This window comes from Opisthorchis viverrini (assembly GCF_000715545.1).
Source record: "Opisthorchis viverrini unplaced genomic scaffold opera_v5_20, whole genome shotgun sequence".
In the NCBI taxonomy this organism is placed as follows: domain Eukaryota; kingdom Metazoa; phylum Platyhelminthes; class Trematoda; order Opisthorchiida; family Opisthorchiidae; genus Opisthorchis; species Opisthorchis viverrini.
The window spans coordinates 2,302,099-2,364,695 of NW_008751676.1; the positions used below are offsets into that span (position 1 = coordinate 2,302,099).

A 62,597-nucleotide genomic window follows, 5' to 3' on the forward strand; every position below is an offset into this window, starting at 1 on the left:
CCCCCCCCCCCCGCCCCCAAATCATCGGTGAACGAAACTGCGACAGCTGCAACCAACGTACGACGATTGCGCGATTCTTACAGCTGACAATGATGATGATGATGATGATGATGATGATTAGCTAAATTTGTGGTTGTACGGCAATGAAGCATCAGTGTCAACACTGATTTTGCCGTCTTTCATGATGATGAGATGTACGCTTACGCCCCTAAAAGCCACTAAGAGCCACTAAGCCTGGACACTTCATTTTGCGCTCGCCCTACCTCTGCATTCGTGCTTAGAAAAACCGGGCGACGTCTAGTTAGTAGTGGTACAACCTTCGAATTTTGTCACTCTTCCTCTGGCGCCCATCAGCCAATATTCAGTGGATCTGCTAGGACGGCACGAAAGCGATTACGGTACAGTCCGCCCTCCAGGATTGGGTTCATATGGTGCCACCTGCACTGTGCTTCAGACGCTGCAATATATGGTTGCTAATCGATATCCCTGACAATCTCATCGCCAGTATGTGTCCAGATGTCCAGGGACATCTCGAAATACACGTATTAGGTTAACGCATTATTTTTCTCACAACAAGGCTTTCAAATCAGTTATGATTGTGCGGCATTGAAGCACCGGTGTTCAACACCGATGTGCTGTCGATGACAATTATTTTACAGATCAATCACGATGTTCTGATGTTTGTATGCTTACATCGCTAGGTATTCCAGGGTACTCTGAAAAGGCAAATGTCAGCCACATCCCTTTCCGAATTTCCGCCCCTTCAAAATGATCTCATCCTTCGAGCAGTTCGGGGGCTCCCAGTTTCGCGAATCCCAGTATGGATAATGCGACAAGCTGGGCGGTATTTACCGGAGTTTCGTTCAGTTCGGAAAAATTACGACTTTTTTACCATGTGCCGAACCCCAACACTAGCTTGTCAAGTGACACTCCAACCCATCGAACGCTATGATTTAGATGCGGCTATCATTTTCTCCGATATCCTTGTGATTCCCCAGGTGAGTTGGTTTTACGTCCGACTTTTATTTTGTCGCCGTCGAGTACTTTCATCGTCAGTCTAGAATGAATCCTCTAAAATCGATTCAAGTACTCATTATTCAGCCTGGTCGTAACCTTTGCCACTTAATATACTGTTCGGCGTAATTCAACACAAGCTTGTTATTTCAAACATCTCCCGATGATCAACCGCTCTTTCCTTGTNGTACATGTAGGTGATGAAATGCTCATAATGTATCGCCAAGGCATTCTTCACTTCTTTGTTTCGTAATCTATTGCACATCGACCGTGTGATTAGTCGAATTCTTGTATGTCAGCATAAATGTCCCGTCATCAGCCATATCCTTGCAACCCGACGTAATATTTGATAACACCTTCCATCGGATATTCACTTTCCTTGTCTGTCCAGATCCTCCCGTGCTCCGGTAATGTGCATTTGGATTATGAACTTCTTCAGCTCGCCCTGGTCAGCAACACAACCAAATTGCACAAACTGTCTAGTTTGGCAAAATGTCATCGGCGCTGTAGGATCCGATGAAATCAATAGCAACGGGCAGTAAGATAGTGGTAGCTCAAGGAGAGGGTGAATGAGGGAAACTTGCGCAAATCTTCGCAAACATTTTTGCCAGTTTTTCTTCTGAATTCAAAATGGCTCAGTGGTGAAGGCGCGAACTTACCACAAAGTTCGTGGTTCGAGTGCATCCCGACATTTCGACGATCTATTCGGGCTGCCGTCTGATATGAATCAGCGCAAGTACAAGCGCTCCTACCGCAACGAACCTGGCCGAAAATGGAGTAAGACTAAAATTGCAGGCCTGAATAGTCGATTAGCAGGAGTCTGGATTTTAATCTGGAAGAGAACACGTCGAGCAAATGATGAAAGAAAGTGGTGCGTGGAGTTAACATTTGGATTCACACACGGAGTGTTGGTATAACCTAGGTTGCACGAGCCATTTACCCTCCAAGAGCACCTTCGCCCCAAATGTACCGGTATTTGTATGTGTCCTCTTTATCCGAAATAAGGAACCGGCAACCTGAGTCATCGAATCTAAGTAGATGGAGTATACCAATTTCGTGAAGGGGGCGATGGTCAGAGTGACCAAACACTTGATCATTTGCATTCCGAACATTGTGACTGTTAAACTTTTCCCTTCGGTAGTCCGCCCAACATGTTTGTTTGTGTACTTTTGTTGACATCCGCAGCCTGTTTCACCAGCGGATGACCTTGTCTAGTATGCACCGTTGGATGTGTTATCCAGTTCACATTATGCTCACCATATCAAACTTTGTCACGTGTTCACACATGCGACCGTCTTTTGGTCGGTCGTGGTTCTCTCCGATGGCTGGTAAGTTGGGATCAAGCCAAAAATAACTGTTCAACTGTAACACACTTTCGGTGCCTAGCTGCCATGCCACTCGAAGGAAGTGCGATGGCTCGGGTACTGCCAATTCGCCAAAGCCTAGACAGGAGAAGTCGAGATACAGGTTTCGGGTTCGAACTACGGACTTTGCGGCCAGTGAATTCACGCTCTAACTATTGAGGCATCTCATGCTGTCAGTTTCCGTCTCGATTGTTTGAGTGAATATTTAGCGGTGTGGATGCTTTAGCTGTTTGTGTTGGGCCCTTCGTCAAGGGTTTTTATCTCGATAACTTGGAGTGTTTAAGCACTACTGTTCCCACACTGATGTTGCTGTCAACGATGATGATAATGACATCAAGCGCAACGTCGTGTTTATTTTTACAAAACTCTCACCACCCCGCTAAAGTTGCCCATCGGACGGAGGGTCACTGTTCCGAGGAAGCTTGTTTGGATGGTACTATGTTTACTAGACTGAGATGAAATTCAATTGGAGTCACGCGAACTGATGTTGACCTCCAGCGACCAAGAAAAGACAGAAATAGGAGCGGACCTAGGCAAAACTTAAAATTGGCTTCAGCGGCCGCTGCCGGAGATCCAAATCCCTTTGACTTTCGGAGTTGAGTTATGCTTGTGATCAAATCATAAATTTTGAGAGCTAGATTGGATATTCAATTTGGAGTGGTGAACCACACAGGTGGGGTAGTCCCGCATCCAACAACATTAGCTTGGAAATTAATTTGCCTTTCGCACTGGAGTAAAGGTGTTTACTGGGTTGTGAGTAATCTCTGTCGTTCGAAGACCCGGAAGTGACATTCCTTTGCGTATTCGATCTTTGGCACTTAACTGTTCCCAGCCCTCATGTTGCGTCACATCATTATAGACAAAATTAGGAACGAATTGATCGCAAAGGTGTTGTGTGGGTGCTAGCAATGATTTGTCTTTTAATTAGCTTTCAGTTAGTTAGTCTTCAGTGAATCCAAGAGACTGAACTTTTAGGTTAGATTAGAAACCCTCCCTCCTTTTACATCTTCCCAAAGCGATTTCTCCGTAGATATTCTCTGATACTCGTTAATAATTTTTGGACGCATCAACGGATCTTTTCTCCCAGCTAGCGTCTGTGTGCGATGAACGTGATCGGTATCTAGTGTGCGATTTGCTTGTTACGAGCGTACCAGATGACTTAAACTCGCCTATATTTTCCCCTCTACTACCCCCGTTGTCTGACTATCAGTGTTGGTGAAGTGGCCCTACCCCTAACTCATTCTTTTGTTTTTTCCCAATGGGACTGTTATCCGCTGACCTCGATTTCTTGTGTTGATTTGTACCCTAAGGCGCTTGGTCTCGAAGTCCAAATGCTTCCCGGTGTTGGTCCAAAGTTCCCGCATCCAATTACTCAGCTGGATGACTTAGATCGTTTAAATTGGTCCGTGGATGTGAAAAAGGAGTTGTCATATGTGTACGAAGCAATCACACTAACACGACATCAGTTGGCTGGCAGAGTCCCGTTAATAGGATTTTCCGGAGCACCTTGGACCTTGCTATCCTACATGATCGAGGGTGGTGGCTCTTCCACTCAGTCGAAAGCCAAACGTTGGTTGTATACTCAGCCGGATGCTAGTCATCGCATTTTACGACTACTGACCGAAACGATTATCACTCATCTTGTCCAGCAGGCTATTGCTGGAGCGCAGTTGTTGCAGGTGAGTTAATGAGTCAATAGACTACCGTCTCTGTTCATTGAATCTGGTTTCTCCCAATGCCAGTCTAGTGCTTTCGTTAGCAAATCTTACAAATAATTGTAGATGCCGAAGCAGATAGCTTTCGGAACTCGAGATGGCTTAGTGGTTAAGGTGCGAGCTCATTTAGTTCGAATCCGATCTCTGCACCTCAACAGCTCTTCTTTGGGCATGGGTAACCCGGCAGTATCTCGGCCCTCGTGCTTCTTTGGGTAGCATAGTAGCTAGGCACTGAAAGGGTGCTGCAGCTGAACCATTGTTTTGCATTCATTTAGTCGGCAGCCTTTCATCCTGAGTTACGAAGGTCTTCGGCCGAACGTGATCACTAATTTCCGTGTAAAAAGTCTTTTGGGTGACTATTTTTTGACACATGGAATAGGATACGCAAGTGCGATGACTAGAAAAAATATGCCAATGCACCTTGAACACTCAATCCCCTGAACGTCCAAATTAGTACATTTTGTTTTCGCACGGAAAATTGTACGCAGCTCAAGCGTGAAAAACCTGTTCATTTGTTGACAATGTCGTCTGTTTGCAGTCGATCTCGGTAGCTAGAAGTCGAAATACGTTTTACGTGAACTGTTCTACAGATTAAGTTGGTTCCTTATTGTTACTGGTCGTCCTTCCTTGCTTGGCGTCTTCATCTAAGCACATCCGGCCGCATCGGTTCTGTACAGTAATTTATGCTTCAGATTTTACACCCCGACGGATCACTATTCCAATCCATAGCGTGGTTTTTATCTTGTCATTTTGAGCTTTCTGTGCCAAACAGCCTATTTAACCACCACTCATCTCTCAGGTCTTCGAATCGCATGCAGGTGCTCTTACTCCTGCACTCTTCGACACATTTGCTTTGCCCTATCTCATCCAAGTTGTTCATGGCGTGCGAAGCCGGCTAACAAACGAGGCCGGCTTTTCTGCTGAACAGTTACCACCCTTGATTGTGTTTGCCAAGGATGGACACTACGCGCTTCGACAACTCGTCGACAGTGGCTACGATGTAATCGGTTTAGATTGGACTGTTCAACCCATGCAAGCATGCGCTCTGGCTGGAAACAAGGTTGCTCTCCAGGTGAGTTTTGTGCATGCAAACTTTGGTCTACGCTTTCTGTGCACGTGCGACTGCTTACCAGACGATGATTTTATACTCGTGCATGGCAGTTACTAGTAACCGCATGAATCACTTTTCGCCGACTTAGTTGGTTTGACTTCTTCGAAGTTGGCAGTGTGACAAGATTTGGGAATTTTAATGGAGACGTTACCCCGTAAGTGAAGCCAGCTTGGGCTGAAAAGCCGAGAAGCACTGTGTAGCTGTTTCATCCTTACTGAGAATCATCAGCAATACGCATCTCGCGAAGCTCAAAACGGTCAACAACCCGCCAACTTTCGGTTAGCACTTCGAACTAGTTAGGCCCAGTGGCAATCAATCGCTTGTGGCCGAACGGCTGTGTTCAGAATACTAACATGGTTCGAGACTCTCTGGATTTTCGAGAAATGTGCACTTCTGACGAATCCCAAAAGGGATGAAACAGCTACACAGTGCTCAGCGTAGGTTAGGTTCATTTACAAGATGAAACGTCCACCAAGACTTCCTTGAAGTGTTGATTTCTCCGTGAATCCTATCCTATCTCTGCATTGGTTCATTCACACGACAAAGCTTGCTCCATTTTTTGTCTTGTTTTTCTTCTATCCAGGGCAATTTGGATCCTTGTGCTTTGTACGCTCCTGACGAAGAACTGCATCTACTCGTCCGTAACATGCTTGAACAGTTCAAAGCCTCGCGGCGATATATAGTGAACCTTGGTCATGGCATTTATCCTGATGTGGACCCAGATAAAGTAACCACGTTTGTCAACTTGGTGCACAAACTCTCCGCCTCAACGTTGGATAGCTAACTTATTTCATACCCCTTCTACCTTCTGTAGATTGTGGTGGAAGCTTTTTCTTATCTCAATATGACCAATTTTGACTTACGTGGCTCGTTATATTGAGCCAACCGAATTACAGTATTACTGTTGTTGCCGGGGGTTTGTCATTTTCAACAATGTTCAAAGTGAGGATTGTGTGGACTACTGGGAAATAAGAAACTCCGAGTATGACTTTCTGTTCACGAATTGCCGACTCCGTTAGTGAAGGAATCTGTGACAATATTCCACCAAAAATGTCAGGGGCATCTAGTCCTCAATTATCCAATGGGCGAGGAAATTTTTGATGGTTAAGTCGAATTTATATGAAAAATGCTAAATATTTGGAGGTTACTCCGTCAGCCCTGTTACTTCGTGGTTAGGAATCGCTCACGACACTTCTCTTCTGTTTAGATTTGAATCAGTGTGACATTTTCTGATAGGTTCATTTTCATTGAGGCAGAACATATCTTTCTCTACCTAGTAGTGGGTTGAAAACGAATTTCCTAAGAAGACGGTTGATTACGAGGAGACCATTCGTATGCACGTCCATGACCTTTCACGGGCGCAAGTTAGGGTGAATCCACACGTCGATATCTCGCTACTAATAAACTTAAAGTAGTCCACTTTCAGAGAAGCTTTTAGTGTACACACTGCCACTTCTCTCCAAGTCGACTAATGCCTTACGGCCCTGAGATGAAGATGCTTCAGTGAGTCTTCATGTCCCAAACTATTTACGACAACTTCATAGAGTTATTGGTGTTCCTGTGAAAATCAAAGGATAACCCAGTGCCGAGGTAATATGCCCTACGCTAGACAACTTTGTGTCGGTTTTCTCTTCTGGCCAGTATTCGCAAAATGGCTGATATTCACGTCAGCAGTCGTCATACTGCTTAGATCAGGTGCAAATGTTGTACGTATTCGTCTATAAATTAAAACGGGCCGGAGCAGGGTAGTACAGTTCAAGGTTCGCTTGGCTAATGCATCCTTTCCATTCTCAATTTGGAATGATTTTCGGCCCTAGGTGTATCCCTTTGGAAGTGTTTCTTTGCAACCAAAAGTGCCCATACAATGCCGGAGTTTTAGCCAAGGCGTCCTTGTAAATGCTAAGTTAGTTTATGATCTGTCGTACGAGCTGATGAAAAGTGAGTTTTCTGTCGGGAGGAATTTTTGAAATTGGGAGCTTTATACAGTCACTGTGGTATGGTTCCATCATATTACGGTTGTTGTAGCTGATGAGTGAACCACTGTCCCGTGTTTTAGTCGCACCAGTCGTTTTAAAATTTTTGGTGTTGATTCTGTGCGTGGCATAATTTCTAAAGCATCCGGTGTTGAACTTGTAATGATTTCGTTTTGGAGCATAGGTCGCAGATCGCCTACTGAACTGAACCCGGAGGCTGTCCTGGAGACCAGTGGGACTAATACATATCAAGACAAGGGCAACCACATTCATTAATAAGAGCAGTTCAACTTCGACAGTCTACCACTTTCGATCGCCTCCATGGCAGCCCGAATCTGCCTGCTTCTAATTTGTAACCTATAAAGAATACTGCATAACAATCAGAATATATCTAAACCTTCAAATCCTCAAGTTGTGGGAATTTCGATACAAAAGCAGCTTCTTGTGCATCCAACTATTTTGGATTGATTACGTCAGAAAATTAGCTCTTAATAGTTGAAAAGACTGGGCTCATGCCTGATTTCTGAGAACCTAATAAATTTGAGTTGGTGAACAACACAAATTGCTGAACGTACATTTCGAATTTCGACCTAGATGCCATATTTGGTACCAATATTTGGGTTGTTTCATCCTGCACAATGATATCAAGCTCCTACCCATTCATAACGGATCACTCAGACAGCTCTTGAGGTTTTTTAATCTACAGATGGTGGAATTGCCGCTACACCAGCTATGGCGTGTGGAAATCATCTGAGTACTCAGCTGCTTGTTCCATGTGTATCAAGTCCCTGGCGATGCCCGCAGATAGTTCATCGTGAACCGGCTAGTTGTGGCTTACTCATTCACTGGAAGACGTACTACGACTAACGGGTGATTGAAGGCGCCTCATAGTAGATTTACAACCATGAATCATTTTGAGCATCTGCTCTAAAATCGGCGAGAAAACCGGGAAGTTTCTGATTCTGTGGTTCACCTTAGTGAAGTGTTCAAAATTGGGCGGAAGATCTTCAAGTTTGGCGAAGACAAAAGTAGGTTCCGAAGATTTGATTTAAGTAAACCAATTTGTGTTCAACAGAACAAGCAAACACGTATTATTACTGGAAGAGATGAAATTCAGTTCTTGCCCGCTCGACTGTTGATTTTTGGCGAATATGGTTATAAATCTAGGTTCTTGAAAATGAACTTTTGCAGGCAACCGACCCGTCGGTCATTTGAAAGTTGATTCACTCCTGTGGGCGAAAAACTTTTCTAAATTACTTAGTCTGTTATCTCTCGATGGTTTCTGAGCCGGTTTCCAAATATCCAACGCCGATTCGTCGTGGCGATAGGCTTTTCAGTTAGTCTCATGATGAGCTGTCGGTTGCGAATCCATATGACATTATACACCGGAGCAGAGTTTGTTTAAGCGTTTAAATTTTTTGGTGAACTCTTTTAGAGTGTATGGGCCATTTCAAGAGGCAGCTGTTTCCCATACCTTGTCCAAGGCGTGGGCTCGGTGCCTCAGGGGTGAATTGCGATGAGAAAACCTGTTGCTTCAAAACTGTTTCCTCTATGTATTGTTTCCTATTGGAGGTTTTCTACACAAGAAATTCTGTACAGCAATGGAAAGTCCTCAGTTCTGTCAGTCCAGAAACGGCTGCCAAAGGCCTCGCCGGTGTAATATACAGCCACATTCCGGAGCTGAACTCCACTTGGCCTTGCTGAGATCTTGGCTTAGAAAACCCATTTAATGGGACAGACAACAGGTTCGGTACTTGTTATTGTGAGCACATCAGAATGCATTGTAGCCTTTGTGTCCCTCAGTTCAATCATCTTTTCAGAACCGGTCTCTGTAGAACCGAGCCTGCCAGTGTTGTGCTCTACAGTAAAGCACGAATGACATTTGTGATGTTCAGTTGCGATGTGTCGATTGGCTGGGAGGTTTGATCCAATGGAATACCCGGAACACAAACTCATCAAATTATCCATCACAGCCTACGTGGTGAGTAAGAGAAAAGCTACCCAGTTTCTGAAAGCACTGGATAGCTGCCTTAACAGCTTAGATGTTCCGAGCTTTTCGTCTCTGGTTCATCCCACTCCTCATTTCTTGTGAGTATCTTTTGTTTTACCATTATCGTCACTAGTGCCCAATCAAATGAACACATTATTGTAATTTTGATAATTAAGAATGTGTTTTAAGCGCTTCAGTGAATTTGGCTAGCATTTCTAGACAGCAATAGGGTTGTATTCGTAAACAGGCAGCGACAGCAATCACAAATTCACTCATTAATTACCCGTGACTGAAAACGCCTACGTTTTCCAGAACAGACGTTTTGGTTCCCCTGCCGTAAGCAGGCGAAAAGGCAAGCAGTAATTTTTGGGACCCATCAGCTTATTACAAGTAGCCTTTTGGTGTCACGCGGTCACACAAAACTACAACAAATAATACTGTTTACGGCTTGTTAGTTCGCGTCCGCCTACCTCAAAATTTTGCAAGCTATATCCGTTGCACATGAGGGGTGAAAATATGTGTAGCTGCATTCCTCAACTTCGTTTGAAGTCCCTAAAAAATACGGGATAGGCACCAGACTCCTGGTAACCTGTTATAGTATCGAACAAACGATAAGTTGTCTCGGTCATGCCTAGAGCATTGCCTACTCTTCACTCATCTGTCAATTGCTTGCATTCATATAGGGGTGTTTCCGACATTCGCTTTTCTGTGCCTTAGCATTCAAGCGTACTGTCCTTCAGTCCAGCGTTCCTGCCTACAAAGACCCTCGGTGAAACATCCTCACCAGAGGCAGAGTTCTCTGCAGCGATATACCCTAAAACTGGATATCATCACCAACGGAGTCAAGTTTTGTTTTTTAGGGTTGATAAAGCATGCTACTTCTACGTGTAATTTTAAAGCGAAAAGTTCACCCAATCAATTGTGAACGAGTAGTTTATTCATTCTTGTTACAAAAACAAAGCAAGAAAAATATTCAGGATCTTTTGCCTGATCAGAACACGCGCTCAGCTTTGTCAGAAGGTTTCATTTTTTTGTTGCTACTTCGTTTGGAGATAAATTAACCGTTGGTTCATCCTCTGAGTCTTACAATTCGCTTGCACACCTTTGGTAATCAACCGTGGAACATCAACGAACGGTTGGGTGGGTACTTCCTCCTTACCTGATTGCTTTTATCTAGGTTTTAACAACCGTACAAAAGCAATCAGATCAAGCGCATCTGATCTTCCAACAAGTAACGCACCCGATTACGAATATTTCCGTTTACTATTTCTGCTTTATTGCTTTACACTTCATTGCAAAATTTACGCCCGAAACGCTTTCATGTTGCTGTCACTTTAGTAGCGGATGCACAGTTCAGTGTAACCTCGTTCTCAATTATTTTCTCCATTATCATGTAATGCCAATTGGTCGTATTATAAAACTGAAGACCACAGACACTTTTTCTCTCTGTACTTCAATTTATTCTGATTTTGCCTACAACTGTGAAACTTTGAAGACCTCAGATGTTCCGATAAGATTAATAGACCGTAAAAAATATTGTAAAGCTCCGTTTTTTAGCATTTCGGCTTCCTGTTAGCATGGATAACTCTTATGTGGGACAGTGACAGACGAGTCGATTCATGGACTACCTAATGTTGGTCTATGAATCCCTAACAGTTGTTTACAATGCCATAGTTGACTGCGAATTTCGCTCGGCGGTGTACTTGGATTTGCCCAAGTACTTGGTGTAATGCAAAGGCATGATCAATGCACCGTCTGCCAGGTCTAAATCCTGCTTGATGCCCTTGGACTTGTATCTCGCATGCCGAAAAAAGGTGTCGCAACATTGAGGAATCTTGTAGCTCTGTTTGGACAGGCGTGGGACTTATATCTTCCTATGCTTGGAACAGTTGTTTGGGTGCCTGTTTTGAAGCGGGCACGATAAATTATTGTCCCAAATTTTATGGAAGCGTACGTAACCCCGGGTATGTACGAGTAACCTGTATCTTTGAATGACGCAGGAGGCTCAGCAGATCGATGGCGCCTCAAGGCAGAGCCTGATGAGGGATGTGAACTCAGACTATGGCCCAAAACGATGGAAAGACAAAGGCAGAGGAAAAAATAGTTCAGTTGTAGCACCTTTTCGGGGTCTAACTGCCATGCCACCCGGAGGATGCACTAGGAGTGGGATACTGTCAGGTTGCCCAAGCCTAGACAGGCGAAGTCGAGGGGCAGAGGTCGGGTTCGGACCACGAACCTTCCGGTCAGTAAATTTGCGCTTTGACCATTTGCGCCATCTTGCAAAAGGGTAGAGAGCCAACTAAACGGTTGTAGAAAACATTCCGCCCAGCGGTGGTCTTTATCAGGCACTGGTCTTTAATAAATATTGAGTTCCCAATATTATCTTTGATTAACTCACTCACAAAGGGCCGTTCCGCTCCTGTTTTACTGATTATCTGAAACGGCTTCCGTGCATTCCCAGCCGTATTGGCCTCCTTCATTTCTTGAAGTTTCTGGTTACATAACCCCTCTATCCGGACACAGACTGCGCTTTAGATTTTGTTTAATCGACCCTATAGTTGAATTGTACTCTGAACCCGAGGAGATAGGGAGAGTTGGTGATGGTTACCGTTCCGAGATTCACTGGTTTCCGCGTGCGCGCTCCGAAAAACCATAGACAGGGTTCCCGGCCTCATCTATAGCCCTGGTTATCTTATCTCAGTTATGGTCAGTCTCATTGGTGGTGGCTGCTTGTAATTCGTTGCTCAGAAAACCTTGGTATGTTTCTCCAAGGTATGACCCACAAAGCTAAATGAGGAGCCCAATACGGGGAAAATTTATTGAAAATATGCACAGAACGAAGGCTTATCTGAATCAACCCAATTGTTCCAAAACGATCTGTTGTCAAGAACTGAACAGCACCTCCGTTAGCTGGTGGCCATATGGTGACGCTGACTCCAAGGCCGCCCACCGATGACACAACGGTTCCCACTGCCTCTAAACTCAGTACTGTTTAGAAACACCTGGTATTCCGTAAAGTGCTTCAAGAAGTGGGCATCATTTTCGTTGCTTTTTGCATTCAGGTTAAACATATCACCACGGCGTGCTTCTGCGGAAATGACGCTCTCTATTTCTTCACTGAAAACTTGCTACGATGTCCATATCCGACCGCTTCTTGAGGAGAAAGAGTGTGGACAACTCTCGATTAATGTCTTCAAATAGATCAGCGCAAAATTTTGTTGGTGCAGAAACCGATGCGACAAACAGTGTTCGGTATTTCCACAAATGCGATTTTTATCAAAGCGAAAGGTCTCACAAGACAGAGTCGTTTGTTTACAGGCATCCACTAGAACAATAAATCCTTAACCACAGGACTTAGTGCTATACTAACACAGGTGCAACTCTCCGAAGTAGCTGTATGATCACTCGCAAGCCCTAGTCCATAGCATGTAAACAGAGAAGGCGCCGGAAGCTTAAAAAGGAACTTGGTTATAAAAATAGAGCAGGCATCAGTCGACTATGTACCAGGAGTATTTGCTAGAGAAAATCGTAGGCCGATCTATTTAGGAGTTTCTACGTTAAAAGCCGAAACAAACTCTGGAGAACGAAGCCTGGATAAAAGAGAGCTAGCGGTAGATATGAGTGATCGTGTGTGGTGACAGTTACCTAGATAGCGGACTAATTCGCCCAAAGTTGGAATCTACATGACAGTGGTTGTCAACTGGGACAGAGCTGGAGCTAAGGATAGCAATGGAGAACGATGGAAGATGTCAGCAGTCGCACGTTTGTGCCAATCTGCTCTGTTCTATGCAACGAATGACTGGACCTGGCTGATGTTACTATACGGCGGCATACGTAGCACGAAGACAAATATGTGTAAAGCCCATGGTCGTGTGTGGGTTGAGATACTGTCAGGACGCCACAACCTATACAGGAGGACTGTTAGGGCCCTCAGTGAGTAATTGCCTCAAGAGCCTAACGGCACGGAAACAATTCTCTGCTTGAAACCGCTCGAGTGGCCCAAATTTCGAGAAACAATTAACCACAACTGTTCCAACGCCAACCCCGGAGGGCCAGAAGACTGTTTGTCAGACCCGTATCCATTGACCATACTTGTAGGGGATTATGTTGATGGTGAATGGACCTACCCGAGTACAACCCAATGGTTTAGTGAGGTACGTGAACTGCCACATCACTATAAATTCCAGTCTTTTTGCGACAGAGGCGCAGTTATTTCGCCCAGATTTAACGATGACTATGTTCTATTGCATATAAAATCAAACGAAATTACTGCACCAAAAACAGACTTAGTGGATAATGACTGTTTGTCCCGTATCCATTGACCATACTTGTAGGGGATTATGTTGATGGTGAATGGACCTACCCGAGTACAACCCAATGGTTTAGTGAGGTACGTGAACTGCCACATCACTATAAATTCCAGTCTTTTTGCGACAGAGGCGCAGTTATTTCGCCCAGATTTAACGATGACTATGTTCTATTGCATATAAAATCAAACGAAATTACTGCACCAAAAACAGACTTAGTGGATAATTCAGTTCTGATATGATTTCAAGCAAAGATCATGCAAAGAAACAACTTCTGCATTGAGTTAATAATATCACCCATAGCCCTCCTGTACCAACACCTAGGACATAGTAGGAGTTCCCCTTAAGAACGCCCATTCGGGTCCTGATGAGTTGAGAGTTCCTGTTTTTAAAAGAAATCTCTTACAATGGACCCAGCCAACAGTGAAAATTTCTGTATGCGCTGAATCGCATGAAGATTTGTAATGATTTAGTAAGAGTTGTTGTTTGGAAGCGGACCAGTTGACATTCTTCGACAAACTGACCAGTTCGACTTTTGCCCCATAACCCTTGTGGCTCTCGATTCAAATGAAACAAGCTTTACCACAACCAATTTCCTTCGCTCAGTTCTACAATGTTACGTTTTCAAATTAATTTCCTCGGAAATCTTGCGCTGTACCTAACTGGTTCATTGGCTTCGTTCAGTAACCTCATCAAAACCTTTAGCTATCCTAATTACGACTGCATCACAGGGTCGTGATAACGTACAGTTGACGGTTCTGCTTAATCAATCCGAACAGTTTGGGCGGAGTAATTATATTTTACAGGGCTATCGATTCATATTTACATAGCAGGGTGAACTAACTAATTGGACAGCTCATTATCCAATGTAATGATGTGTTAATTAACGAAGTTTCAGGAATACTTAATACAGATGGATGCTGCATCAAGTGCAGCACAGTTTCAGTCAGATCGAACCAACTAGGCAGATCAATAAATCCGAGAAGTGTGGAATAGCATCTAAAGACTATATCGAATACTTATATCGTTAATTATAAAATGCTCAGGGCCCTTAAGCATTAGCATCCTTATGATCGTGTCCGTTGGAGCAGTCAGCTTGATTTCTACCTTACATGAACACTTCAGTGGAAGCCTGTTGCTATCTCATCACGGCAAATAGTGTGTACTTATAAATTACTCGCCTCTGAGCACACCAGAGCCAGTCCACTAAATGTTTACTTTTTCAACCTGGGCTGCCGTGTGTCTTCTGGTTTTTCCGGCTAACTTGAAGCCTATCAATGATTGATAACTCATGATAACTCTTCTTTGGGGAATGTCTATCCCCCATTAACCCCATTAACAAAGACTGATATGAAAATATAAACTTTTGATAGATATCCAGTGGGACGTCAAAATAGTGCAGAATTCTTGTGGTTCCATTCTGTAAGACCCAATAATTCACACACAAAACTCACCACTGCTGCAGAGGATATATTCAATGATAAAACGTAGTCCACAGGAGTAAATTGAGCAAGACCAGTGCATGGTCCTATTTTTTGAACGTTCACAAACATCACTGCCTTATTAAGCAAATTTGCGTACATAAGTTTATATCATGAACAGAATCTACCATGCTAGCGAACTGCACTCATTTGCAAGCCAATTCGGTTTTGCGGGAGACTTTGTGTAGGTCTCTCGCAAAACCGAATTTGTTTGCAAATGAGTGTATTTGGCTAATATCGTGCAATTCGGTTCCAAGTAGATCGTAAGTTTGACAGAAACTCGGGGACTGCGCCTACCTGATGAGCCCCAAGAAGGGCGAAAGCGGTCGTTGGCTGTTGAAGAATTTTCAGCAACCTTGTGAGCAGTGCATTACGAATCTACCATGTTGTCCAAATTTTATTTTAGTTAAAGATGAGTAGGTAAGGGGTACTCAGATCGAGTACAAAAAACCGCCGTAAAAGCGGGTGCACATCATGTTCCTGATCCCTCTGGTTGTGAGGATCATCGTTTCACACCAGAATACTTCAGGACACGGAGATGAAGACCTGTCGTGTCAACAGCTTTAGCATTGACATATAAAACTGTCACACTCAGCATTCAGCGGGTTATTCGGGACCTCCAGGAGTTTGGTGAGATGTGCGCTGCTAATGATTCCTAATAAAGATGAAACAGCTGTACGGTGATTCTCCACTTTTCAGCATATCTAGGCCTCACTTACAGGGCAAAATATATGTTAAAATTCCCAACTCCTTTCACGCTAACTACACGGCCAAACTACCTTCTGTTGGCCATATTTGCTACTTGAAACTATGGGCATTTTTGACGTTAATCTCTGTACTAATTATATTAATTGTTATTAATAATTATATTATTATTACATTAATCATATAATTATAGTTATACTATACTATAATTGGTATAATTATTAGAATATTATAAATATACTATAATTGAATATCAATTATAATTATAATAATAACAATTATTATTATCAGTTTCCTAACAAGGGGTTGTATACCTGCAACTAGCAACATAGTTTCTCTTCGCACCCCTCGGTGCGTCACATTTTTGTTGGACAATATGGAACTCATTTCACAATTGCTTTAATCGAAAAGCGTGACTACTTTTGATAATACTGAAAAATTATTCTATTTCGAAGGGTAGCTGATCCTTTTGTGACAATCGTTCAAGCATTCCTGAAAGTTTTGCGCTACATTTTGGAAATTCCTGTTTTCCCAAAAAGTTTCATCCGCGGTTTTACTGAAAATCTGGGGTTAATTAACTTGGCGTGACTACCATAAAACCACAATAGGCTTCCAGTGCGGCATTAAAACAAAGTGCGCACCAAAAAGATGGTTGTCTTAATTGTGTCCATTTGGTCGAAAAACTTTCAACATATCTCACTGCAAGTTAAAGACAATCAATTATTTCCAGGCATCAAAGATAAGTTATAAGGTTTGTCCTTCAACCTGTATTTGTTCTGTTGTCACTCTCTGTTACAAACAGCATTTAAGATGCAACGTAAAAATATAACCTTGTCTTCAATCACGAGTGATGTTTTTCTCATTGCTTTTCAGCATATTTTGAATACGGAGTAGCGAATAATGTGGCCAGTCTGTGCCCACATCGTAAGTTACCTCTTGGGGCTTGGACCATATCTTTGTCTTTATTTTCACGCGACCGCCAATTATACGAACAACCCAGTCATATCTTCACTGTATTATTCCTCGTATGTGATTTTACGTTATTTTATGACCCAAAGGTGTCTCTTCAACGTGGTGGTCAAACTCCCGTGCCGCAAAGAGCCAGCGGACTGTATTCGCTGGAACTTAGTTCCACAAGATGCAAACATGGCAGGAAGTTTGAAGAGGAGGAATTAGACGAAGAGCAGCGAGATCCCATACTCTGAGTAGTATGGTAGATTCTGGTGTTCTTCCAGTGGTGACCCACTGAGTAACTCAAGTCCAATACCCGGCGAAATTTTCATCATCCTTAGTTCCTGTTCATTTCCGACGTAATCCTTTACTTGAAAGAAAATACTTTGAGATCTTCAACAAAATAACCCATTCTGTGGACTGGACTATGACATGTACCTTGTAAAGAAACTTGTGCCTCAGAAGTACGTCCGTGGATGGAAGCGCTACAATCTCAAGCCTGGTTAGCAAGTTCGTGTTTAGTCGAGACAATTGAACAGGGTTGTCAACAAAATGGGCTGTCAATTGTTTAGCGAAAACAACCAACCGATTCTCCCAGTTATCGCTGTCTTCTATTCGCTAAGGTGATTAAGACACGCCCCTCACTACTCTCTGGTTTTGGCGAACTTTGAATAGCACAGGCTTTCGAGTGGCATCAGACTATGGGTCCATTAGTATTTCCCTAACTGAAAAAATGATGACTAACTTCTTCAGGTTGTGCGGAGATACCGTAGCTTGGTTTATTCGCAGTTATTTCCACAGATTTTTTTTCGGAAACTATTTATTTATGTGGAGGATAATTTTTAAATGTGTTTAAGTTGGTGAGACTAATTCGAATCTTTTGAATGTGGTCTAATTTTTCCAGTTCCATCAATTATAGGGATCTTATTCTCCACCCGTTCAAAAGGTGCTAGGTGATATACAAGTGCATAAGGCTGTTTCAATTTGCACTTATCCGTAACTTGGTATCTGGAGAAATTAAACGACTAGTACGTTTGCGTTCATCTGTAACGAAAACGAGTATTGGTGATGCCTTTCAAGAAGTTGAGAAACAAAAGATAGATGTCGACGTTTTTCCAAGCCGAAAAATGAAACTAGCCAATTTCAGAATGAGCTTAAAACGTGATATTTAGGAGATAAGAGAACTGGATAGTCTTGAAGAAGTCTATCAATTTGAAAGTGCCCCAATGTGAACGACATTGAGGGCTAACAAAAATCTTCGAATCCTCGGAAACGATGAGTCAGTAGTGCTTTCATCATCTTATGGAAGTAGGATCCCTTCATGTAGGCCAGGGTTTTCTTGGGCAGTCTGAACCTGTGTCAGTACTCAGGTATCTTGAGGCCCGAATGATACAAAGGCTGAGATACCCTACCAGCCTTATGTAATAAGCACACCAGTTGGTGGAAATGATGTGTAAATGTTCGGGTAGTGCCAGAGCCTAAGTGGTTTAGACCAGAAGGAGCAGCAAAACGTCACGTTCTGAAAGGGTTGTTTAGTAGAATTACACGCCAACCATTAATAGTGGCGCATCCTTTCATGTGTTCTGTGATCTAGGTAAAATCGCACAATCCGAAGCTTTTGTGCAGTCATTTGGCATGGTTTGGGGAATACCGAATCTTCGTGTAAAGCCTCTTCAGTTCACTATTGTCTGCACATTAGGGCTCAATAGTGGAAGCAAAGCTGTTGTGGTGGTCATGAGAAATTTCACAATGTTTCAACTAGCAGTGGCCAATAGTCTACAGCTTTAGTGTCCAGGTTTGAGGGCATGGTTTGGGAATACCGAATCTTCGTGTAAAGCCTCTTCAGTTCACTATTGTCTGCACATTAGGGCTCAATAGTGGAAGCAAAGCTGTTGTGGTGGTCATGAGAAATTTCACAATGTTTCAACTAGCAGTGGCCAATAGTCTACAGCTTTAGTGTCCAGGTTTGAGCCTGTTTAACCACAAAGTAGTGTCGCGCATAGCCCATGGTGCCAGTGATTGGATCTAACAGCCCAAAACTTAGCTGCAATTAACACGCTGTGCTAACCGAGTCACTGTCAACAGAGGTACATCCTTCTTCTACATATTCATAATACGATGCGAGAAGGTGCACAACTGCACCAGCTTAGTGGACGCAGAAAGTTGCAATTAAAACTATACGAATGTGCGGACCAGTACTCAGGGTGATAACGATCAGTGCAGTATGCTGGAGACTGACAACATAAGCGGACATACAAATTGGTCCGACGTTTCCGTTGCTTGTTCTAGCCGGATTTTCTTGTGAAGTCTGAAGTTACAGGTTACCCGCTTATTGCATAGGTTGTCCGCGAACAGCAAAGTTTCGGAAACCAGACATCCAGGCATTTAGCATCTAAAATCGCTCACAAATTACCCGGCACATTAGTTATCTCGGATGAGACAACGGCTGATTATTAATTTGAAATATCTTTCCGCATTTTTTAGATGTCAACTCTCTGGAGTCATATGTGGTGTCTGTGAAAAACGCAAGGGACTCACTAAGCCAAACAGTGAGAATTCAACGTACAGTTCTGAATTTGAACAGGGAACCGGAATGCCGCCTAGAAGCTGCATTGAATCCAAGCGCAAACCTTGATGGCGACTGGGAGACGAAGGAAATTCCATTCAACAATCTTGAAAAGGGCCGCACCTACGAATATGAATTGACGTTGAAGGTATCCTATCGAGAAGTTGGTGTATATTCCCGTCCGTCGATAGTTGTCGTTCGATCAACACCATCCGGTAGGTCGACTTCTATTTGTAGAATGATAATTTGTCCTTTATGAAGCGTAGGGTAATTGCTATCATGCCAATATAGACTAAACTTCTGGTTCGTGGCCGACACCGTAATGAAAAGTGAAATGTTTTATCACTAACCTGTATATTTTTTCCTTTACAGAAGATCCAGTCCGACAGATGAGAATGGGAGATCTCGTGATGTGTCCAAAACGTAAGCTATCTTAGCATTAATGCCTAACCGCACTTCGAATCCACTTCACAGAGCATTACGACCGCAAAATGGACTTTCTGATCATCCGATGTTACCGAAATTTTTGTAGTGGCAGTAGGCTCGGTCATCTGAGCAACGGTGCACTGAGGTTAACATGCCGCCACAAAAGAACTCCAGGGTACAGGAACCTTCCTGAAAAAATCTCCTTTTTCCAATAGTTTTTCCATGCACGGATGGGTTAAACATCGAATCTCGTGGCTACTGAATGTTTACAAAAGATTAACGCCCACCAACAGTCCCAACCCCGTGAGCCGATTCCGCTTCTCCATGAATTCTTTTCAGGTTGAGGGGGAAATCATCCATTACCAACTGAGACTGCCGTCTCTGGACAGTAGTCACTAAAACACTTTCAGGTGGATCGTGTTTTGCTCAAAATGCACTCAGTATCCTGAATAAACGCATCAATGGAACTTAGCGACATGACCCTCATATTCACATTTCCTAGGCCCTCCGATGAATAATGTCCGACCTGGACTGGCGAAGGAGTCCAAGCAATGGTCTCCGTAAAGGTTTATGTAACAGTCTGGCAGACCATCTTGGAGCCAAGATCTGGACGAAAGCTATCAATGATTCGTTTACAGAAACAGTAGGTGATAGAGTATTAAAACTTGGGCAGAATGTCTAGTTGAGCAAGTCGTTTGGTATCTCAAGGGTGCAAAGTTTCAGAGGAAGCTAATACAAAGATAAACTACTCTTATCAGGGCCTAGATTACGTGCAAACTTATGAGAATATCAGCTGCAAACAGGGTGCCAGTGACGAAAACATGTTATCCACTTATTTCTTACCATCACCGTCACTGACAGCAACACCGGGATAGAAAATTGGTGCTTCGCTGCCGTACACCCATGTCATCTTATTTGAATAATGTCTTATAACGGGAAAAAGAAAGAAGCAGAACAGAGGAAGACCTGGGGCAAGTGTATAAAAAATATCCGAGGTGCCTAAACCTCCAACACAGTTAACCGATGTGGGTAGGAACAGACAGCATGAACGTCGCTGACATCATGTAGGCACCACATCTTTCACCGTCCGCAGCCAAGTTCAGGGAGGGCCAGGTGAGCCGCATGCTTGAATGCAGACAACATAGGTAGCACCCAAACTCCTCTTAACCTCCTTCGTTCCCACCTACCTTGTCAATTTCTGTCCATCTCTAGGTTTCCATCACTCGAAACCGGCACGGTAGACAGCGCTCGGCTCGGCAGACGGTAACTCGAAATGCATGACAGGGTGCAGCCAACTTGGATTGCAGTGCAGTCTTTAAGGGAAGTATTCCCTGCTGCAATAAAAACCTGTCGCGGATCACATCATTACTAACTCGCTAGTTTCAGCAGATTCCAGCTATATTTCTGAGGTGCCCGTCCTCAGGTACCTGAAGATATCTCAGATCCTCCACCCGGAGTGGCCAAGTCTCACAGTTGTACAACAACACAGCCCCCCATTATAGTCTCATACGTGCATCCTTTGGGAGCCATTGAGATGTCTTTGTGATACCGCAAGTATAGCACACTGGCGAAAGCAATTCTGGTATCCGAAATTCACCCGTCAGTTTCGTCTGCCACGGGATCGTCAGAGCTAATACTTCCACAACTTCCGCTGTCACCACTTGAATCCTCGGGGGCATGATCAAAGACTGGACGCCCTCAAGAATGTCTCTGCACTTTGCGGGTAGAATAGGGATGCACATGGCAAAGTGCTGAATAAGCATGGACAGATTCTCCAGTATTTCTTGCGGTTTCTGCTCTTCTTCAAAAATGAGAAGTGTCCTCTGCACACAGCAGGTCGTCAAGGTTCTCAATCGGAGAGAAAACCGAAGTTTGAGGAACCTTCCAGATAATACCTCATAACCTCATTAATAAAGAAATCAAACAAAAACGGATGGAGTGGATATCCATGTTGGACACCACTGCTCGTAAGAAAACTTTTTGTGAGGTCCCCATGCACTTTCACACGCCCAAAAGTATGCGAATATAAACGGCACATGATTTCCACGATCTTCTGGGGCTCATTAAAAAGGACCAGCCGGTCGACAGAACCGGTTGCACTCTTGAAGTCAAGCAACACAACTATTGCATGAATTCGCTCCAGCTCTTGATGGAATGTAGGGATGTGGTCCACAAGCCCTTCTTCTGGCCGGAATCCCGCTTGCTGTCCTTGGTTACCGTCTTCACTAATCTTTGCATTACGACGTTAACTAAGCGACGGGATCAAGCTAATTTATTTGAAGCTTTCGTACACATTGGGAAGATGAGCGTCAGTATCGTCTCATTTCAGCTGATGGGGACGGGTTTTTCCTCCTAGGTGGAGGAAATAAGTAAGACAAGCACCGAATGAGGATATCATCTCCCTCTTTGAGTAGAGCATGTAGGAGTTGGTCAGGACCAGCTGGGTGGTGATGCTCAAGGAATAAAAGTAAGTTACCTCTTTCGAAGCCGTCGAGGGGCTCCAAGTTTATTGTCCGTTGGCTGTCGGGAATCAGGTTGAGCAACTGTAGGAATTGTTCCACATAGCGAAGGAAGTGTTTGCTCTCACCAGAGGGATGTTCGGACCTTTCGTTCGTACCAGTTGGAAAATTCTTTTTGCATATTCCCTGAGTTTCTCGCCTTTTCCATCTCTTCATCTTTATGGATCTGCCAGGCTCCTCGAGTTGGATAAATGTTTTTTTACTCAATCCTGACAGTTCTTTTAGCCATGCTCTACTCTCGACCAGGAGGGATACGTTCCCGAGATTCAAGCAAGTTTAAAGCGGTGATCGGGATCCAGTGCTTAGCTGCTGGTGGATGCGCCCTTTCACAAACAAAGCTCCCGGCATCTTGCTCCAAATGATGGTTGGAGTGTTCCTCAATCGCCAGACGGGGTGTGTGCATCTTGCCCGTCCCTGAGGAAACGGAAACGAAAAGCCATGTGGTTCGAATCCACATAGGTGTTTGACATTGAACAACAATCAGTAACCTTTAGCTATGGACGATGTCAGTCTCTGTTGGATATTGGCTTGAGTGTGTGGACCAAGCGGCTCCGGTTGTTTCAGCAGTTAGTACCGCACAGAAACATTCTGTGATCAGCACATAACTGCTGCAGGTATTCGCCACCGTACCCACGTATTGATTCCAGTCCACGGTGACCATTCAGTTAAGCTTCGGCAGCGCGAGGTCTACCTACTTGCGCGATCCTGTCGACGACAGTCACAACAATATCTGAACTTTTAAGCCGCCGCAACAACACGCTCAAAAATCCGTGAAAGTTATCCGACCTACAGTTTGTTTGAATACACTCAGACATAATGAAAAGGGAACATTTATCAGCGCAGTTTAGGTATACTATCACAGGCGTTGCCAAGCGAACTGCACAGAGGTGACTATCATTGGAAAACTGTTCAACCAGAGACCATTCGGTTCGGTGGCCTAGAAGAATGCCAACCCTTAAAGAATCAGCCGCAGCCGCTCCTGAACCACCAGAGGCGGGCAACAAGACGCGAGTGAAAATCGATGGGGAAGTTACCATACTTGAGTTTCGTATCCGCGCTTCATGAACACGGTACTAGTCGGTAGAAGGGGAGTCACTGGAGATGACACTGGCAACAAGATAAGAAGAGAAGGAATAATATGTGGAATAGGGTGAAGAGAGTCTTCAGTAGTAACCAGAGCTCGTCCTGCTACATGGAATAAATAATGTGACCTGCTTGATGGTACCACGCGAGGACTGATGTGGTGTTAGATTGATTTGCTGTACGTGGACTGGGATACTGCCGTGGAAATCGAGCCTGGACAGGGGACGGTTGGGGGTCCACACTCAAAGCAGTTGACTCAATAGCTTACCTGCTGGGCACCGCTGGCTCGAGCAAGATATAACATCAGTTACACTTCTAAAGGGAATGTCACCATCCACTGTGAATTCCTAGGAAGAAAATCTCACACGGATTCTGTCGGTGTCAATGTTCTCTATTAGAACTTGTTTGGTTGACAATATAAGACATTTAATAAAAAAAACTTACTACATTCTTACTGTTAATTGTTTTGGTTGGCTGTGAACCACACTTTTAGAGCAGTCCACCCGCAACTGGTACCGACTCTATCGATAATGTTGAATGCTTTACATCTGCAAACCGATGGAAGTAATTTGGAAGGTTAGCATGTCACAACTTTTGTTTCCAGACTGTTCTGAGGAAAAAGGTGCAAACCATGAAGTAATCAGGAATCTGCTTCGGTTTGAAACTGTGGTCATCTAGTCGGGGACAAATAAACATACAAACTGCTTTTGAGCACAGGGATCAAGGGCTTGCTCAGCCGAATGAATATTACCCAGGTAGCAACAAATGGTCCGTTTTGTGTAAATCTTTAATGATTTGCGGAGACCAGGAAAGACAGTGTCGTTAGAGCTTACCAAACTCATTACAATTGGACTTCTCAATTCCACCGGTTAACCACTGATTTCACGAGGCCGTCACCCCGTTGTATGATTAACATATGTTTCTTCACATGGGTATCCGAATGATTGCACAGAAAATTACTCTTTAGTTTTATGCTCAAGATAGGATTGTATCGGGTGATTGCCCGTTAATTTGCTGCTATTTTGCTCATATTTATTACTCTTTGGGGTCATTGCGATATCCAGTCGGCCACAGTCAGCTTTGAAAGGGGAAGAGATGTAGACTTTTTTTATTTGATATCGTTTACGGCTTGAAGCCAACTGGGTCAGCTCCGGTAGTACCGCCTCAGCTTTAGAATTATGGCTTGAAGTGCTTTGCTCTCCGTAGAAGACGGTAGGGAATTCCATATGTTGTCTGGTACTACTACATGCCGTGACTGGAAAAGCAGAGTACAAAGAGTGTCGTTTAGATCTGAATGAAGATACATCCTCTATGAGGAGATGAATATCAAAAATTGTATTTTACTCAAACTTCAATGGTAGTCCGAGTTTAGAAAATGTGAGACGGAATGCTCTCTTTGTTGTAACGGAGCACGATTAAATTGTATCACATGAACAGATACATAAAATATCCGAAATTTTGGTGTTTCCTGGTAATGAGAAGAGACTCATCGTAATGTTTCGTAAAGTTGTTAAATACCATAGATTGCTGAATACCGTTGTAGACCTTTGTTGCTTTCGTTCATTTTTTTTTCACTGCGCCCTCTGGGCTCGATTCTCTATGTCCAGTACGGATATTTTGCGTGATATTCCTTCAACAGTGCCAATGACAACAGCCAGTTATTGCAATAGTCGACTTCTGAAATTGAACTGGTAACAAGACACATTTTTGTTGCCTCAGTAACCCAAAAATATCTCCTATTAGTTTATGGGTGTATGCGCCTCAATTACGGATTGAAGTGAGAATACCTTCTAAAAGTGTCGTCCCAACAGGGGCGAGTCCTCCTGAGGGTTCCGCATGGAAGGAGTAACACAATAATGCTCACTCAGCTTGAGTAGTTTATCGGATGGAAACAAAGTTCAACTATTTTTCGATTCCTGTGTTCACAAAACTTATAGGTTTATTTCTGGTCATTTCTGGCATGTACCACTAAGGAAGACCTGAGAACTTTTAGTGCTGCCACAGGAAACTCCGTGGCCTATAATTACATCGGGGCATTCTTGCAAGTTAAATATCGATACCTTTTATTGACCTTTTTGATATTTCCGTTTATATTTTGTGTTGGTCACAGAAATGACAAGTTATTTTGCCATTGTAACATTTATGTGAATCAATCACCCGATAAACAGTGAAAGTTGACAGTAAGATAGCGGTGATGGCATTTTAGAATGGGTTCAATCAGTCATCGAAATGACTTCAGTTGAGTAAATCATCAATTGAGCTTTCTCGGTCACTCCAAGAACTAGAGACATTCTGTCTGGCAATATCGATGACTTTTAATTAGATGCAGTTGAAGTCTTACCCTTACTTTCCTTTCACTGAGGGTTTTACTGACTACGTCGTCTATTCTGGATGTGCAAACCATAGCACTGCTTAAAGATGTCGGTAGTTCATTAGCCTAGAAATGTCCGAATGTTACCCTGGCTTGAAATGATTCTTCGGCATTCTTACAAACATGTTTTCCTCCCACATCTCAGATTTATACTACGCCTCCGCGTTGTCACCACGCTTCACGAATGACTTGGATAGAATTCGCCAAATCGTAGAAATCCCAGCTTTACCAAGTGAACTTTCTAGCGAAGTCGACTGTTCTCTGAAATATTCGTTAGATGTGAGGAACTTTGTGGGACAGGAGATTACACCTGTTCTGGTTTCATCTGTTTGGTCAATCAGTGGAACACCTAACTTAAACTACAAATATAAATTCAAAGTCACTGTCGTTCATGCCGCCACCGAACTTCTGACGTTTGAAGGCCCATTGATTATACTCCGTATGCCCAGACGTGAGTTTTTGCATTGCTTAAACCGCCTTTCTAACATAGTGAGTAAAGGTTTTTTGTCTTGAGCCTTTTTTGTCAACACACCCTTTTTTGTCCTACTCGCCTCGGAATTGCGTACTTTCTATGACCCACAAGAAAAATCGCCACACAAGCAGGTTTGTAAAACCATTATTTGTATTTTCTCGTGACAATACAATCTTCTACCATTATCTTCTACAAGTCACTGATTGTGGCTATCTTCGCAGCTGTACAACTTCAAACAGACACCGATATTGTCATTCCAAAACCATCTGTACCACGAAAACGTCATGCAGTTCCGAAAAATCACGAACTCGGGTAGGCTCCAACATACGAGCACGAAGAATCCGCATGGACTTCATGGTAACTTTCCTCCAAAACTCATACCAAGGGAGGTTTCTCAGTCCCTAACAAACATTTCTGGTAAGCAGTAATAATGTAGAAGGGAGTCCACACAAGCAAGAGCGATACTGGGAAATTCAATCAGTGATGTTTAGACTCGCGAATACTGCTCTTGTCGGTGTGCTTGTTGTGACTGACGAATTGGCTCACAGTTAGTTAAACCCCCTGTAGGGACTGTGAAAATAAGAAGGAACAAATGCATATCAGCAAGTTCACTGGATATTAAATAAAGCATAAACGCATGAGCAACAAATATTCCGCTAGGAATGGACAGGTTTTGCTGTTGACGTCAAATGTCAGTACTTGTTCAGATGTTCTGCCCACCAATATATATATCAAAAGCATGGCAGCTTGAGATGGCATATCGTGCAGAAAAAATAAAATTAAAACAATATCCTAGGGTTATCAAGGAATTTTCCACAAGATCATGCCAGAATATTCGTGAGGGGGTGGGAAGTGCTCACCCACAAGTAAACATCATAAACGAGAGATTCAGCTGGGTTCCAAGTGAGTCTCTCGCATAATCAGATTTGTTTGCAAATGAGTGTATTCCGCTAAGTTTAGATCCGATTCGTCGAAAGCCGCCTTCTGTCGAGAACTGGCAACCGTAAGTACACCATGAAGAGCTCAGGTATAGTCGTCATAGTGAGAAATTTCAGTGCACAATCAGAACGCCTTAATGCATCAAAGGCACCTGTCGGTCTTTCGTTTAGCCTGCATGCAAAACACAGTAATAAATTCAAACGTTTGTCCAGCTTTGTACTGGCCACTAGCTGATTATTAGCAGTATCATGTTTAGAAATTGTGGGTGAAGTTGTTTTACTTGGCGATCTCCGGCGATGAAGAGTCCTGGAGCCAGATTGACCAAATCGTCATCAACTACCACTGACGCGGTTCAATCCTTGACTACAGATCGTTCTAAAACACACAAGTCAGTTCAGCTCACGGTCTTTTCAATGCAGATTTTCACTAAAGTGTCCTGGTAAACTCCAGAAACAAGTTCATTGCTTATCAGTGGAGAAGTTTTGTGAGCCAAACCTTATCGGCATCCTCAGAAGACCATGACAACAATTCGGATGAAATAAACACAGCTATACGTGAAGCCGGGTACATTGGTTGTGTTGCTTTTGAACAAGCATGCAGACTCCACAGGGTCTCAGAAAATTCTCTGTAACTTTTTGATTCCGAGGTGCTCTTCTATTTTGGAGTACAATTTGGCTAGACGGCTGGCCAATGGACAGCTCGAATGTACCATATGCGTGGGTAGAGAGACATGTTGATACCATAGATTTCAAGATGAGAGGGGGCCAGTTCGGCTGGGAATGCATATAGGCTGTTCCAGCTAATAAGTCGAATAGGAACCAAACGTCTTTCCGTTAATGAATCAGTGTAAAATAATATTGTAAATCCAGTATATACCAGTATATAGATCGCCAAGCACAATGTTATCAAAAGCAGTTTAGTTACTCTTCCACCACTGTGCATGTGTGTTTTATTCGATGCGCTCATTTTGTGATCTGTGAGTCCAGATCTCGCCTCATTTAACGAAGTGCTAATATGCTTTTCTGCTGGACCTGATGAAGGCCCTCCATTATTGCCCAAAGATGGCGGAGCGTCCTTGTTTTCTGCTTTGACAGGGTTGCTCTTACTTATTTTGGAATAAGAACGTGTTCCATGGAGTTGGAGCCAGTCATTGACCGTATCTGTGTTTGAAAAAGGTACCAGATCAGACCGCACCCACCATAGGGGTATGGCTTTCATATCGAAACATGGCTACTGACTTTCCTCATAATTCGACGTCTATTTTTGACACGTGAGACCACCAAGCAGAATTTCCCCCTAGATAGAGGTACATTGATCATATCCTGTTACTTCACTAGGTAATTGAGTAGAGCCACTTACACCGCCGACTGACAATCGCAGTTTTTCTAGACGTTAAGAGAACCTTCGACTCTTTAGACAGATTAGCTCTCCTAAATATTTCTGGCCAGAATAGGATGCCTTTGAGGCTTTTAAATGTTCTTCACGTCCTTAATTCCCATACCTTTGGTCGGGTCATGATGAAACCAAAGGTTTGCTGGCAACTCGCGAGTCCGTCCGGGTCGTTTTCCTCCTTTATTCGTTCTGTCATTGACGTCGTGATAGCATATACCCCTCTGGGAACCGTTAATCTAGGTAAGGAAGTTATGCTCGAAAAGTAATGGCTTGGGGTTATGCGGTCAAGGCTTTTTCGTTCTATGGTTTTACATCCGCGCAAATTATTTAGCCGGAATGTCGGAGGTGATACCCTGTTTTGCGATTTGTAGCTTGAAAATGCAGTCTGACTTTAAGATTTCTCAATCCGAGGACCTTAAGTGTGTTCAGGTGTTCGATCGCCGGTTTCTCCTTATCACTGCAAGAATCAACTGGCTGTAGCGTGTTCGGAGCGAGATGGTGCGCAAGAGGTTATCTAGTAATGAATCCGATTCTCCGAAGTAGCAGATTAATTCTTCCAAGTTCTGATAGTCGGGGCATGTACTTGTAGGCCTAACAACCGTCTATCAAAGGAAGCATTGTTTTTTGTTCCGAACAATTGTTGGGAAAATGCTCGTGGAAACAGGGCAATTCCGTACAAGGTTCCTGTCCTTCCTACTTCTTTACACTCTTCACTGAGGCCACCTCATGTTTGTATAGCAGTTAAGCACCAGTATGTACTACTGGTGTGTTGCTGTCAATGATGATTCAGATGCACGGATGCAGGGTTGGGAAGGATGTAAGTAACCACACATTGACTGCAGTAACTCTACGAAAGAGCGTGGATCGGAAAAGGTAAGGCGAAAAAACCTGCAATCTGCCTGAAGTCCTCTTGACTGTTCGGAGTTCATGACAGGAAAGAGGAAATTTCGGATAAAGAATTTCTAGCTTCAAAAAACGCCTTACGACCAGATGGGTTTGTGTGTGTCGAGAGAACAAGCCAGTCAGTGTTATGCTCGTTGGAATTTCCATGCATATCAATCTCGTTTGAAGGGTCTAGCACGCGTTCTGTCGCAATTATTCTGGTGAGTCTATACCAAAGGGAGGATGTACAGGACTCGATTTTCTCTCTCATTAATGCTCATCAGTGGTATTTAACCTTAGCCTTACCGGAGTTTGAACTCCAGACATCTGACATGCGAAGTGAATGTACTACCAGCTTTCCAACAGCGAAAACTGAACGCACCTGAATTGTGACTTCTGAACCGGTGGACTTGTTCACGCTTGAAAAATATGATTGTCCTGTCCGACATCTAGAAGGCACCTTGATAACTAATTTTTCGGGAGGCTACATAAGCTGAAAATCACATTTAATTATCAAGTGTGGTCAACAAGAGGGAAGAAAGTTAGGAATGAATGTAAGCACAAGCCTCGCCCTTAGGTTAGCCTCAGTGGGTCTCCTTTAGGAATGAAAGAAATAGCGTGGCGGAAGAGTAGATTCGGTTGCCTGAATTAAACCGACTTTTCAAACTACGAGAGTTGCAAACTGTATATCTAAACACGCGAGGAGAACGATGATTTGGTTCTCTGGTGTATGTCCACATTATCAGAACCAGTCGAGGGACATACTCACGGTTACTACTCTAAGTTTGTCTGTTAGATCACGACACCTGACATCAGGTTATCGAAAAATACGCGCGTTACGTACATTAGTGATGTTACCTAGAGGTTACATGGGTATGGGTATCCATACTTTACCGACTGGTGCAATTGGCCGATTACATCCAAATAAACAAACTTACCTAGACTTGATCATTTAACCCTGTCTGTTAAGAGATCTGGTTTAACACGAGTAAAAAACGGTGCTTTACCGTGGTCTTCCTAGATGAATTGGGAGTTCAACGAAGTTAGCAGATGTCATGGTGTAAAGATATACGCGGAAAAATTTTTGCAGCATCACTAAAGGTACACCACTTATGGTTTCATTTAGACTTAGTATTATTTTCATAGTTCACGCAGGATCAACATGTGCCGGCCGAATCAGATGATCGATTTTTCAGACCCATAGTCGTATCAGGATGCTGAAGTACATTTTTGTTCGTGGTGCGGGGAGATCTCACGTTTTCAGTGGTGACCTCTTCCTGCTGTTGAAATTAATCTGTGCTGTAAACCTCAGGTGAATTTTACGGCCTCGAAGTGCCTTTCGTTAGAGCCTCCCTTCAACACAAACTTAATTTGTAGCTAAGTTCTTATTGCAAGATATTAAGATATTCGGGTATTTCGGCTACTGGTGAGCAGTCAGACTATCCATCTAAATAACGATCGTTCTCATGGAGGATAATGTAATAAAGAGGACCAGCCACCCTCGTCCTTGTCGTCGCTAACATCATAATGATTTCGGCACCGCCAAACACGGATTGCTTAGAATAGAATGACACTGAGTTCCATGAGCGTGTATGCATATCAGCCGATTGGCTATTGATAGATATTGAAATGAGAAATCCACGAGGAAATGGAAACTCATGAAGGTGGACGCCACTGGTTACTTTTCACAGGAGAGATTTTTCCGCATAAAAAGTACGTAAACTTCACGAATGACGGGAAGAACTTACCTAAAATGTACCAACTACATTTGTCGGTTGGCTTGACTGGGATGAGCCCAACACCTGTGGGTCAGGAACTTACCGCGTAACTTACCGACGCCTCTTAATTTCGGGCTACAGTGAAAATAAGTTCCGTGACGCTTTTTGAATCAGGAAGAATTTCCAAGGTCAGTACATGGTTTGCGGAGAAGAGCAAATGCTGGGACCACGTTCCCATGTTCCCAGCCGCTAGTTCTCAACTTATCCAAGCAAACGATTGGTACAGATTTCTCTGATTGTTCGGATGAAACTTTGGAACAGTTCGAGATCGTAGCGCTCCCACGAAGCACTAGATTTTTGCGCAATTGATTACAGTATATTTTATTACCGGTACCTGGCTCCAGAAATCACTTGGAATATCGTTTTCCACTCAACGTGTTCCGAGTTGTGGTGCCCTTCTTGTGTGATGGTTTTTCCTAGTGACCTCTTCTGTTCGTTGGCATATGACTCCTATAACCACCAATGTACATTCACAACCTGCACCCGAAGGCCTCAGTGAGTGAGATCAGATCAAGTTAAAACAGAAGATTCGACTTCACATTCTTTCTTGGCCACAGCTTTGGGCCAGAAGGACATTTGTAAACCTTGATCTACTCCCTGCCAAATCCTGTTTGTTTTACACTTGCAAACAACCTTCTTCTAGTTCATACTGACGCTTGCATAGGGACTGTGAGAATTGTTTTGAAAACTTTTGAAGTGAGAATACTCTGAAAGAAATATAGACGAGTCCATAAGGATTAGAACCTACTACTTGATCTGAATGCAAAACACGAGTTTTCACCCAGAAAGGGTCTGATACTACAGTTCCCTCCCTGTGATCAGTAAACGTCACCCCATTCGATTACGCCTAGGTATATCACCCACCAATGCAACGGATTTGAACGCTGTTCAGTGTTTAGCTCGTCGTCCCATTCCACCCCGTCTGTCCACTTAGATACCACGGCGGAACCTATTTTATTACTAATAATTTTTATGTGACCCCTACCGAACTACGACATCCATTCCGTGGACCATTTGGGTATTTTGTTCGTCACCTAACAGAAAACAGCTTAGCACAAAGCAGCAACATTTGAAGATAGAAGCCGCACTTGTGGGCGGCTACGTCATTAGGACGCCAGTAAGTCAGGTTACTAGATCAACGCTGTCAGATGGCCATCCGTTAGTGTGTCACTTGATTTCTGGGCCTAATAGTCACCTAGTCCTCTGATGTGCGAACATCTTGCCTAAATCAAACTGTTACAGCACCCATATAAACGGACTTTTCCGGTTAGTTGCTACTACCCGGTATTTTTACAGACCGTTGCTGTTGGTTTAATCGTTGTCTGTCAGTGAGGCTAAACTCATTTTGCACTTTTCGCGACTGCTCTTGAATGGCCACGTCTCCCGTACCTTTTTCTCATTCCGCTTTACCCATCTGCCCCGCTTACCACGCTTCACTTGAGGAACGATTGCTTATCGTCACTGATCCACCCAATCAATACAATAATCCACCACATTCTATTATCATTTATATGGGAGCACGTATGTCTATGTCACTGATTCAGTAGGATACATAAACCTTCCAGGATCCCACATTTATATTCACCTAAACGTTGTTTATCCTACAGGAAACAACGGAAGACAAAGTCTATGCCTTCTAGGTAAGTCGTGTTCGGCTTTGTATTGATTGAAACTTTGATTTCTCACAAGCACAAACCTAGAGAAAATCAAGAAAGTACGGTGCACGGGTGGAAGCTGTGACGGCTGCATACCGCCCTGTAGATTACAGATGATTTGAACGCTAAATTACCGGAGTATTCTTCCACATTCAACACACAGATCGCAATACCAGGGTCCAGAGTAGGTATAGTTTCCTAGACTTCAGGATCTTCATGGTTTGTGTACGGAGACATTAACTGAAGGGTTGTGCGATTTGTCCCCCATTCGATGCTCTGTTCTAAATGAATTCTTACCACTATTCTTTCCGGAATTCTTTGTGTGGCCCTTCTAAGGATTTCAAGGATTCTTTTTAACCGTTATTCTACCGATTGGAAAGTATCAGAGTTTGTTAGAATGGGAACACGATGGTCATATTCAAGAATGTCTTTCGAAATCACGTGGTTCCCTAAAGTTCAAGAAGTCTCACTGGGGGTGTCCTTTCGAAGTACATTTTAGCTGTCAGCCAGATTGCTGAATTTTCCCGCTTACGATAACCTGCATGCAGAGAAATTAAGCCAGGGACGACGACAGACTGGTAATTTAACGTTAAGTGAGGATAGATTCGTCAGAATAGGGAACCTAATTGTGGGCAGGTACCTGTACTCACATCATTCTCGTCCACTCAATTCTTATTATCCTGGGGTAGAAATGTGATAAAACGATATAAAAAAGGCCTGCTGATCCCGATTTTCGCTTTCGTGAATAATCCTCCCTTGTACACTTCTTTCGCCACTCTGTGTTTAGATTTCCAGACTTCTGACATGTAAGACAAGCGTGTTAGCATTACTTAATACTGCGTGGTACACGAAGCCTAAATAACTCTTCTGAAGAGATAGACGTGTTTGCACTTTGTGCGACAAAAATCGTTCATCGGATGCCTTAAGTGAGGTGGTGAACTCTAAGCCCTCATTAGCGTGGACCCACGCTCATTTATTTAAAGGACACTAATGTGTAAAAACGACAAAATATAAGTTGAAACGGTCAGAATACGAGCCCGCCACAACTACCTTATGCAAGTAGAGCTTGAACATTCAGGTGGACTTTGGATAATGACCCGTAGCACGAACTACACTGACTTCGTCCTGCCAAGGCCTCCAGCAAAGCACACAAAGAGTCACATGTATATATATATATATATATATATATCTGGAGGGCAAATGGCACATATGGTCACTAGACATTGCCTCAATGCAGTCCCAACATCAAGGATATGACTAGTAAGTGGCTACATCTAAAAATGTACTTCCCATGAACCACATTAATAGATCTTGTTAACTTAGTTTGAAAGTTGCTTCAGTTTTTCCTCAGAGTGGCTCGCTAACCAAAGGAACTGGAATAGATAAAGCAAACTGATAGTCATATGGGGGAGACGTGTCTGAAAATGTGAACGGTTTGAGGTCGGCTTTTTAAAGAGACCCTGACAATGTCCTCATTGATGATGTCCGTAAAGGTGAAGTAAACAGTTGCTAAGATCGTCGACGATGTCGGCGCCAATAAATAATCCCTTCCTCAAAACGTCGCAACTTGGCTTTTTGGCTAAATCCGGCGAAAAAACTGAGTGATTAAGATGTCTTTTTACTTTATGATTGCTAAATAAAGTAGCTGTGTTCTGTATTTGGATTTTTGCTATCTCAAGATGTAAAACCATTCTACGGAGACATCCGGTTTTCCCATGTAACCTGCACACATATAAAACTAAGAAGGCAAAAAGCAACGGTTTTTTCATTATCTGTGGGCAGCTCTTGAGTGTCAAGTTGGTTTTTTGAACGATGACTGGCTGCATAATCCTGTTTTGGACACAGACGATTGGCCTCCCTCTACAGGTCAATTATAAGTTGGAACCATAGATGATCTGAAGTGTCCGAGATTCACAGGGCCAATAATTTCCAATAATGACACCGCACTAGTCCCCATGTTTTTTGGCCTGAATTTAATTCACCCACCGGCCTAAATCCAGGATCATTACTGATAAATCTATTCGCTCTCAAGGGAACACATATTCGTTTTTCAGTTGCGTCCTATTTCCCACAGACCAGCCTAATTTGCTGACCATTAGTTTCATAGTCTCACTCAAGTGCTCTAATACACTCTCGTTACATCTGATCAACAGAAACACAACAAGCGTCAACTATTTTTCCCCGGGTCAAGAATGAAGCTGGAACTACCAATCAGTTCATCTACGTCTCAGCACCGACTGGAACTGATGAATGTCGCATAGAAATTGAGCTTTATACCAAGGATAATCAGAAGGTTGAAGAGGTGCAAGCCGGTGTTTTTAAGTACATCCAGAATCGGAGAGATCTTGAATTGGCCTACCAACTCCGAGTGAAAGTTCTCCACAATTCGAAGACGCTGTTTCAGAGGTCAGTGACGTCGAAGCCACTCGGTATCCTTCCATGTAAGTTGATTTGGTTCCATATCTCCAAAACTTTTATTTCATCGCGGCATGATACAGAACGGTAGAAATATTCAAACTATTATAAATTGTTCCTGATGAACACGTGCTATCAAGATGAATATAATATATGCCACCTAGGTAGCACGTTCATAGATTCGTGCCGCTGATGGCATTTTGGAATTAGGATTTTTCAACAGGTGCATACCCTTGAAAAAAACTCCCTAGAATCATCAACGAGGGTTACATTAGAGGGGTACATTTTATTAGGAAAGCTTCTTATCTATTCAATGAAAGGGTTGAAGGCATCAACACAAGTTGGAAATAATGTGGTGTTTCAGTGTCGGAATTTTCAAAACAGTGGAAATCGCAAGAAATCAAGACCCAAGTAATATTATAACTGAAACGTATAACTTACTGAAGCCAGCGTGGATAACTTAATTCCTAGGGCTGTTACCTTCATTGCAATGGGCGTACATGCAATGTTCAGGTGAACTCTGGATTTATCCCGTCCTAACTTTTTGTAAATAAACCAATCTATTGGGTAGGCCCAACACCTTACTTGTAACGGTACTAGAAGCATTTCGGCAGCCCGCAGTTTTTCCTGGGACTCACAAAAAAGGTGCATTTTTCAAGTTTTCGTCAAGCTTGTGTTTCACTTGAAACCAAATTACACGAAATTTGACAGATACACTCATTTGCATACCTATTTGGTTTTCACAGAAGGCTTAACCGAATCCCAGCTAAATCCGTCGTTTATGATGTTCTTATTCAAGAACATTAATTTTTGGCCATTCTTGGATAACTGCAACATAAAAGTAATTCATTGAACGTGAGTTCACCGGAGCCATACCACGTAGACAGCTTTTAAACTGATCACTGTCAAAATGAACATGATACTGAATAATCTTGGATGTGACCTGAAGCTTAGGGCACCTAGAACAGTTAGCAGTTGCTCTTGTGAATGTTTCGTTGCCGCATCGCATCGAACACTTAGTTCAATAAAAAATTACGCACATAAAGTTAGATAAATAAATTTTTCGATTTTTGTTTTTCGTGGACATTCTATGGAACTTAAAGCCAGCAGCGTTCAGGAACACCGAAACTCACGGTTGCTCGTCAAACAAGCGGCCCGGATGAGTATTGGTCTGTGTTTATGGTAACTTTGGTCAAAACAAGCTTTAAAATCTAGTGCACCGCCCGGTCGAGGGTTGATATCTTCAATTCATTAGAAGATTCAAAAGGTCATGTGGAAATGAACGTCTAATAAGTGACCTCCCCCAAAGAACATATGTTCAGAATGGACATGTTTATTATTTTCTCGTATCGGCAATCAGGAGTGCATGAGGATAAATGGTTATTCAATCATTGAAAACATTTAGAACAACAAATTTAAACGGACTTGTTAGTACCTTGTTACAATGGTCGCAAAAATACTAGTATTCTGCATAGGTCGTCATCACAATCAACTGCGCAGTCGTCCGCCTGTTGAACACAACTTTTCGACTCTTCCACCATTTATCACCAAGTTTTTGTGACAATTATCCGGTTCACTTTCACTTCACATGTTGAAGTTCGCACAAGCCGCTTTGATTTGTACACATACTCCCAGTTCTCAAGCAACAAACCGGTTTTTCATTTCAGTAGCTCGTCGAAAATCTGTAATTTAGAGCGGTTGCAGCAGGACCTTTGATTTTTGTAGTGGCAGTCAAACACCACCACAGCTTTTTTCACTTAATCGGCGATAACTGTAGAGGTACATCTGTATTTTCATACTACCAATTAATCGAACCGGTTGACTCACTTTTACTCTTCAGCAGTATCAGCTCTGTTCTGTGTGGCCCATGTTGGTGGCGTAAAGATAAACAGAAGAATAGAGGTATACAGGCTAAAGTAATCGTTACATCACTATCCTGAAGATGAGGTCGTCAGCTAGTTTGTCGGTTTCTTCGATATGTTTCCGGTTTACACTCGGTCGTTCGGACATGTTTGCTGCAGCAAGTGACTTCACCTCGGCTAATCTGATGAAATGCGGTTTTGTGTTAGGTTGGGTGGTATTCGAGAAAAAGAACTCCCAATTTTCAAACTAAACCCGATCGTCGGACAGGTCATTTCACGGAAAATCCTGGCTTAGCTCACCCGTGTAAACTCGACTAACTTCAGTCCTCACTGTTGCACAGAGTAAAAGACAATCAGAAGACTACAAGGTCAGTAAGATTGCATTTGTGATGGGGTGATTGTACTCAGTTGTAAGGAAAAAAGTTGGTGTTACTTCACTATTGCTTTCGAGGAAAGCTGAAAATGCCCAAATTTACAAAGCAACTAACCGGTTTCTTTCTTGAAAGTGTTTGGAATTTCCCCGTAACAGTTTCCCGTAACTATAATAAAAAATCCGTGAGTCTTTGTCAAAGAGGATTGGTTTATTGCACCTGCGAACTCAGTTGTATGGTCAACCCGCTCATCACTCAGTTCAGATGATTTGAAAATTCATCGAAACTAGCGTTGTTTCATTCATACAATAGGCTTACTTCAGTGTGAGAGGACGAAAAACGGGATCGATTTATCGAATCGACGGACGATCGGGTGTATGATTCAGTCCCCACCCTTATTCACCATGTAGTCTTTAGAAACACAGATCAAGCGAGACTATTAACCATTTGTATCCGGCATTCTATGCTACACTTTACGCTACGTGTTACACAGTCTAATTGCACCCATATTTCATGGATGTAGGTAGGCAGAAGCTACAGTTTAAAGCCATTCCGTAGTGGTAAAAGTGCATCAGGAACAGCATAGGGGGAGTCGAGTGCACCTGTCACATAGATAAGTGTAGATAACACTTTCCAGATTATGGTTTTGAAGGAAGCAGCTTCAAGACCAGCGTTTGCAACCTGGTTTTGCAAATATGGAACAAAGAAGACTGCCAAAGTCCATAAACTCATACATTTCTGATGAAAAAAGGACCATGGAGAGTTTATTTATACACTTCCCCAACCTTCAGTCAGAGGGTGTTGTGGATGAAAAGCATCAACCGTAATTGGCTGGCTGAGTTGTTAGCTCACTAATCTTTACGCACGAAGAATATATAATACATGAGGCTTTTAACGTACACCGCCAATTCGCTGAATAGAAAGTGTTCGGAGGAACTTATGTAAAAATGTTCATAACGGAGAAATTTTCTGTCTGAGAAATGCGTTGAAAAAATTCGGCTACCGGTGAGCTTTGATCGCGCTGTTTTTCTAAATTACATCCACATTTAAACTGTTTCTTAATTTCATTTCAGCTACTATCCCTTCGCGACCAGACTTGATGTTCTGCAGACAATGTAGGTCCATGTTCCTCAATAAATTAATCATGTTCCGAATATTGGATCGTTTCAACATTCAATCGTTCGCCAGGCTTAGACCTGGAAATCATTAAATCCTTAAAAATTGTCGTTTTTTAAACATTCACGTCCAAATTTCACTAATTAACTCAGAACAGTCTTGCTTATTTGTAGAGAATAAATCACCTAGCTCACTTTCATCTGATGGCATAACCCTAAGTTTTAGGAAATCAACGTGACAAAACAAGTTCTGTTCTATTTTTTAAAACGTCTTAGCATAAGCGCGCAGGTTATTGCTACAACAGATAGACAGACAGACAGATGGATGGATGCATGGATGGATGGATGGATGGATGGATAGATGGATGGATGGATGGATGGATGGATGGATGGATGGATGGATGGATGGATGGATGGATGGATGGATGGATGGATGGATGGATGGATGGATGGATGGATGGATGGATGGATGGATGGATGGATGGATGGATGGATGGATGGATGGATGGATGGATGGATGGATGGATGGATGGATGGATGGATGGATGGATGGATGGATGGATGGATGGATGGATGGATGGATGGATGGATGGATGGATGGATGGATGGATGGATGGATGGATGGATGGATGGATGGATGGATGGATGGATGGATGGATGGATGGATGGATGGATGGATGGATGGATGGATGGATGGATGGATGGATGGATGGATGGATGGATGGATGGATGGATGGATGGATGGATGGATGGATGGATGGATGGATGGATGGATGGATGGATGGATGGATGGATGGATGGATGGATGGATGGATGGATGGATGGATGGATGGATGGATGGATGGATGGATGGATGGATGGATGGATGGATGGATGGATGGATGGATGGATGGATGGATGGATGGATGGATGGATGGATGGATGGATGGATGGATGGATGGATGGATGGATGGATGGATGGATGGATGGATGGATGGATGGATGGATGGATGGATGGATGGATGGATGGATGGATGGATGGATGGATGGATGGATGGATGGATGGATGGATGGATGGATGGATGGATGGATGGATGGATGGATGGATGGATGGATGGATGGATGGATGGATGGATGGATGGATGGATGGATGGATGGATGGATGGATGGATGGATGGATGGATGGATGGATGGATGGATGGATGGATGGATGGATGGATGGATGGATGGATGGATGGATGGATGGATGGATGGATGGATGGATGGATGGATGGATGGATGGATGGATGGATGGATGGATGGATGGATGGATGGATGGATGGATGGATGGATGGATGGATGGATGGATGGATGGATGGATGGATGGATGGATGGATGGATGGATGGATGGATGGATGGATGGATGGATGGATGGATGTTTACTTTACCGCGGCTATGCACCGCTGATACGGAACCTTTATTTGGCTTGGTAAAAATATGATCAAAAAGCCTGTAGTCACGTGCAAAACATAATGCACTGCATAGACCTTTGCAATTAGTGACAGGACACTGCAATTTTTTCTTGCCTTACATTGGGTAGAGCTTTAAAATAGAACCTAATATCCCAAGAAACACACTTGTTAGTCCATCCACAGGGCTTTTTGGAGGTATGATACAACCTGTTCTACATTTTGGATGGAGAATATTGCTACCATTGGTTCTTCGTTATTATGAGACTGTTGATTGCCTGTTGGTCAGCGATGAAGATTTGGTTAAGTGGACAGCCACTCTGATAACCTACCAGTATGCCAGACTGCCAGTAAGCGAATAGCCTATCTCGTTGGCGCAGTGGAATCATCGAAGTAAAATGCCTAAAGAATTGCGGTGTGGAGTTTAGGGTTGCTCTCTGTATTATATTCTAACAAAGCGAATCTTTGTCAGCTGTCACAGTAACCTTGGGTGATGGACGTGTGGATGTTTCACACTTAGTGTTTCTTGAATTCAAGGGTGTGTTGGATTTTCTTAACCAGTCGGACCTTATGAACAGGAGTCTTTTGAATGTCTTGCTTCAGGTGTCTGTGCGGCTGTGACAAGTTCTTTGTATCCGTAGACTGGTTGTGTCAAAATAGTTCAAAGGAATCTTCCTAAAATTTTTTCTGCAGTAGGCGGTACCTTGCTTTGCAGCCGCAAACTGTGAATTAGTGCTGTAGGACACAGAATTTGAGCATGTCATTTTAAAGTGACGGGGAGACCGCATGTTGTTAAATTGATTCGAACATCTTACAAGTAACCGTATCTCTGATGATAGTGCACCAATATGAAATCCTTACGCGAACCCCAAAGTTTGAAATCACATGTAGTATTTTTTGCCACTCGTGAATTCTCAAACTATATGTCCAGACCACAACACGGACTGTGTTGTTTCGCTGTGTTAAAGAGGTCTTGAGAATTAAGGCCTGAATAATCTGGAATAAATGACTCGCAGTGGCGTGATCAGGAAACGAGTACAATACAGTACGAATACGAATACGAGTACGAATACAGCAGGTACTTTGGTTTTAGAGTGCAATAAGAAGCACAAACCACGGTAACTCGGTCACGTAATGTGCCAACAGACTCACTGTCCTATCCACCCATACCAGTTAATTCCAAAGTCAAATTCGTAATGGCGTTAATCAAACGTTTATCATTTACATTCTGTCAATTTGGTTCGCTTCCCGTAATACTCTCCGCGAGAGACCGGACACAGCCTATATGGCGCACTCCCCGATTACCACAAAATATCTCTGTCAATGCAGGTAGTAATTCGAGTGCTCTCACGCGCGCCCGCCTTTCATTCTATGCCTATCTGCGTGTCCATCTGCTGTGACATCCACGGTCGTATCCATTAGTTATTTACACTTTGGCCGTGTTATATTACGTTTTTAGTAAAAGCTTGCCTATCGGTCGTAATTCTATACACCAGTTCGTTGTGTTGCTTTCCACCCAACATAGTCAGACAACATAGAAGCTCACTAGCGGTTACAAATAGTTTACAGAACAGCTTTCTTGCTGGTAGACGTGCAGTGATTTTGGAATTCTAACTGCCGATTCAGGAACGGCGGAACTACACGGTACTACTCGGTTAATATTCCAATCCTTTTCCCCAATAATCTATGAAGGATTCATTCTCTGATATATCGATGGGTACGGCCCGCCTCGTGATTCCGACCACTTTCTGCTGCATACATGATCCAACTAGGGTCTCAACCAAATGTGATTGATTCAGGGGTATTTATTGCTTACCAGTCTGTAGGTATGGCCAAGGTGGACTGAAACATTGGAAACCGGCCAGGTGACTGATCGCGATGACTACGCCCATTAAATGTCCTCGTTTGTATACACAATTGCAGGCCTGTTTCCCGCACGGCAGCCAGCAGATGAGTCCGATGCTTCCATCAGCAGCTTAGGGCAGCGCTCCACGCGTGCAGCAACCTCCGTGAGTAGAGATACCGCCTCCAAGTCACTGTAAAAGCTTAGCAAAATAAAGTCCTTTGCATACCAATTTGGTTTTGACAGAAGACTCACCTGGAACGCAGCTGAATCTCTCGTTTTTTTATGATGTTTTCTAAGCAACTAAGTGTAATGCACCAGGCTGCCTCAAGTTTCGGTTGGTACGATATTAAGGATTTTGCGATATATGTATAGATGTAATACACTACTCACGAGGTTGCTGAAAACCATTTGAAAACCCACGACCGATTTTGCCCTCGTTGAGTTCCATCGGGTGGGCGCGCTCCCCAGATGTGAACTCTCTAAGTCCTCGATGACTTCGGGAGTAGTGTATTAAATCTATACTGTAAAAGCTTGTTTTACTATCGTGTTCTAATATCCTGTCATGGAGTTGACCCATGAATGTTTTTTCCACATGCCGGGTGGGCTAGAAGTTCTTCGGCCGATCAGTGATTTTGAGCTAGCAACTAAGTTAGTGCCTGGTGTGTACATATGGAAACTGGGAAACATGGGAAACCCTTGTATGTACCCCTCAAAAGTCTCCCCCAAGTTCCTACGTATTTTTAAAACGAATGGCTTCAAACAGCTCTCCAGACTCCATACGTGAAACTATAACGCATCAGTAAACGCTTTAAAATGGCGTTCATAAACGGAAAAACGGTCAGGAAAATGTCGTCCAATCCAAGCATTTCCAGATTTATTAAAAATATGGTGCCTACGGTTCACAACCCCATCAGTTAACTTCTCCACATCCACCAAGCTCGTTGGCTCCTAAGTCTTACAACACTATAGTGAACCGACGTGGCCACGAAATCCGACATCGTATAAGATTTTCTGTGGTGTTATTTAGTGCATACCCAGCGCTTGTTGGCGTACGAGATAAAATCGCTTTGAAGGCCATTGTCGTGGTTGACATCGGTGTAAAAGAAATGTTCCGGATGAATCACTATGTAACCAGAGAGTTCATTAACCGGTGTTCTTACACAGGAAATGGTTCTTGAAGATCCCGTGCGACTGTGGGACAAAACTCACCATGACTTTTATGTTTTAGATGTTGTGTTGTATTTTGGTCTACAATGTGGGTACCCCAAATGCATTCAAAACGCTTTACTCCTGGCTCGATAACTTCGTTATTCACATACTTCCTTATTATAGGGTTCTGAGAATGTTTCCTCTGTTGGTATCGGAAATAAGTACGGTCTGCCTAGTTGGAATACCGAAATGAAGGTTAAATAAGTCTGAGCGGTAATTTTGAAAATGACGGTGGTGGTTTTGCCTTTGGCGTATAAAATGCCATTATGCTTTACTGCCCTTCTTTGGGTACATGAGATAGCATTATTTGGTAGTAAAAAATAGACTGGTGAGTGACGCCAGCCTGTTACAACTTGTTCATCAAAGTCTATACATCTAATAATCGCAACTGGGAAATCTCTTTTCATTGCCTTCCAGTGAAGGAATTTGTCGCCAACATTGAGGCAACGGTGAAAATTGTGGAAGGAAATCCGGCTGTTCAAGTTCATTTCTTCAATACGGCACCAACCATTTCAGAAAGCTACTGTTCTATGGCGTTCCATGTAACTCAGTCTCTGGGCGGCTCTTCAGTACAAAAGTCAACAAATCGTCCGTGGGTGCAGTTCGACGACTTAGCACCAGCTTCTGTGTATACATATAACATTGTGGCTGTAGTAATGTACGATACGGTTCATATTTATGAAAGAATTTTGCCAGCAATGGAAGCACGAACACCAGAAAGTAAGGACTGATTGATACTTTCTACTCGAACACTCAAATAAGTTAATCCCGTAAGCCGTGCAGAGCATTTTTACTTATCGGCAGACTATCCAAATAAATATGGTATTCCTTTCTGTTCAGATCAATACGATTTTATCAAAATAGGTTTAGAAAGCATGATGCTTGTGTGCTTGATTAGACATACAGCCTGTGTTTACAGATACTAATAATGGCTTGCTGTGATGCCATGAGACTGGATACCAACGAAATGTATTCGGCCAGACTCTTGGATAAATCGAAATGTGCCCCATAACACATGGTAGCATGTCGCTTTGAATTGACCGCCCTCCTGATTGTCCCCCATTCGTATCATTACGGAGTGTTTCATAGTCAGATTCTCTTCCAATGTCGAAGCGCTGAAATCTCGAAAACTTAGACAAGATAAACTACAGTCGATATGATAAATTCCATAGAAAGAAGAAAGGAAAACCATCAATTCGGATGAATGGTTAATAGCCTTTTCCACATTAACTCATCACTGGCAGCTGCCGGATCATATATCAAGTGAATTGCCTTCACCAATAAAACATTTTTCGAGGTGCATTGAAACGAAGAGCTGAGAACTGCTACGATGCACCCGAACGACTACCATAAGTACCGTCCTCTCGTAAAGGTGCTTCACGGCATTCGGTCTACTTATGACAAAAACGTAAAAATCGAATTAACAGTTGTTTTTTTAGTTATTTTTCCGCTATCCAAAACCGAATAGTCAAATACCAGAGGTACTTCGAGATAAATTCTTCCTGGCCGAAACCGAAACGCGGCAAAACAGCTCCAGGTGTAGATTTGTTGTTCCGTGACGTTTCAAAGTTAAGTTAAGTTAAGTTCTTGTTCTCATTTGTTTTGATATGTCTGTACAATCCTAAATTCAGTCAGCCGTCTGCAAATGTTCTTTACCAGCACCAACGAAAGGGGTTGTTGTGGTGTTCGGAAAAGTCAGCAATCATGAAATCACAGAAGTAGCCACGTTAGGAACCTCCAACCATCTGTGTCTAGCAGATAAGGTGAGATTTTTTGGCGGATATATTGAATGAATCATCCGCCTGGCGGCAGGCGAAGAAAGATTTAAAATAACATTAGATATACGCTTAATATAGGGTCCAGGACACCAGTAGCAATTAGTAATTGAAGGGCTTGCTTCCTTCCAGAGGCGTCTTATCCAGAAATGAAACCCTCCTAAACATAAAAAGGATTTACCAAACCTTCAAACAACTGATGTCTGCGGAAGGCAAATTGCTTGACCCATTTCCGGTAACTTTCAATCATAAGAACCACTCATGCATTCATTGCGTCGAGTTGCCTGAACCAGCAATGACCAAACACCGGTAGTTTGAATACGTTTCTTGAATGCTGATCTGTTCTTCAAGCTGAATGCCCAGCCTGGATCCGGGCTTCCAGCTGCTCCAAAAGGTCCGTATTCATACCAGCCTTCTTGTTTTGTAATAGTTCGGGACCTAACTTTTCATTTCACTGGAATGCTCCGTTATTGTAGGAATCCAAGTCTTACTGTTCTTCAGCAGTCATCCATGTTCGCTGGCTGCTCTTCACTACTTCATAATATGGCCATCAGACTGCCGTTATATCTGGCTACTTTCCAGGTCTGCGGTCGATCTAATAGTGGTCGATAGGTCATGCTACATGGAAGAACGGACCTTAGCGGGCACTTACAGTAGAACCGGAGCTGTTGTCTTAAGAAAGCTTGTCGATAGACAAGGTCTGCAGGCAATTAACTGTTTGGCACATATCGCCTGAATTGTTGGCAGTATCAAACCATTTGCAGCTCAGTTGTTTATCTCCAAATGATCAAGTTTCTCTTGATTTATCCGTCGAGTTCGGCGAACATTCGTCTGAAGTGAGAGACGGGAAGATGTAAAGCGCTCCTGATCATTTGGTGCATCGTTTGTTCTTCCATTCAAACCTTGTGAGTCTGAGGTCCCAGTCACGTGACTTGTCTAAACATTGGTAGATGTATACAGAATGAGGCGAAAACTATTGCCCCAAACAACGTCAGGTTTAGAAACTCATTGAAGTTAGCAAAAAGCATATGCCAAACACAGAAGTTCTCTCATGGAGAAATGAAGGTTGCACCAGAATGTTCCGATAGTACGAGAATTGATTGATGGTGCTCTTTTCAAGTACATTACAAACAATTTGTGGAATGGCTTACCGCACTTGACAGGACTCGTGTGCTTGCCAGTTCGGACTACTGTTCTTCACTGACAGCTTTGGATGGATTAAATTTCCACAGCTGCCCCTATTATGAACTATTATAATATTATCCTGGTAAATTTCGGACGATATATTCATATCTACTGAGATCAGGCAAGCTCCTCAAAGAGAATCGTTCTCCGGTAGCATTGCATCTTGCCGTGCTGTAGTTGATTCACTACCTGTACCAATGTACCTGTCATCACGGTTCCCACAACAACCAACCACACAGGATCTGCTTACTGGCTGGTTCATTGTGAATTCTTGTAAAGTCTTCAACTTGATGCCTATTTAGCGTCCGGTCAGCCGGTCTTCCCATCGCGTCACAAGGGGTAGGTCATAGCAGACTTGGAAAATAAAAGCGCAATTCTTGAGCCAACTGCATAATTGCCCCAACTAATGCTTACTGAGTGGTTGATCGGTCCAGCTTTTCCAGTAGCCAACGAAAATCAACTAATTAAAGGAACGATGCCGTTCTTACCCGAATAGAGACCACGGCAGGTTGCTTATCAGAATGAACGTCAGTTAACAAGCAGTGAGAATAACTAATGAGCACGTCTCCAACTGCTGCCTGTTCACCGTGTTTTTAACTAAGGCTAGGTCCTGCAGCACCTGTTTGGCGACACATCAAATATGCCGCACCTACTGATATGTTCGATCATCACTGAACTAAAAGATAGCGTTTATTACTGTTTTATTCTGAAGACAAATGTCTTGGGTGAATTGGGCAAACTCAACACATTACTAATATAGAACTTCCAAAAGGTTGACCAACTTTTTACCGTAGCATTTCCTCTGTAAGCCTACGCCCGGTGGAAGGTGGCTCCAAGGGAATTCAGCTAATTTGCCCACCAATTTTTCCGGGATGCAGATTTGTTACCATGCTACTAAAAGGACACCAAAAAGGTCAGTACTCCACATCATGGTATGTTCTACTGTTTCTGTCCCGTGATTGGTGGCATAGCTAGGCAAAGTGACAGTTTATTGTTAAGGCCATAAAGCGCTTAAAATATGCATTTGGAGCAAGGTACAGACTATGAAGATAGACAATCAACTCCTACATCAGGGAATGCCGTCTCAGTAGCCCTAATCTTGAAGACCTCTGGGTGGTGTTCACAATAGTGGGTTTCAATTTTGGAAGCATGATACAAATTGTAAACAACTTGATAAAGATAACTAGATAGCCAGAAGAGTTAAAAAGCTTGTTCCACATAAAAGAATTCTAAGCCTTTGTTTCTTTGCTTGAAACGTTAGTAAGCGGAAAACCACATTTCATCCTGAGGTCGTAGACTTACCTCTAAGTTTAAACGGAGTTTCCACTGATGCGCATCAAATCGCAGTTTGTTAAATTCGTTTGTTATTTGTCATTCTGTACTTATCTTGTGTTTACGAGTTGTGAGTTGGAAACTAAACTCCGGTGATTAGTTCCCAGGTTCCACATGTTAACCCGCTGGCGCGCACGGCGGCCTAGTCTGACAGCTAGTTAACAATAAATGGTGAGTTCCAAGAAGAATGAAATAATTGTGCAGTACTTTTCGCATTTTAACGTCAATACATCTAATTATCAAGAGAGAGTATCCATCTCGTTTGGGCCGCGTTAGAAATGGACTTAACTGGGATTGTGGTCAATCGGTTCACTCCCTTCCTTGACTTTTCTTCAGCCTCAAAGATGATTATACCGGAATCCATGCAAGGCTTTGTGTAATAAAAGTCGTTTGACACCCGAAAGCTTTTTGGTTTTAGTTGGTGAACGCTTCCAGTTGGAAAGTGCACAAGTGGAGAATCACAATTTGGAGCTTAGATGGACAGGCACAACTGCTTGGAACAAGGTGAAAGTTTTGCTGGTCAATGGGGGACGCACAGCAAAACACGAATTTCTCGGCAATTCAGGCAGGATTGATGGGCTTCAGTCCTGCTCATCCTACGAGCTGCTATTTGAGTTGTACGCGGGTACCATCCTACTTGCCATCTCTGACAATTACATCTTATACACGGAATATCCAGGTTAGTGAAGAGTATTCCAGATGCACACAGGTCTTGGAAATAGAGAAACAGGTTTCTTATTTGCAGAAGTTATTCGGTTCTCAGTGCACGCTATCCATAATTGTGATGACATTAAGTACTGATTTCATGCATCACATGTAAAACGTCGAGTATGCATGGCCACAAGATGGATGCCTTCGACATATTCCTCAATTTCGCCTCTCACTTCACCTTTGGTTTGTTAGTGTTTGTGGGTTTGCTTGTTAGTGTTTGTTAGTGTTTGGGTACATCGAATCTCGATTTAATATTGTACATTTATGATTCACATTTCTAACACCCCTCCTGCCAAATTCCGCCATTTCTTGTATTCCTACAACATTTTAGCATAATAATACGCATAAAGAGACCTTTCACTTCAGTGACGCAGATGGATTTAGGGTCAACAACACTGCACACAACTTTGAGTTTTGCTCCCTAGCGGAAGAAATCGTCAAAAGTGTAGCACAATCCGCAGTGTTGGTTGCTCTTCGTATATGTCTGGGCTGTTGCAACAACCGGAGTGTGAATTTTATCGCCTTCGATGGAACCACTTCAATTATTTTCATTTGTGCGTCAACTATGTGCACATTCACCTAGATTAGGCCACTGGACACATTGCTGTGCGATTACTCGAACGAGACCATTTGTGCGGTCGTTCGGACTATTAAGACAGAGTTTACTCAGTACTGGTAATCAGCGCAAACTTCGTTCCAACACTCATTTCGGGCAATGAAAAGTAACATTCTACCTGACTGTTACTTTCTGGTGGGACAACACACGTAAGGAACCTTGTTTTAGGGGACCCTACTTATAGTTAATCACACCTTTTCTCGGAAGAGGCCAGTTTGTAGGAAAGACTCTTGGCAAGCGGTACTTTCAGTGTTCTGTTCAGGAGGGATGAGTTTGTTTCTTGAAGTATTTTGTGTCAAGTTGGACTCCAGAGCAACAGGTAGTTGTCGAGGACTCGTTATTACAACACAGCTTTAATTGATCGAAGAGGGAACAAACTTTTTCTCCGTTTTAGATCTTTCTAGTGTCGAAAACCTACAGGTCACGACAGATGAACTCGGTCAACGTGTATCTTGGAACCAGAAGACACATGAACAGTGTCAACTCGAATACGAAATATCGCGTTTATCTGACGAACCCGATGTGAAAACGAAGACGGTGCTTGTCAAAACAACCACACACACTTTTACAGATCTGGTTCCTGGAGTACTTTATTCTTATAAAGTGCGCCTGATGGCTAACCAGGTACCTGTCAGTGAATACTGTGAGACGGTGGTGGCAAAGCCAGTTGAATGTAAGTAAATTTTGTTTATGTATGTACGTATATGCACAAGATTACTGGTGACACATACATACATGGGGGTAGGAAGAAGCTAACCTTCCTGGAGGAATGGGCTTCATTAGTTGATTGTAATCAACCATCAGCGTTGTTGCATTTTGTCAGTCCTGAAATATAACAATGCTTTCGATTCTGGGGTATTTTTTGGGGGATGCACAGAGCTTGTGTGACTTTGTGTTAGATAAGTGATGATGACATACAAGCAAACAAATCTGAGAGAACAATTGTCCTGATGAAAAGTATAAACCAGGCTCGGAATCTTCCAAATACATAAAATAAATAATAGTTTTACTGCATGTTTGATTCACGAAATTTGTTCTCCCTGAAACAAAAAATCAGAAAACTATTCGTTATTCGAATGATTTAAAGTCTACTTATTGCGCAACAACGAGGTAAAAAAGCAATCTTGTGAGGACTGTTGGATCAGGTCGTATGAGTCAAAACGGTACTTTGGACAGCTAGTTTAAGCAGATGGATGGAAGGGTTGAAATAGATGTTACATTAAATTTACCCTTTGCTCATTTCTGGAACAAAGTTTAATGAAATGAATGCCTTAGTGATGAAAACAAACCCACCGTTTCCCGAGAATTTTTGCGCAAGGCGAAACCTGTCGCCTTTGGAACAACGGAGTGAGTACGGTTTGTTTCTTGATTATTGCCATTCATAAGAAATGTCCAATGGGGCTTATTGCCTCTTGAGAAAAGTCATCATTTCTGGGTAGCAAACTTGCGATCGATTAACTTATGTGGCAAAGCCAGTGCAACAGTTTCATTATTATAAAATCTCAAAGGAAACCCGTGACATGTTACGCCAGTGCATTAGCATCTGTAACACCCGGATACATTGAGTCAGAGTGGTTTCCCTGACTATCTTGGGTTGTGGCCTCTCGTTCACTTACTAGATTTATCTTTTAAACTGATGAGGACAGCCAATAACACGAAGAAAACCGCTCCACTTCTTCTGTACGGCACACTGGAAGAAACTTCTTTCTTATCGCCAATAGGCTTTTCAATATTCTCCACTGGTTCGTCTCGATGTCCAAATCAAACTATTGATTCTAGACCCTTAGCAAACATGCATTGTAACGCTTCTAAATTCAGATCAACTTTGCCTATATACATTGCTTTATGCTCAAAAGCAGGCGCATGAAGATAACTGACTCTCCCTTCCTTTTCTGTTCCATTCAAAAGCTGTCTGTCCATCTCGTGAGTAATAAAAATTTTAACCTTAAATTATATAAAATTATGAAATACATGGTTTTAGGTGGTTTGGGGATGCGTCAACACTCTGATCACAAACTCAGCTGATCCATCAAGATATCATACTATTTCATGTACCAAAAGCTTTAACACTTTCAAAAGAAAGCTTTCCTGATATAATATATAGTTAGCAGAAGTTATGCGATTTCGCACCATCAAAACATACCACAGAAGGTAAAAGTCGTCTGATGAGACTTCACCAACAGGAAGAACGTTACTTCATCCTTGATCGCCCAATAATTCCTCCGGGCAAGGGCTTCTCCTCACAAAACACTTTGCTGACACACGGGTCACTTGGCTTAGAACAACAACACCAAACAAAACTAGGATGAAAAAGCCATTTCTCGTGATGCAAACGTGCTGCTGAATGACGGACAATATCAAAGATCATTTTTACGAAATTCGATTACTTCAAGGCTTCCTTACAATCGGCCACCTGATTGGTGAAATCTGGGTTACAGTTAAGCGTCGTTGGTGGTCATCCAATCCGCTAAGATCGCATGGCTGATGACAGTAACGTAGAGACGGTAAGCCATCCCAATCGTAGCACCCATCGCCAATGTCACCGTCATTACTATCGTTGTTACCATAATGATCAACATCAACGTTATCGTCACGATTGCCATCATCATCTGCCGCAAAGGTAATAGATTCAAATAAACTTCGCTAAAAGTAAATAGTTGAGCAAATTATGTGGAAAGAAAGACTTGAAAATGATCTGTCGTGAGCAGTTGCTCCGCGTTTCGGTGCAAAAAACCCTGAAGAAAGATGAAATCTGAAGTTTTTTGAGGATTTCTTTGTTATTCTCAGATTGACACATTTCAGAAATCTCGGGTCATGAGGTTCTTTGGTCACAACAAAACTGAGTCCTGAAAATCTTGGCCACTAAACATTTATGCCGCGGTTTTTAAATCAAGTTCTCCAATAAAATGAATGAATAGGACATCTAAACTAAACCAGTAGTAATTAGCTGGTAATAACTAACAGTCCACGAAGTTGCTATTCGATAAAATAAGCTAATACCTTTGAGAGAAGGCCTCGAAATAATATTCAACTACAAGTAGGTGATGTAACTGCTAGTGTTGCAGTGAATTCCAGATGTGAGCTCGATGTCCTTAAATTAACGCTTTCAAATTGTTACAAAATCCTTTCTAATCTCTTGTCCTGAAAATTTTGTGAGAATATAGAACAAAAAGGCCTAGGCTAGAGAAAGCAGTCATTTGAAAAGTTGCATTTTTGTATAGCTGTAGTGCATGAACCTGCTGGGTGTGGTTGTCTGCATCCGTCCACTAGAAAACTTGAGAACGGAAGGGACGTCTTTAACAGTAGATTTACTGTGCGAAATTCACATGTTATCTTTGGACGAACTATCGCAAGAGACAGAAAGTATCATTCAGTGCATGTGGGTGAGCCAAAGGGAAGCTAGGAAAGTTATACATAAAACGTATTTAAAAAGAAGGAAACTTGTGTATTTCCACGATATCTGATTGTGAATGTAGTGGACAGACGTTCACACTTAGCTCGGTGGGAAAACTAAATCCCCTATTTGCCACGGTCATTCTTGACATTCAGACCATTAACATCATCTTCCCGATTGCTGCTACATGATTACGCCATATTTAACAAGATAAATTTTCTTTTCAAATTGTATGTGTTGCGATGAAACAGATAATTTATGGTTTGACGCACCTGTGACTAAGACAGGAAAAATTTACATTTGCATGTGAAGAAAATCTAATTTCGACACATGCATACCAGTTTGCATACCAGTTTGGTTTTGACGGGAGACTTATCTGGAATCGAGTCGAATCTCTCGCTTATGACGTTCTCAAAACATTGAAACTGAGATTGAAATAATTGTTTACGAGTTTTTTCCGGCGGTCTCTTGTTAGCCTCCGCAGCAAGGGTACTGCATTTAGTCCTTACTAAGTAACTGCTGAAATTAGGACAATCATGCACACACAACGGTTAGCCTAGTGAACAGAGATTTTTATTACCTCGTTGTAACATTACACAAAACTAACTTGAGAATGGAAGTGCATAGGTGGACATTCCATTTTTCGGGCAACGTACCAGCACATCCTACTAACAAATCCTTCCCAAACACAAAGTGTGAACTTCGCTTCCTGACGTTCACGATCTTGCAAGCAAAAGAAGATCCAGATTTATGAAACACACTTTTTTCCACTTTTACTGTTTATCTCACATTAAAAATGTACTTGTGTAAGTTAGGTAAAATTTAGTGATGCAGATATTCCGATAGGTAATTTCAAATGTATAAAATAGCTTGTTCTTTGGATCGTTCTACCTTTAGAAAAAGTCCCCTTCCCGTCGATTGTAATTGAAGTGGCAAACAACCTCAAATCTACTTCACAATCTGTAATATTCACACCTCCGAGCGGTCTGGAAACATGCCAAATAATCTACACCATTATCCGAAAAGGTTCAGATGGTACAAAAAGAATGAGTTTACCACAAACAGAACAGGAGAATCTGCGAGCAGCTAGCGAGTACACGTACCAAATCGAGGCTACCAAAACATATTCTGGAGGGAAATCATTCCGTGCTCTATCGAACCTCCTGAGGTTGCGCACAAATCCCGGTGAGTATCTCAGTTATATTGGTTGCAAAACTTTCACCGCAGGATCGCTCATGGTGCTCGCTGTTTCGGGATTATAGTGTCACAAAGCATGATTTTGTGTTCTACCAACAATTTGGCCACTCATCTTTTCTTTACTTTGCTGGATGACGTCAACTGACCATGGAGTGGCGTAATTCCAGTTTACAAACAAATGTCTAAACTGTGCGTTAGTTTTTAATTTCTCTACTTAGTCAGTAAATGTGCTCAGTCTGGCCTTAACCATGAGTGGGTATATTTGAAGATGGAGCAGAACAATTCTATACTGGACGTGCAATAGAACACTAGTATGCAGTTTGTCATTCTTTATATCAGTTTCCTTAAACTCCATACGATTCTTGTTGAATTGCTTTTCAGATTTCAACTGGAGCTGAGATAAATCAAGTCTGTCAGAGGGAACAAATCCAAATGGATAATTCCAGGAGTCGTTCCGAGTGTAGCCTAGTCCACAAATATAATGTGCAATCCCTAGTGAAAGAATGCGTAGTGAACTCTAAGATTTGGTCCCTTCAACTAAGTGACTCTGACTTGCGTGTTTCGCATAAAAGCGGTCTTCCCTGCAATGCGCATGACAGACAAACATTGTGTCTGTATTTTCCATCTTATCATGCAATCACAAAAAGACAAGCAGCAATTCAGTTCAAAACTGTTTCTATAGTCTCAGAGTGGCCGTCTACTCGTTAAAATGTTTCAGTAGCATCTACGTAATGAGTTAGACACCGATCACTTGGCAAACTTCCCAGATTGAATTCGTTCTGTAAGACATTTGAGTGTATCATTTCGAGATGCAGCATAGGGTTTGATTTTGTGTAGCGCAAGTTCCCCTACAGACCCGTTAGGGATAGAAATCTCCCTAGCAGCATCTTAACTAAGGAGTTCGGTGATCAGTTCAATTGTGAACCACTACGCAAAAACGCTGATGAAATTGTCTGTTAGTGTTCCATTAAATATGGTTTCTCATACAGCAATGGACGATCTAAAAGCTGTGCAGTGATAAGATTACATGTTGTTATCAACAATATACCATTAGTGGATACCGACACCTAATCGCTACGATCGATATTGACACGCCGTGTTATTCTCTCTGCAGGTGAATTTCTCCGAATGTATATCATAATTACCTGGTTTATACTACCCCATCCCGGGATGTGCAAATTACCATCCTGTCCCAATTTGTTCCATCAAAATTGCACGTAATCCATAAAGGGGCAATTTCTGTTCAGTCTGGTTTCGATTCATTAGTTCCAACTGCTTTCAGCGCTGGTGTCTGAAACTGTACCATACATCCCATCATCATCATACATTGTATGACGAAAAAATAAATGTAATTCGCAAAGGTTTGCGAAGTTATCAGGTCATCACATCGCCGTTTTATGTCAGATGTAAAGAACACTCTAGTCCAGCCAAATCCCGCCAGCCACCAATGAGTATTTGGACTACTGGATGAGAATTTTACGGTTTCAACCCTCAGTTAATTTTTACACTGCTCTCACCACATGATACACCATAATGTGTATTGAATGCTGTACTATTTCATGAGAAGTGTCACTTTCCCGTGAAGTCACCCATTAATCGCGGAAGAGTTTTAGTGGTGCTAGATCTGATTTGCAATTGTTCCCATTCATTTTGATTGTTCTGTACAATGCCTAACCAACTGTCCATTTTGCTTCTCGACTAAGTGGGACTTCATTGGTCAACACATTTTGATTCTGTGTATTTCCTACCTCAGATATACTTGACGGGATGAATTATAGAACAGCTTCTGACCCGATTTAAAATACAAGTTTAATCAAAATTGTGTTTCGTACCGCACCAATCCAACTAAACACAGTTCGATCTCATTTGCGGGAAACAGTGACGAGCTTCGTTAGCAACGGTCCGGTGTACTGCGGCTGTACACTGCACCCACAGATATTCCCAAAATGACTTTCCCAGATAGCTACTTTATAGACAAATCTAATGAAAGGCAAACATGTGTTCGTCGCCCACGTAGCAATGTGTTCTCATGTAATCCATTCACCGCAACTCCCCACCTGGAATGAAATTAATCCCCAGATTATGCCAACATACTTTCTAATTGGAATTTTTTTATCTCAAATTCAGTCATGGAAACTATCACGTATTCGGTTCGGAGACTCACTGATACTTCCGCCGTTATCAGCTGGAATCCGCTGCCAGCTGGAAATCAAGTGGAATTGGCCATTTTCCAGGATGATGCCACACAAGTGCACTTACTCAACGAACCTTATTTCACAGTCACGGGATTGAAAATGTGCGACTTGCTGGTGGTCAAACTAAGTCTTCTTAACGGAAATGAAATCACGTATGTCGCTCCGATGAAGAAGTATATCCACATACCAGGTAAACGGTTATCGGGCATTTAATTTCGTACAACCAGCGCGGATGCATGTTCTGATTTTAAACACAAATAATTATTCTTGTTTAACGTGGCAGCTGTGCAAGAAACCGGTGAAGGTAGGCTTGTTAGATACGCGTCAAAACCGCTCGTAAACATAGTGTTTACATGCTGCTTCTGGATCCCGAAAAACGTCGATGATAGCCGAATATGTAGTTTCTGTTTGTCGCATTCAAACCACATTTAATTAACATCTGCTCACAACTACCACTCAGTTTTCACACCCAAAAGCCAGTCATATTTAATGAGTCATAAGTAAGCTGAAAACTATCGCGCGTATTTTACGGAATTTGCCCGTTGCTGGTAAACCACTGGTGAATTCATCTAGAACTCAAGTCAGATTCACCGTTCGGTCCATTAAGGGTTCTCAGAACAGACTAGAATTCCTCCCCAGATGACCTATAGATGCGATCTACAGAAGCCGTTTAAATTGTGGTTAAAAAAGTTTGGTTATTTTTTACTTTCCAAAAAAATGAAGTTTTGATGACATGGACAATGTTGGTCAACACCAAGCTGGGTGACTTATCGCCACGAGACTGAACATTGGTAACAGTGATGCGCGCCTCCACAAATTGGTTCCGGGTTGGAAGCAACTATCACCGCAGGGTCAGCTTGACTTCAGTCGTATTGGTATCATTTGTCTTTCGACACATTAAGGTGGCGCGTGGAGAAATGACGTGAAAGCAGTAAGCGGGATTTTGCCGCGATAGACGGTGCATTGATCAAAGTTTCACACTTGTTCAGGTGTTAGAATAATGTCACATATATGAGCGACCCACAGCTTTGGTATTCCTGGATTTCCCGGGCGAATTAGATTCTGTTAACCATTCTATTCCTTTTACCACGCTTACTCACCAAGGAGCGCTTCAGATGTTTGTCACTATAGTATGTTCTTGGTACACTAAGACTTCCGAGCGTGTGGGACTATACGGATAACTCTCCAAAAATTTTCCTGCATAAATTGGTGTCCGTCAGGTCTTCCCACTCTGCTCATTCCTATTCACATTTGTGATCGACCAGAAAATGGGGTAATAGATAAAATATCTTCAAATGTCTTCAAATATCTGCTGACAAAACCTCCTGGATCTGGAATGTGCAGATGACATGGTTCTCATCTTCAAAGAGGGAAAAATGGTGCAGGTGTTTTTTGGTGAACAGAACAAAGTCACCTCATCCTTTGGGACACGCTTTGCACCCACAAAATGTAATATTATGTTTCTGGTCGTTCAACACGCAATTTACGACTCAATGAATGGCAAGAATACTTGAGGAGCGTTTCGCATATGTAGAAGGTCGTATTAGTTCCGAATTTAGGGTGACATGATTTGATTAGAGGGATATCTTGCCTCGTTTGTAAATTTGAGACACCTATGGTTGTGAAGCAGTATATTCTTGGATCAGGCTACCGGACGAACTCTTTTGTGACGTGTTTGAGACACGACCTCTCCAAGCAACCGAAATGAGGCGTCCTCAGGTTTTCAACAGCGGCTGTCTCAGAACAATAGCTCATGTAAGCTGGTGCCGACGAATTCGCAACTATACAATCAGAAAACACGTGATCGGTTCTGCAACATGGATGTCAATCGAATAACTTGTCCAAGCCAGGGACTGCGGTGATTTTGTCATGTATTGCGAGTGCTACATTATCGTTTGGCGGAGAGAATGGTGTTTTAGGTGCCGAACCTTTGACCTGAAACGGAAATGAAATCGATTACAAATGGTGTGGGTACTGCCAGGGCTACTTGCCTTCCGAGCTACGGTCCACATGATCCCCCCCCTGTACATGGTGGGGGATACAACAAGATATGACTGAGAATCGATGTCAGTGGCATTCTTGTCGTCGGTTTCTATCCTAATTGTCTGTGTCTTGAAGCTTAGGTATCTCAAATGGTTATGATAGGCTAGCATTATATCCCTTCCCCATTCAATTTTATTCTTCTCTTCACAGTACCGCCTTCAGATAAATCATGTTCGTACAGCAGAGAAGCATCGATGTGGAGCACTTGTATGCTACCAATTATCATACTTATGCAGTGTGAAATGCCTCTTTGTTAGGGGAGCCACTGAGCTTCATAGGTTCAGAATGAAAGACACATCGTCAGTACGGTGTCTCCATTACGGTGTCTTCTGATCAGTTCTGTGTGCATTCCAGTAGGTGTGGCGAAACAAGTCATTGTATGTTGTGCATTCCGTGCTGCTTGAATGGGGAAAAATTGAGGTTCATCTCGGCTGACCAAAATCGAGGTTTGCAAAACGGAAAGCGCTTATACTTCATTTGTCTTCTTCGAATTTTTAGCTGAAATTCTTCATTGTACGGTGCGATGGCAGACAATATAGTGTAAATTCCAGCCAAACACATATTTAAAAAAACCAAGGAATGGTTGCAATTTTCTGATTACGTCAGAACCGAACTGTGGACACAGAATTTTCCCCACTGCCATTTAACGTGAGCATGCCGTTTCAACATTCAAACAACAAATAACTTTCAAATCAAACCAAGTTGGAATTCTTAGGGGGAAATGTTATGTGTCACTAATTTCGACGCGAGGATGGCGTTGTCATAAAGATGTCGCTGATTGAAGACACGATGATTAACTACTTGCGAAAATCCTTGAAAAAGCTGCCCACAATGAATCCGAGAGCCGTAGTTATCAGTCCACTTCCTCATCAGTTTACGACAGAACTATTCTTAATATCATTTCAGGCCCAGTAAAACAACGCGTCGGAACATCAATGTGTCAAGAAAACACAAGGCATGATAAGAAATTCGTACTGTCGTCTGTTGACTTACAATGTCGTTTTCCATTACGTGTGACTATAGGCAGAACTTAGGTTTACCAGAAAGCTAACTCAAGGCTTATGAACGCAGGCAAATACATCGTCAGTTAATTCCTATATAGCATTGCTTAATTCTGAACGACGTATACAGAACCAGTATGCATCATCAGTCTTCAAGTTCAAAAAATGGGTATTTCAAAGGTCTTCGACTCCTCTGTATGATAAAATTTCCTAAATCCTGTGAGGGCTTTTCTACATCAAAGTTTTTGCAGTAGCCTCCTAATGAAAATGCATCATGCCTGAGGATCGGTGGAATGCTATATTTGGCCAAAAAACCGTAATCGTCTGAAGGTGGATGTCTTTCTTTGCATTCCTGCATATGCATGATCGGACAGCTTAGGTCCTCAGTCGCTGGACTAGCATCAGCGTGATCCAATTGTATGGCTTTCTTCATGTCGCTTAAAAGCTTGTCCCTCCTAACAAATGAACAATTATTCTTTGAACTGGTTCCTGCCCCCAATTGCAGTAGAAAATCTTCCCGTTGAATTATTTTTCTACATTCTCGTGTACCAATGCAACAGTCTGGTGAAGCCAGCTTGAAGTGTAACACTTTCCGTCCCATAGTTTCACTTCCATTCTCTCTACTACCCGAAAATTAAGGTTGCACAGTCTAGTTGGTATACCACTCGTTTACCCGTAATTAACGCGTCTGCATCAGCATCATTTGTTGCCGCTTCATTGCTTTATTCTAACTGAACCAAAGGTTCTGGGACCTACTTAGTCACTTGTCGCTTTAAGATGAAACAAAAAGCAAAGCATTTTAGGGGCAACCAATTTCTAAAATCCTATTAAAGAATAGAAGTTCTATTCGGACTAACAAACTAGAGACAGCATATGAAAATATTAAGGAAGTGCCTTGCCCCCGAAGCTCTTTAGCATATCCGACTGAGCATGAAAAGCATACCGTAACGACCGATACTGGGGTAGCAGCTGTCTTGTTAGTCATCCGGGTTCTTCAATTATTCCAGCAGCCTCAGGACGTAGGCAAAAAGGAACTACTTAATGACATGGAGTGATTGGCAATTATGTAGACTTCGGGTAATTGGCGAACCTATTTGTCAATGACCGAGTTCGATTTCCTCACGAACTACAAACCGTTAACCTGGATAGCGCTCACGAATAACCACCTGAACTTCACTGGGTACGCAGTTTCAGTATGAGGCAGGTTGACGGTTGAAACAGCAAAATGCCAGATGCTTTAAGCTATTCGGAGATCGGCAAGATGTCAACGGACTAATTGGTAACACCAGACAAACAATTTGACAGACAACAAAAAAAATTAATAGTTTGGAAACTCGTAGGCATTGACTTTTTAACAAAGAACTGGTTTCATCATCACTCCCACTTCATTAGTGAAGTATTCTTCACGGACCCAGGAAAATGCCCAAGGTGCTCTTCGAAAACAGGACAACGAAGGATTTCACAGCAAATTTGGATTAGTTTACGATCGGGAATGCAGAATTTTATTAGATGTTCACAACCGAACAAACATGCAAATGAGCTATCGCGTAGAGAAGGCATTCGTCGGGAATCACGTGCCATGGGCTAGACAAGAATCCTGCAACTAAAAAAGTGACCGTGTGAAATGGAACATTGTGCTCTGGAGTATAAATTGTGTTCTGTTAGGAAAATGGTCATGCCGAAGGGCTCCAAGTGTTCGGATACTTTGTTCATGGGTGAGGGAAAAACAGTAGGAGATGGAGTGGTCCGCGCAAAACAACTGGGCGCTAAATTTCAAATAGGCAAGGGGCCGTAAGGCTGCTTGATCAGCGTTACTATTTCAGACAGACGTTATGAGAGTAGCAAACAAAAAGGAAAGTAAGGGCATGTGTACGAAAGCAGTACGATGAAACCTCATAATAGTTCTGGGATCAGTGGCTTCCAAACAATTAGCCTGTGGTCACCGTAGGTACATATAAAATATTTCATCCCCCTTCCTTACCAGTGGCTTAAGGTAATTGATGAAAAGTGTGCAGCGAACGAGTGGCTGCGTCGCGGTGTGTACATGAGCTAGAATGAGTTTGCCCAAGTGTGTGGCTTTTTTAGCATAAATGACCTGTGAATGAATCTTATTACGCCCGTTGCTAACCACGCTAGCAAAGGGAAGGGAAGAAAAATACTGGCGTGCAACTGCACAACTATTACCATTAGTTATTCTCCCAGCTTATGGAGGAAGATGGGGCTACAAATCCCACCTTAGTCCGTCAGGAGCTGTATCCTGTTTCGCTGCTTGAAGATACTTGACGGGAACGCGTGGGTCATACTAACATACCGGATATACAGTTACAAAGGCGTACGAACAAATAATTGCATATGTAGCCTCAATAAAAAAGGAACCGAGATTTGTCGGTCGAAGCTTACTCATAGCATTTCAAAGCGCTTTACAATGAATTGTAGGCATGTCCGCAATATTCATCAATGAAACTCCCCAGATGGCATTATCTTATAAATGGACGACCCATTGTTATATTTTGTTTATTCCATCCCCAACTCTTGGAATAACCACCCTACAAGGTCTGAATTTTTTCAAAAACACCCATTGTGTGCTTACCAACACTCATTGCATTCCGTTTCGACGAGAAAATGTGTTGTCGATGTGCTTCGATGTTTCAAATCAAGGTAGCTATCAAGTCATTCAAAATGAGTTGAAACTTAGTCCGCAGTTCAGTATTTTGAGTTTCAGTCATTTTCTGATTGGAAAGATGTTTACTGCAAAGTTGATCGCTAAAAAGGCTTGGTGATATGCGACGGCTTGTTGCTGTGGTCCGCAACTCCAAGTTCAGATCAGTGTGGTAGACTGCTGCATCTGTGTATCGAAGAGAATAAGTTGCAAAACCCAGCACATATTCCACTTGTGTCAAGTTCCATTGGTTTAAAGTAGGCAGAAAACCTTTAGAGAGGTTGCCAGTAAAAACATCAAACGTATGGCAAGCCGTGACATTATATATGCATACATATACAAAAGTTGTATTCATCAGCATTAAAACTGTAGCAGACATTCCTGCAGAAAGTTTTCTCCCGATTTTTCAGTGGTACCTGCACCAACGGGAATTGTCGTAACTGAGTTGCAATCACCACTCCGTCATCAGATCGTTTGGGAACCAGTTGATATGGCAGCATGTAAACTAGCTTACCGAGTACAACGTTCAGTTGGTGGCAACGTTGAAGAGTTTATTCGTGAGGGAACAAAGGCAGAGTTTTACGATACAGACGAAGGGCTGTATCGTTACAGAATACAAACCGTGGTTGGTGACTATGCTGCCAGCGAACCATCCGCCTGGGTGGAAATTGGAAATGCAGGTCTGTTTGTGGACTTTCATGTCAGTTTTCCAAGAACTTCTTTCTATCGTTTTACAGCTAAATCCATCACTTCATATATTCTTTGAAATTTGTACTCGAAACCTAACCGTTTAAGGTCCTGAATACACTACTGACATTTACTGTTCGTGAAGTGAGTTGGACCTTGGAGGACTTCGGCCTTTTTTGACATTATGGGCCGAATTAGGATCAGCAAGGTAGCATGCTTGCGTGAGGGAAATACTTCAATATTCACTTCGCTAATGTGGGATCCGAGCTTTCTCTGAGAGTGTAACCGGTGAATCCAACGAGAATTTCTCGGTCCCAAACATTTTCCAATTGATTGGGAATCTCTACACTTTTCGAAATCGGACAGAGGACTGTGATCCGCAAAGAAATTGAGAGACTCATTTAAACCGCAAAAATTAGGGGCAGTGGACGAAATTCCCTCTGGATAAGCTCCTAGCGGGGCGCTAAGTAATCGCAGAATGCAGCTCCATAGTTTAAGCATTTTTCAGCCTTAAACTGTTACAATCAAATCAATATCCTTGGACAGTTCCAAACTGGAATGTAATGTACAACTGTCCATAAAATAATCTATCTGTTTTGGAGTCATCCGTTAACCTGGTACAGTCAAATTTTAGACTACCCTTGTTCCATTATTTTTGACGTTTTCTCAGTGCCGTTGTATCTTCATACGTATATTATTTAGGATCATCTTGGTTGCTTCTGGTCTTCCACTACCTCGTGGGTCAGGCTTTTGAGTCAGAGGCTAGGGTCAGGGTCCCCGAACAAAACCCTACGTCATCCCACTGCCTTGTGGGTCAGACTTTTGAGTCAAAGGCTCAAGGTGGGGTACCTCAACCAAACCCC

General features: G+C 42.6%; 2 protein-coding genes across 2 annotated transcripts; both read left to right on the plus strand.

Annotated features, from left to right (window-relative positions):
• Positions 1-679: 679 nt before the first annotated feature.
• T265_01839 (hypothetical protein) lies at positions 680-6,118 on the plus strand (the record flags this gene model as incomplete). Its single annotated transcript, XM_009165949.1, has 4 exons — positions 680-998; positions 3,689-4,057; positions 4,893-5,165; positions 5,788-6,118. The coding sequence occupies 4 exons, from the start codon at positions 729-731 to the stop codon at positions 5,986-5,988; spliced, it is 1,113 nt and encodes a 370-aa protein (XP_009164213.1).
• A 23,691-nt stretch (positions 6,119-29,809) lies between these two features.
• Positions 29,810-56,692, plus strand: T265_01840 (hypothetical protein; the record flags this gene model as incomplete). Its single annotated transcript, XM_009165950.1, has 10 exons — positions 29,810-29,838; positions 32,081-32,156; positions 34,886-35,135; positions 43,306-43,659; positions 45,507-45,550; positions 47,601-47,910; positions 48,953-49,192; positions 52,850-53,137; positions 55,277-55,534; positions 56,496-56,692. 10 exons carry the CDS (start codon positions 29,810-29,812, stop codon positions 56,690-56,692), a joined length of 2,046 nt encoding a protein of 681 aa, XP_009164214.1.
• Between the last annotated feature and the right edge of the window lie 5,905 nt (positions 56,693-62,597).